This window comes from Sycon ciliatum, chromosome 4, assembly GCF_964019385.1.
Source record: "Sycon ciliatum chromosome 4, ocSycCili1.1, whole genome shotgun sequence".
NCBI lineage: Eukaryota > Metazoa > Porifera > Calcarea > Leucosolenida > Sycettidae > Sycon > Sycon ciliatum.
This window is the reverse complement of record NC_088646.1, coordinates 37,714,783-37,769,276: the sequence shown is the minus strand read 5'-3', so window position 1 is coordinate 37,769,276 and position 54,494 is coordinate 37,714,783. Positions and strand designations below refer to the sequence as shown.

Genomic DNA, 54,494 nt, shown 5'->3' with positions numbered 1-54,494 from the left:
GCAAACAATCGCTTTTCCAGCTTCTTCACTTTGGGATTGAACTAACGACTAGCTAGATCTCTGCCAGAAAAAAGTTTTCATATGAAATGCCTTCAGGGCCCATTTCATAGTGAAAATAGCAGTAAACACAATAGGGTCCTGCACATTCAACACCCAACCGGGTCTACGGGATTCTACAAGATTATACGGGATTTCGTGCATCTGTACAATGTGCATATAAGGCCTATACCGTAAAGTCCGGAGCAAACGCCCACTTCGCAGCAAACGCCCACCCCAGCGGGTCCATACTATTTTCGTCTTTTTTAGGTCAATATAGTTGTAAACAACAGGCATAAAGGTCGAATGCGTACGAGAACGACTGTAATGCCTACAAACTGCCTATGTCCTACCAGGAGGCTGTGCAAAAGCGATTGTCATTATCTTCCTGCAAAGAAATAACTTCTGTCGAGATTTCCTTTCATTCAATAAATGTGCTAGTTCGTTCTCCATGTGGTACGAGTTATGCCGCATAAATTTGTGCAGTGCCACGATGTTGCGCTGTCAGGAACAATAATTGTTCTGATGAAGCGTCAGTCAACGGCTTGACTGGTCCCAATATTGCAGTTGCAAGTCGAACAGGGTATGTAACAGAAGCTACACCTACAACGTCGCTGCTAACTTGTTGAAAACTCCGAAGTGCCCAAGAAAAACATTTGCCTTTGGGCGCTGTGTTATCTCGAAATGATGGCTTGAAACACCGTCAGAAGTGTATTTGGTTCCTTCAATACTCTGTTCTTCGGTACCTTGTTATTATTATTATTATTATTATTATTAAATTTTTGATAGGGCAATCCCCACAGGCCTAAGGCCTTTTGACAGGGTACCCTAAAAAATGAAGAACAGAATTACGGAAGGTATGCAAGGAAGAACTTGAGCGGACCTCCGCTGGGAGGGCATTCCAGCGGTCAGAGCCAAGGAAAGTGACAGAAAATAAACCATAGCGCCGTTTGGCTGTCGGAAGAGCAAGGGAAGAGGACATTTGAGAGCGGGTGCGAGAACTAGTGCAGGTAGAATTAGAGCGGAGACAGAAACAGTTAGCAACAAAGACACTAGCCAGATCATGAAGCGCACGGTACGTTAGAACGTACAGCTTGAATTGGTACCTGACAGACAAGGGAATGATATGGTAGCGGGCAAAAACAAGGGAGACATCAGATAGGCGGGGCATGCAAAATACAATACGCAGCGCTCTATTACTAAGTCGGACAACACGGTCATGGAGGGAGGCAGAAAGGCAGTGAGCAAAGGAATTAGACCCATACTCAAGTATGGACTGAATGGAACAGATGTAGAAAGCCCTCTTAGCATCGATCATTAAATGGTCTATAGTTATTCGGAAGAAAACCCGTTCGGATTTGCGAAATAAAACAACCATCATTATAAAATCACTACGAGCTAGCTAGCTCGTGGCTATAGCGCTAGTGCACAAAGAGATTTTGAAACCAGGAAAGTGGACATAGTTTACCGTAGCAAAGTGCTCTTCCCGCTACGGTGTGAGATGCACTTTCGTACAGTAGGGGTGACAGTGCATGGGGTCAGTGTGTACAGGCCAGCAGATCTTGCAAAAATGGGGTGGGCGTTTGCTCCGGACTTTACGGTACTAGTACAATACTAGTATATAAACCTTCTTATAGTTCACACATGTTGTTAGTTTGACAGCATGAAACAAGGTGGAGGACACTGTGTTCCGAAACAGTGACCTTACTACAACCATCATGATCCACGGTTGGTACCAACCGTGGATGGTTGTACTAAGTCCCGTCGGAAAAATTGCCCGTTCATGACCTCGCCCCTCCTTGCCTTGATTAGAAAGCGCAAATCGGTCTTCAAGAAACTAAAAGCTACTAACTTTCGAGACGAGAGCCTATCTGTACAATTCAAGCGGCTGCGCAACCAGTGCAATAACTTGTATCGACACCTACAGAATCTATACTTTTCAGACCAGTGCCAGCGGTATGAACGGGAGCCTCGGCAGTTCTGGAAAGCCTTGAATATGATCACAAAGCGTTCCTCTCCGAAGCAAACGGTTACCATCCCACCTGAGCGATTGAACGACTATTTTCACTCGATTGTCACAGATAAGGAAGCGAATTACAAGCTCCCAATGGGAAATCCGACGACCTTACTACGTTTTCAGCCGTTACAGTAGCAGAGGTGAAGCTTCGGATCGGTGACCTCCAAAGTAATAAAGCCCCTGGACCGGACGGCATTCTTCCGTGTCTACTTAAAATATCAAAAGACGTAATTGCTCTATCACTTGCTATCTTATTCAACACTTCCCTCTCGTCTGGTCAATTCCCATCCTTGTTCAAAATTGCAAACATTACACCAATTCTGAAGTCAACTCAAGGCCCCCGCGACTGCCCTTCTAACTACCGCCCAGTGTCTTTAACATCTATCCTAGCCAAGCTCCTGGAGGGGCTTGTGTTTTCTCGTATACATCTTTTTTTTAATGATCGTTGCCCATTCCATGTGGACCAGTTTGGCTTTCGGAAGCACCGTTCTACCGGACAGCTTCTCACCAAGGTTACAAACGACTGGCTTGTCTCGCGCGACGCTGGACTGCATACGGCAGTTGTCTGTATTGATTTGAAAAAAGCGTTCGATATGGTGAAGCATCAGCAGCTTCTTCTTGCTCTCGCAGCTGTCGGTATTTCGGGAGTGGCCCTGGCCTGGTTCCGATCATACCTTTGTGCCAGACAACAGCGGTTGGTTACCCACACTGGAACATCTCCGTTGGTGGCAATCACTAGTGGCGTGCCACAGGGCACCATTCTGGGTCCGGTGCTATTTAACATTGACAGCAGAGGCCTTTTCTTGCAAGCTCCCGATGTTCGCTGACGACATGACGTTGTATGCCAGCAGACGTACACAAGCTGAGGCCGTCGCTACCGCTGATTCGTTATCTGCAATTTCTGTGGATCTAGACGAGCTTGGGCTGCGCATTAATACAACAAAGACTGTAACTTTGATGATTTCTAAGTCTTCTCAACCCCTCTCAACTCCAATCGTTTTTAACCAACAGCCTCTGACTCAAGTGTCTAGCACGAGAATTCTGGGAGTCATTGTAGACAGTGATGTTTCTTGGTCTGGTCACATAGACTTTATCGTTAGGAAGACTTGCACGAAAATTGGCGCTCTTCGACGGTGTTTTCGGCAACTAAGTTTGAAGGCAACACGGCAGTTTATCCTCTCGGTTATCCTGCCTGACTTATTATACTGCTGCTCTTGCTTTGCAATGAAGCTATCCGCCAAGGACCGACAGCGACTCTCGTCCGTTTATCGTCGTTCTGTACGCGCTGCTTGTGGCTCGAAACTACAAGATGACGTCATGCCGCTGTTAGCTAGATTGTCGATTGATCCGTTTGAACATTACCTTATTCGTAGCATTGCTAAATTTATCCATGTTAATCATGTCGTTTTCCCTCTCCCAAATCTGACGGACCTTTTCCCTCAAGTTTCAACCGGCCCTAGGACAACAAGAAGCTCTTTTAATGCTGCTATTGCAATATCTAAATTCCGGACGACTGACGGTGTCAATTCCTTTTCAAATCGGGCTGCCCTGTTCTTTAATTCTTTGCCTGTGGAGTGGCGCACCCAGCACCGCACTACATTTGCTAAGCACCTTCAGACCATGCTAAAAGACGCAGCGTCTTTTCAGAAGTATTTTGATCTTCTTTTCAGCAAACTCCCTCATTGATCTGCACCGCCTGTATATTATAACTGTGTTTACTGCGTTCCTAGTTTCAATTCGTTTGTAAAAACATCTCTTTAATTCTTGCATTATCCCATTATGACCATGCTTAAAGACGCAGCGTCTTTTCAGAAGTATTTAGATCTTCTTTTCAGCAAACGGCCTCATTGATCTGCATCGCTTGTATTGTATACCTGTGTTTACTGCTTACTGCTTACTGCTGCTTTATTGTTCCAAGTATCAGTTTAGTTTAGTTTAAATATCTCTTATTATTATTATTATTATTATTATTTTTTTTTTTTTTCTCACCCCACACCCCTCTACCCTGTTATCGGCCCTCTTAAGAGTTGTGTTCATCACTGTTGAGGCTTCCGATGGAAAATAAAAGAATACTACTACTACTACTACTACTTGTAGTACAGTACTTGAAGGTCACTGTTTCCGAACACAGTGTCCTCCACCTTGTTTCATGCTGTCAAACTAACAACACTTTCGTTCTACCAGTCTTGACATACATGACATTGTACAACCTTGCTTGCGATGGCCTGTCCCGTGCACAAGAAACCGCCCAGATAGGAAACATGACCCCATACAGCCCTAGCCTAGCGCCTAGGCTATGCTAGCTACCACTACTACTACTACTACTGTAGTAGGTCTACCATCATGAGTATGTAGTATTTTATGTGAGCCTACTTGTAGGCTATGAGTATGACATACACGATAGGCTAGGGCATACATATGCATGCTATGACTTCTGCTGCAGCATCGCTGTCGACATGTCATGGAGTCTCCCCCTGACCCTGATCGCGCGCTATCATCGATGGGTGTCTAAAGGTCAAAAGGCCAAAGGTAGGTTGTGTTGCATACAAACCAGGGCTGGGGAGTAGTAAAAATACTAATAATGTATTTTACTACTCCCTGATACAAACATGTCTTATATCAAGAGTAGATTTGTTTATCTACTCTTGCTTATAATTATTGTTATTTTTACTACAGCCCTACTGGAAAACATGTGAAGAACAAAAAGACCTTGACAAGGAAAAGGACGAAACGTAGATCTACGGGATATGGACGACGTGCCGAGGTGCAGGGAACAACTCAACCGACTGGAGGTCTCGGCGTCAGCGTTGCAGCTACAAAAAAGTGTAGGCACAGTCACCATGGTCAAAGGCACGGAGTACCATTATTAAGTATTATCAAGAGTACATAACCCCCAATGTTATGTACTCTTGGTATTATTAGAATTTACTACTACTGTAGGTTGTGATGGCTACAGACGTAACAGAGGTCACGTTGACACAACACCTGGCTACACCGGCACGACAGTACACAGCGCGGCCGCGGCAGTACACGGTGTATAGTAAAATGTTCCCATGGCCATGGCCAGGAGCATGATCTGGAAGTCATGTTCAGGCCTGCAACTACCGGTACAAAGCAACTGTACACCAGCAAGAGTACAAACTCACTTTGTTAAACCAACGTCTAAACTTGCCACCCGAATACTCCCTCCCTCCAAACAAGAGTTTTGAAGGAACGCAGTGTTAGTACTTCAAAAAATATGCTCCAAATAAAAAAAAGGTCTCAAATGAACTCAAAACACACAGGTGACTACAGGGAGTGATCATGTGACAGGTAACTGCTAAACTACAATGTTACCAGAGCCAGAAAATCTCAGAACTGCACGGAAATAATTATAATAGCGAGTAGGGCAACACGGCAGACGAGCAACACGTTGACACTTATTTCCAGAAAATATGTTGCAGTTGCAATGACTGTGTGTTGAGTGTTTCATGCTGCTTCTGATGATGGACGACTTATTATGGTTGATGGGTAAGCTTGTATTGAGTGACAATTTCATGAGCAGTTCAATAACTTCACTGGTTATACACCACGTTCAAGGATAGTATGTATGGTAGTACATGTACGCATACTCTCTGACACCCCATCACAATGAATGCATAGGCGGAGACCTGCTGCGCGGTGCAGGCCAGTTGCAGTAGAGTTGTTGTGAATGGCGACCGACCTACTCGACACGCCACCAGCAATCCTCACCAGCGCCCCTCGACTCTTGCACTGAGCTTTTCAACTTTTGCATGCCGTGTGTGACTCAACTGTAGAGGATACAGGAAGAGGAAGAGGAGAAAGAATAGCAGCAAATACAGCAGCACCAACATCAACAGACCCATTGGAAGCATTAGAAGCAGCCAAAGCAGCAGACACACCAGCAGCAATACTAGAAGCAGCTGCAAAAGTCACAGGAGCAAAACCAAGGTAGGTACAGCTCTGTATACTAGGTCTTGCACAATACATATCGGTACTAGTTCCTCTCTCTCTCTCTCTCTCTCTCTCTCTCTCTCTCTCTCTCTCTCTCTCTCTCTCTCTCTCTCTCTCTCTCTCTCACTCTCTCTCTCTCTCACTCTCTCTCTCTCTCTCTCTCTCTCTCTCTCTCTCTCTCTCTCTCTCTCTCTCTCTCTCTCTCTCTCCCCTTTCTCTCTCGCCCCCCCCCCCCATGGGGCATGCTGTGTACACTGGTCCCGAGACCCTTGGTCGGAGGAATTCACCGCACCTGACCAGCACATCTCATGTAGCGCCTACACACCCATTGTTGCACCTTTGCTTGGTTTTTGTTGTTGCCTCCCTTTCATCCATAAGTATGATTGTGCACTGTGACATAGTCAAAAACGGTTTGCCTGATTACAATAATTATTATAGTCCACAACTTCAGTTTCATGCTACCTCAGGCAATCATCAGATGTTGAGGAGAACCCTGCTGGTTCAGGAGCTTCTGGTGAATTGCCATTAGTATGTATTCTGGTATCGCACAGTAATCGATGTAGGTTCTGTGTAGGTTCTAAGTCTAGGTGGTGTGACGCCGACAGACAGTTGGCTAGCAGCTTCCTGCCGTATTGAATACTACAGCAAATGTTGGCCAGTTTCCTTTGTGCATTGATCTGCCTCAGATGGTTACCACCCGGTGATTGTTTGGGCAATTATCTGCCGTTTTCTATGCAGTGGTATCCGTTAATCTGTGCAACGGAATTGTTTTACATTGTGTTGTTCATTCCAATCGTTTCCTTTTATCTATGTTTGGCTCCTGTAGTGCTGTGTGCTGTCCTACCATAAGAATCGCTCATTACTCCGTGGTGTTCTTGAATTCGTGCTAGAGTCAGTTTTACGTTTATTTCTTTGTCTATGCGGCTTGTGTGAAAAGATCGGCAGAACAGCACCTATCGCAAGGCATGTGTTGGATGAGTGTCTACATGGACATTATTTATATAGTTAGAAAGTGAATAGAAGGGGCGTTCTCCATCACTCCGAGGCCCTGTTGTGGATTGCTGAAAGCGGACTCGGCGGACCTTGTGATCCTCCATAACATCAGGTGGGTGTCCAACTGTTATTTTGACAACATGAAGTGTGTCACAACTCTGCCTCGATGGTACTGAGCACAACAATAGTATCAGATTATAGCTATAAGTAATCCATGGCTTTCCATCCGAGTACAAAAGTATCAGTTTATGGATACTGGTATTTCCCTGGGCAGCAACCATGGAGCAGCCCATGATCCACCCCCCCCCCCCCCCCAACGCACACACACAGACACGTCAATCCACAAAAGACCAAGCGTCCTGCAGATGGATACTAAAAGGACACTGCCTACATTATCGCAGTTTCTATTGCACCTGCCACTGCTGCGGCTGTTACTCCATCTATATCAGGGTGTGGATGCATGGGGCCAACAAGTAATCAACTTGCTCTCGTTCCCTGCGGAACCACAGTTAAACCCGCCAGGATGACCACTTCGATAAGACAAACACCTGTTCTAGAGGATCATTACATCCAGGACCAAGGGATGTTATTTCCAGTCAGATGACCCCGGATAAGGAGACCACCTGTGCACGCAGACCACGTTGTAAGGTCCCTTGAGCGATCGGCTTAGACAAGATTTACAGCAAATCTAAAGAATACCACTTCACACAGTGTGTACGCACAGGCTAAGGTGGACTAACCTTTTTCTTCTCCATAAACTGTGATACAAACTCATCCACTGATAAACTCCCTGCAGGACCAGCAAAGGCAGGGACAAAGGAGATGGCAGTGTCAGAGCAAGACAAGCGTCCACAGCAAGCTCCATCATGACCGCACAACAACGCGCAGTTTATACAGCGGTCAGGGGCGTCGGAAGGTAGTTCACTTTTCAGGGTGGTACGGTCACCCACCTCAAGGACAATTTACTTGTGGGGTTGGGATGTGTCCCCAGGAAACTTTCGAAATTTAGAGCCTAAATCAGTGCCTTTTATTAATTCACAGGGTACCAGGGGCAAAGAGTGGTACAGTCAAAACCGTAGTGACTATAGTGTGTCCGAGGCCCCTGGCTGTAGTACGTTGTCATCTTGGCTTACAGGGTATTACTATTAATTTTTGAAGTGTGACATGTCATCCAGCAGTAGTGTACCAAAGAGCTTGCGAACCATCTTACAATACATGTTTACATCTATGGGTGTGCCGATTCTAAGTGCATGGACTAGACACACACACACACACACACACACACACACACACACACACACACACACACACACACACACACACACACACACACACACACACACACGCACAAGCCTGTCATGACGAGTCTAGTCAGTAGTATCATCAACTTACCGGACAGGAAGGATTCTGCCACTTGCTGCATGTACACAACAGCACGTGTACGCGAGTGCATACACACACACACACACACACACACACACACACACACACACACACACACACACACACACACACACACACACACACACACACACACAGCTGTAAGTAGAACTTCACTTTCGAACAGTGCATGGAGGTCCTTCAAATTAAGAGGAATAATCCCACTCTGCTCAACGATCTTCAGCCGCTTACACAACACTCAAACAACCGGAGAACACTCTCTTTCAAGACTGAACTACAACAGATGCCAAATCTTACAGAGAACGCAGAAGTACAGCAGCAGAGCCAGATGGCAGATGTAGAGTATCCATGAAGACTATAGAATGATATACATCACCCATCCTGTACAAGCAGCATCTCACAACCTAACATCCTGTGTAGCCACATCAAATGCAGTCAACCAGCGTATGTATGGCACGACACACTGCACACGGCACATGTCACGACTTACCTCAGCCTCCTCATCTACAGCACTGGCATCAATACGCAGCTGAGTGAGGATCATCGGCGGTGAGTATTTCTGCCAGCAAAAGGATTCCAGAAAGCCACACAAAGCAGGCCCGTCACACCGACTTTGGAGGTGGGGTGGCCATGGAAGGGGGGCCGTCCCCCGGGAGAAAATTCAAAAATTGAAGCAAATTGCAAGCATTTCCGGGCATTTGGTGCCATTTCAGTGTAACTACAATGAAAGACTTTTTGATTCTGCAACAAGCCAAGAAGACGCTACGATTGGGGACAAGAATTCTTCATTTTCCTCCCCCTGGAAAAAATTCAAAAATTGAAGCATTGCAAGCATTTTCAGGCATTTGGTGCCATTTCAGTGTAACTAGTGCAATGAAAGTAGGCTTTCCCCAAATCGGCCCGTTTTTCGCCCATTCGGCTTTTCGCTAAGCTCAAAAATACATCAGATTCGGCTGCAAAATCAGCTGATTGTTTGAAAATCGGCTGCGAAATTGGAATATATTGGAAAATCGGCTAAAAGAATTGGTGGCATATTGGCTTCAAAATTGGTGAGATATTGGAAGATTTGGTGGATTTCGGCGATTCTCAAAGAAGCACTCCAAAATCGGTGAAAACCTTAGCGATTTTCGATAAGTCTCGTTTTCGGCGAATTCTTCGGCCGGCCGGTTTGGGGATTTTACTAGTAACGATCTTCCTAATGCGGTAATGGCTAATGTTTGTTTGAGAGGAGGTCAAAGGACACGAGTCACACAACCTCAACACACTAGTACTACAAGTACTGAAGTAGAGAGCTCGAGTGGTCATGCTTGCAGCAACATCATTCGTTCGTAAACGCACTTTGCAACAATATTTGGTAGATTTTAGGCGATTCTCAAAGGGACCCCCAAAATCGCCAAAAGGCTTAGCGATTTTCGATAAGTCTCGTTTTCGGCGAATTTTCGGCCGGCTGATTTGGGGAAAAACCCTAAATGAAAGACTTTTTGATTCTGCAATAAACCACGATCGGGGACAAGGATTCTTCATTATTTGCCACGTTTGGGCTGGGCTGAGCTGCAATCTTCGCGCTTAGTTGCAGTGTGCCAAGAAAGTCAGCCGCCCCAGCTGTGACGGCCTTGCAAAGACAACACGACAGGGTGGTAAGGCAGTGTTGACCAACACCATCCATCATGTTGTTCTAAAACAAACATAAGTAGACAAAGTTGAAGGGTAATACAAGTAGCTCGTAAGCTTTCTATTAAACATGCCAATGAAAGCCAATACTCCACTGATCAGTTACAGAACTCTGTCACCATGGCAATCCAACATCTGGAAACATTTTCTTCTCAACTCCAACTGCTAGCGTGCCATCTAGCATTGCTGCATGTGCGCAAGTGTGTGTGTGTGTGTGTGTGTTTGTGTGTGTGTGTGTGTTTGTGTGTGTGTTTGTGTGTGTGTGTGTGTGTTTGTGTCTGTGTGTGTGTGTGTGTGTGTGTATGTGTGTGTGCGAGCGCATCTAGCATTGCTGCATGTGTGCAAGCGTGCGTGTGTGTGTTTGTGTGCGTGTGTATGTGTGTGTGCGAGCGCACATGTGCAAGCCTTACCTCCGAGAGATCGGCCTGACGCTGAACTAACTGGTCGTACGTCTGACGCATCGTTGTGAGCTCATCATACTGCAGGAAAATGGGACAAAATGGACAAACAGAGAACACACACACGCGTGCATGCGCACACCCCCCCCCCACGCATGCGTGTGCCCCCCCCCCACACACACACACACGCGTGCACACGCGCGCGCACACACGCGCGCGCACACACACACACACACACAAACACAAACACACACACAGAAGTCAGGATCATCAGTTGCAACTCAGAGTTTCACGCCAAGCGATCGTCAGGCAACATAAGAGGGCTTTACCCCCGGGTATCGGGTAACGGTGGAAGTCGACTACTGTGCAAATAGACATGCATGTAGTTACACAAACATGTAAGTCAAGCAATGAACACCATCTGCATCCACTGGTGTTCCGGCGTATGACCCAACTATCAGTACATGTGCTGCTATTTAGGACGTAACAACACAACTACCACTTGCTGGCTACCTCGGTTCAAAGTGAAGGCAAGACAAGAGCAATGCTAATGGATCAAAAGTTACTTGTGACGACCGTATGGTAATAGAAACTAATAATTAATTGAAAGTAAACATCACAAACAGTGCATTACGGGTGAAAACGTCACGTTAACGAACAGCTGCATCAGTTTCGGCGTACACCCATCAACAACAGATAGTCCAGAGGCAAACGTCGTTACAAAGCACAGCCAAATAGCTACTAACAGCGTCACTGAGAACGTACCGTATCGGAGAGTTGTTGTCGCTTTTCTTCATATTCCGGCTTCCTCTCCATGTTCTTTCCTACACATAGCAATAAACAGACAAAGCTCAATTGATGTCCTGCCTACAATCAGCATACTGAAGAAGACAAGTTCATGGATTGTTGAAGTGTTAGTGGCTCAGTATCACCATGATCACGACCTGCTCCTCTCATGAGGTCCGATGATCTACCCCCACCATCATCATCACCACCACACACACACACGCACATGCACACACACACGCACATGCACACACACACACCTGTCCTGCTGACCCACTGCCGTAAAGGTTACGTGGTCCCATTGCGGGAGGAGGGAGAGGAGCAAACACGCCGGTGCCAGGTCAGGTCCCAGGACTGCTGAAATCTCCGAGAGCAGTGCTGACACAGTAGTGGAAACTTGGCACGTTCATCCGTTGTTGGGCGGTTCTGGCGAGGTCTACAAGGAGCGGGAGCGGGCTGGCTAGCGATTGAGGTAGGCTGACACCTGTGCACAGCAAGTCCACCCCTGCTACGATACCATTTCCCACCATCTGCGCATTGACATGCACCACGCTGCTGTTGGACTGGCTTGCGACGCTCCGCTGTGCACTTGTGGCGCTTAAGATCGCTTGGTCTAGAGCAGACCTTTCCACAGATGGGGCACTCAACGGGGGCTGCTGCGGCCAGTTCCTTATCCTGGTCTTGGTATCTACATTGCCATTCCATGCGAGATGTGTTAGCGGTCTGGTACCAGTTCACAATTCGGTTGTGGCGAAGATCGACCGACACGCAGTCCTTCCACCGTTTCCTTGGTCCATGGGCAGGTCTGACAGGTGGGAGCTGGCCAAACAGAAGGCACTTCGGCATGCGGGTGTCATCCATGCGCGCCAGGTAACCTAGCCACTCTAGCCGACGATGCCGAAGCTTACAGACACACAGACACACGCACACACATACACACACACAGAGCAAAACATGCCAGTGTATCGACTGCACGGTATGCAACACTAACAGGGCCATGGCTTATTACCAGTAGTACATGATGTACATGTACTGCACGATGACTACTGTAAACCAGCCATTATTCTAACGCGGCGCATATGTAACGATTTCCCAAAATTGACTAGTTTACGCGTACCAAAGGTAACGATTCTCACTCATTTTCAACGTTCAATAGGACAGTATATGTATCGATTTCTGTATAACGATTTCTATTTTAGCGACAGATTTCTCCTCGTTAACTCGTTAGAGTTAGCACTTCGTTATCTATATGGCTTTTACAGTACATTGTAAACGACTAGCATGTGTACAGTACATACGTGCTTGCTCCTCGACTTCCTTGGCCAGTGCTTCACGGCGATCCTGAATGGCCTTCACCTGTGTGCAGGCAAGAAGAAGGCCAATATACGGATACAGTATGCACATACATACATGAATGCACGCACGCAGACAAACTTACACACACAGACACTCCGGCAAGGCGTAGAACAAACATGCGTGTACGTATGGCACGTCTCACTACACTGCACCAGATCATGCGTACAGTACAATGTACCCTGTAAAGTCTTGTATAAAAGCCGCGGCTTCTATGACTTTCTTGGTGAAATTTTGCAGGCTCCTATATGAGACAGGCTTCTATACAAGACAGGTATTTCTATGTCTGTCAACACTAAAACCAGGCTTATGCGTGATTTGATGGGCCCAAAATTGCGGCTTCTATTCGAGGGCGGCTTCTATTCTAGTGCGGCTTTTATACAAGACTTTACGGTAGCTATTTCGGCCACAGACGCCCATTCAAACATTTTAGTTTAAAAAGTTAAAATACATGGTACCGGAATGCACCTTGAAATGCAAGTGTCAGGCAACTCATAGGAACTTACCTGGGGTAAAGTTGAGAAGAAGTTCAACAGCGCAGTATCATCGTCCAACAGACGCTGAATTTCATCAATTCTAAAAAGGGCAGAGAATCAAAAGCTTTGCCAATCAGACAGGGACAGGTGCAACAATTGCACGCGTATACTCGCATGGCGTATCACTATTGCAACTATTGTAGACCGTGCACATGACGTGGCCTTCACTGCCATGATGTCAGTCTCCCTCACTCACATATACGTATGCACAACAAATTCTCTCCCTCTTTGTTCTCAATCAACGACAACAACTTGTAGACAATGTAGCCCTTTCCATTGGAGTTGTATCTCTCAGGCACCGATGTGCCATGTCCGTGGAAATATCTGTCGCCACAGATACGGCCTCTGCCAAGCCAGGTACTAGTACCCTAAATTGGTGACCACTGGCGTTCACGGAGTGTTTCATCAAGTTCTTGCCGACTTTCCGGATTCGGGACCTTGCGTGATAAAGCACCTCAATAGCTTGTTCGGCTGTGTGCAGCTCGCTCGGTGTGCAGAGCATCTCCTCGCACTCGTACAACTCCCTTATTGAGCGCATGCACATCCATAGTATTCCATAGCCTCGGCCCCATTGTAATTTTGCAGCTTTTAAAGAGTGTGCGTGGACAGGAGTGTATCACGGCCATTCAGCCAGGTATGTCTTTACCACCATAGTATTCAAGCAAAATACAGCCGCGGTGAAGTCTTCAAATGCATTCTCCAGAAACAATCCACTTACGGTAATCGTTGGAGCTCGGGAAACGAAGTGTTGCCTGCCATCTCCAGCCGAGTGCAACAACACGACCTGTTGGGAGTCTTGTCCACGTCTACAGGGAAGAAGGAAAGGAAATGCACTGATTGAAGCTAACATGCACAAACACACCAAGTCACAGGCGATAATGCAGCAATATCGGGTCAGGAAAGCAGCAGGGTCTCCTCAACCAGAAGAACAGCCACGAATGTGTACCAGACTATGCCATGGACTTAGGATAGGTTGGAAATAGACAACAGGTCTGCTCTGCACTTCACATGTGAATGAAACCTCAGAAAGCCTCCCAGCTACTAGAGTCACGGACACTGGTGTGGGAATAATGGTCGTATTCCCATCTACTCTTATTCACAGGTACGGCACTGCCGCACAAGGAAGTTGTTACGTGGGTGTGTGCGGGTGTGTACGTTTGTGTGTAAATGTGTGTGTGTGGGGGGGGGGGGGGGGGGGACAGGAGTAACTGCAGTTGGATCCCGGGACGGATACCCAGATGCCGTCAATCCCTTTCTGCACCTTGTCCTCACCCACTTACTGAGGTGTGGTGAGCCCATAAGTGAGTCTCTCTCCCCTCTCCTGGGGAGACCCGCGTGACCAATTTTGGTAGTTAGCAAGTACATGTACAAGTGTGTGTCCGTGTGTGTGTGTGGGTGTGTGGTGATGTGGTAGGGTGTGAGGGGGGCACAAAAAAAAGAAAAAAACTTGAGCCAGGTAGGTTCCATTATTTTTCATAAAAGAAGGCCGAGGCCTTGTTCAACATGTTGTTCTTGAGCGACTGCAGAGACATCGGAAGGCATTTTAGTGTGGTACGGTCAGCCATCTGAAGTACAATCAATTATTTACTCGCGGGGGAGGGGTAGCTGAGCCGAACAATCTGGAAATTTGGAGCCCGGATTAGTGGATTTTATTGATTCGCGGGGTACCCGAGGTAACAAGTGGTACGGTCAACACCGTAGTGACCGTACCGTGTCCAACACCCCTGGACTGATACTTCCAATACAATCACGCAAGTATGTAGTTCAGATCTTCGAAAGCTGACTTGCATCATGTACACTGCAAAGGCAGGCTGTTCTGAGCCTGGCTGTGTACTATGTATGTAGGCTAGATGCTCAGCATGTGCACCTCTGATTCTACTGTTGCCTGATGTGTTAGGACTGGCAAGGTGTCACAGAGATTTGGACTGTTGTACAACTGTGTTCTTAGCCCTGTGTATCTTTGACTTTGGTCGGCCATTCAATCACATCATGGGCAAACATGCTATCTGCAGTACGTGACTGTGTACTACAGTACATGACATTGTACAATTATCTGGAAATGCACCGCCTGGCTTGCCCTCAAATCAGCCCTGACAATTCCAATGCTCATTGATCCCACGCGATGAACTGTGGGTAGCACAAATCGCCAGGCTTTTCAAAATCTGAGACTGGGACATAGCACTTACCTTATGTGGCTGCTGGACTTGGAGACGCGAATACAGAATGGAACACACTGGAATCAACCAAATTCTACCCTACGGGCCAGAGGATAGATCTACGGGGAGCAGCTGGAGTTCCAGAAGGAAAGCTATTAGGATCTGTTTTTCTGATCTCGATGTTTTCACGCCAAAAAAACGCTTGCCCGTGAATAGAAAAAATTACAGCCACACACACACACAGGTACAAAATAGGTAGGACACGAAGAGGAGAATGTTCTGAAAATGCTCTTGGCCTTGGTACAACCGAGCAAGAGTCGAAGTGAGCTGAGAGTGAGGCGGAACTTTGAGGGGAGAAGAACGAAGATGACAACAAAACGCGAAAAGCTTGTTTGAAAAAATACGTCACAAGCGTTTCAAGCTTGGAAACGATGACGTCTGATCAGCGAGTTGGTCGTCATCTTCATTTCACATTCTCGATCACATGATCCTTATGCACAGACGCAAAAACAATGCACGCATCACAGATATTGACACAGACTCCTCTGACATTAGTGACTACACCCAATTTCCAAAACTTGCTCCGATCGCTTCGATTTTGGTCTCATTCGATTCTCCCAGGCGTAGTACATAGGAAATCTGTAAGTATTATTCGAATCGGCCCAGCCATTCTTGAGTTATAGTGATTTGAAGTGCGCCAAGTAACTAGTTGGACTTTTGCTGGAAACAGAAATGAATGGGAGCGATGGGAGAATCGAGAACGACCGCACAGTCTGTGCATGCAGTACAGTGTACAGTGCACCCGCCTCGTCACTCGAACTGCGCGTACGAAATTGCATACTTAGGTATGCTGGCGCAGAACAAATTCGCTCGTAGAGGAAGACGAAAGCGTCTCACCGCCTTGTAATTTCACATGGCCAGTAGTTTTTCGACGCTGAAGACGATGGAATAATCCGCGACGCTGCGACCCGACCAGAACAACCCGAAATTCATACCCTGAAAAAGCGCTGAGCGCAGAGCTCCTAAATTTTGTCGTATGGAAACGGGACTTCGGGTCTCAAGGGCACGAACATCTCCTCTCTCAGATAAAGCAATTCACTCGATGCGATATTCTACAATTTGACCTGGCCACGCCAAAATGCACTGCCATGTCGGATTCTCCCATCGGAAGTATAGAAACTTGTTTCCAAAAAATCACCGTCTGGGTGCGAGGGAGTAAAGTCACTACTGACATCAGTCTCGATCCGACATGGAGCTCCCCACTCATCATCAAGAGGCCCTCGACCTCGTAGTCAGAAGTCTACCAGTTCATAACCCCTTGCCGCATTGCCTTGGAGTTGGAGGCTTGCCGCTTCGTGCTCGGACTTGAGACAGTTGAGTCTTGGTACCATGGACCGCATAGTATTATGGTGTAGATCTACTGCCGGGACGGTTCGGAACTTCCGCTGGCACCCCAGGCCCAGGTTTGTTTTGAACAACTACATTATTGTGGCATAAACAGTCCTGGTTTCGCAGACCTATCCGGCCTTCGTTGTCACAAGTACCCGGTCTACTTCGTCTGCACTCTGACTCACGGATCAGATCAAGGACTTAGTTGTAGGTGAAGCTCGATGATTGAAAATGAAACTGGGCGGCCCGGTGTGTGAGCTGAGCTCCGTGGAGAGAATAGCGAGCCACAAACGCCAGGAAAGGCAAGACTAGTGGCCACTCATTATGCAGCCCAAGCATATGCGGCGCATGTTGACTTTCTTGCCTCATCCTCATCAGCTATCGGTGCCATGAGCGGAATGCTGTTGCATCGTTAGTACTCTACCTAAATACCGGTAATCGTTTCTGAGAGTGAATTGCTGGTTCACCTCACAGTTGCCGGATACAGTTGCAAGATTGCACGGAACACTACAGGGGAGGAGAGTATGCTGGAAACTCTGGCGAGAGACTTCGTAGCAAGATACCGAGCTGGCTTTTATATGCGCGTGACGCCATGTTCTCGTGTGGCGGGACTGGCGCCGGCGGCTAGCCGTCTCCCGTGACCATGGTGACTCTGTGTGCAACTGCAGGGCAAGCTGATGGAGGCTAGTATGACGTATGAGACAGTTGAAGTGCACCCACCATTGAACCTTTGCTTCCGCGGACTGTGACATCCGGTCTTATGTTATGTCGTTGCAACTCCTGCTTTTAGCGACCTCCTAAGTAAAGGCGAAGTCTCTCGCCACACCGTGCGGCACAGCAGAGCTTGAACTGGAGACATTCCCTCGCAATTGCCAACAGTGTTGGTTGCTTGCCGCGCTTACAATTGTGCCATTGAAATCCACCATCAGATCGGGTGCAGCGTACAATGACATTGAAGCTCAAACTGCGGCCGCAGTAGTAGGTGCAGCCTACATATACACAGCCTCCCGTGACAGTAACAGGGTCGACGTACTAGTATCCGACGGATGTTGGGATGATCCTGCCGGAGAGAACGTATGCACCTTCACTTCAGGCCACTGCCACCAGCACACAGTGTGTGCTGGTGGCAGTGGCCTGAAGTGAAGGTGCATACGTTGCCACACACACACACACACACACACGTCGTTGTCGTCCACATGTCCGGTAGTTGTCACCACCCGTGGGTTCGCAACACCTCGCGGGGGCATCAGAGAAATGTTAGAGGAACAACGACTGAACGAGGAGAGTGTCGGCATCAGAAGGTATCCAACCAAGTCTCCTGTGGAGCCCTCTACCTCAGTACACTCACCTGGACGGCTGGGGTAACCTTAGGCCACCCCAAGCCGTCCAGGATGGCTACTGAACCACCCAACGTCCGACACCCCCTGAAATCCTCAAACTTTGGGTGGACTTGGAAATGATCCCACTTATGGGCTCACCACACCACAGTAAGTGGGTGAGGACAAGGTGCAGAAAAACGATTGACAGCATCAGGGTATCCGTCCCGGGATCCAACTGCATTTACCCCTGCCCCCAGTGAAGGTAATACTAACTGTCTTGCTAGTTAGTTGCTACTAGTACTACTAGTGTGGGTGGCTAGATCAGAGTGGGTCTGATTATAAGCTTCACTAGCACCGTAATTACACAAGAGTTAATCTTATCTAGCCAGAAGTAGTTCATGGTTAACAGGTATGTATACCTCAAAAGCATAATTATGAACCCTGAAACCAACAAAGGTGGTAGGTGTAATAGTTTTACCTTGACACTTCTTGCTTGTCTTATGGTAACACCTTGTGTTCCTACTATTATCACTCCTGCGGTTCTCGCCTTTCTTTTGCTTTATAACCTCTGGTTTGAACATCATTCGGGGAATTCTCCAATCAATCAAGTCTATACTGTTACACTGGTAGCTTGAGGATGGTTGAGATCATCGTTTGCCCTTTGACGTGCCTTGTGCTCCTGGCCGCTACTGCTCTGCTATACGCCGCTTTCCGTGAGATCCGCCGCGCTCGGGACAACGTGGCTGCTACAGTTGGACGACATCAATTACCTGCTACATCAAGCTCAAGTCCTCCGGATCTAGCCCCGTGTCGATCGCGTTCTCTCTCCCAGACAAGCCCGAGCGTCAAACGCGTTACCAGAGAACCGAATGTTTTCCATGGCAACCCTTCCGAGTTCAAAGAGTGGGTATTTACGGTCGAGTTAGCCTTGAAGTGCTCACCTCAAGGTTACCCGGAGAGCCAAGTTAACTTTGCGGCTAGCTACCTCGCTGGGAATGCGCGTCTTTGGCTAATTTCTTCCATGGAAGCAGGTGAGCAATTTTCGGGTTGGCATTCTTTGAAAAGCGCCCTAGCGCGAGTGTATGGCCCGCACTATGACGGGGAAAGAGTGCGGTTGGATATGTTCTCTATCCAACAGCGTGGGTCAATTGAATCGTACGTAACGGAGTTTTCTCGGCTAAGTTTACAGGTGCCGGAACTTGACGAACTCTCCAGAGCCTTGCTATTTGCCAACGGCCTGCACGGTAACATGCGGACCTTGGTAGTGAAGGAATACCCCACTACACTGTCAGCCGCCGTTCAGTCAGCGCTAGCAGTCGCCTCAGACAGCCGATTTCAGCGCAGACCACCACTGGCGACCGCGCCGGGATTCGCACCACCATCAGGTAGCAGAAAGCTAACAAAACTAAGCCCCGAGGAACGTGAGACATTACGAGCCCGGGGGTCTGCTTCGCATGTCGTCGACCAGGCCATATGGCCCAGAATTGCCCGCAGCATCGAGATCACCCAAACGGTGGACGTCAGTAAGGCCGATGCGATTACTGACGCATCAAGAAAAGGCATCACCTGCGTGTAGTGTGTGCTCCGTCTCTACCCGTAACCGATTCAGTAGCCTCGCTGTGGAGGATGTTGACGATGATGCTGAATGCTCCGAAGCCAATTTCAAGCGAGATGTTACACCAACTATTGAGGCCCAGGTTACCAGCGTCAATGTGGAAACGGAACATGAGCTCCTGCGTGTAGAAGGCAAAATCAACGGTCGTCGCGCGCTTATGTTAATAGATTCGGGCTCGACCCATGATTTCATTGCCGAACAGTTTGCCAGGAGAGTTAACCTGCCAACCGAAATTGGCTCGGAAAACCTGAATGTCACGCTGGCTGATGGAGCATCAAGCTCGTTTCCCATGGAGACGACCCATGAATTGAAGGTTATCGTAGGCGACTTCAGCGATAACCAAACCTTCACGGTGTTCCCCCTTCATCGCTATGACGCTATATTGGGGAAACCTTGGTTAACGCGTAACAATCCAGACATAAACTTCCGGACGAATGAAGTCAGGTTGAACTCGAATGGTTTGCCTTGTGCGTCGCCCAGTCAAAGCGAACCGACCGCTCCTGTGGAGGCGATGTTCATATCTGGTCGTCAGGCTAGGCATGCTCTTAGGAGTGGAGACGAAGGTGTTCTGGCGTGGGTCAGCGTAGAAGACGGCATTGGCAAGGAACCTCCCGACAAATCCACTCAGAACGAGCACCCAGATCTCAAGGCCATGTTCCGTGACTATGACGATCTTTTCCCGGATGATCTGCCAGCTAGACTCCCACCAGAGAGGTCTGTAGACCACGAAATCCGCCTGGAGGAAGGCTCATCACCCCCATCGCGACCTGCCTATCGCCTGCCCAGGCCAGAAATGGAGGAATTGAAGAAACAGCTCACAGAACTATTGAAAAAGGGTTTCGTAGAACCAAGTAAGTCCCCCTTTGGTGCACCGGTGTTTTTTGTCAAGAAAGCTGATGGTTCGTTACGCATGGTCTGCGATTGGAGGGAGCTAAACAAGATAACTGTTAAGAACAAGGCGTGCTTGCCCAATGATTTATTCGATACCGTACAGGGCGCTAGGTACTTCACGAAACTAGACCTCCGATCAGGGTATAATCAGATTCGCATTCAAGCTGAGGACGTGCCCAAAACCGCGATTAACACTCCCTTTGGGCATTACCAATTTAGGGTCATGGGATTTGGTCTCACCAATGCACCGGCAACATTTCAATCCATGATGAATACGATTCTTCAACCATATCTGAGGGAGTTCGTAGTCGTGTTCCTAGATGACATACTCATCTTCAGCAAAACGTGGTCGGAGCATATGCAGCATGTCCGGTCGGTATTGAGCGTGCTCCGGGACAACCAGTTATTTTGCAAACGGTCAAAATGTGAATTTGGCGTGGAGAGTGTGCGGTTCCTGGGACATTGCATCGATGGACTGCACATCGCCCCTGACCCAGACAAGATTGCCGCAGTAAAGGTCTGGCCCGCTCCGACTTCCGTCACAGAGGTGAGGCAATTTCTTGGATTTACGAATTATTTTAGGCGATTCATAGATCAATACTCATCGCTCTCTAAGAACTTAGAGGAGATAACGGGAAAACATGCACGATTCGAGTGGAACAGCTCTCGGCAACATGCCTTTGAATCGCTAAAGCATGCCTTGTTGAATGCGCCCCTATTGCGGCTGGCTGATGTGAACCGACCATTCAGAGTGGTAACAGATGCAAGCGATTTCGCCTTGGGATGTGTTCTTCTCCAAGAACTAGAGGAAGATGCCTGGCATCCAGTGGCTTATGCTAGCCGAAAATTGTCTGCTGCTGAACAGAATTATACAGCTACAGAAAGAGAAACATTGGCCGTAGTGTTTGCGCTAAAGACCTGGCGCATCTACCTCTTTCAACACTTTGAGGTCATTACAGACAACATGGCGGTAGTTTATCTGAAAACAAAACCAAGCATTACAAAGAGAGAGGCGCGATGGGTTGAATTCCTAGCTGACTATGACTACACAGTTCGTCACAGACCCGGCAGAGAGAACCCTGCAGATCCCCTTTCGCGTCGCCCAGATCTCCATGAGAGTAACCTCGTGGAGAATGCAGTACCACGTTTGAATGCTATTGAGTATGCTTTAGCAATGAATGATGACGTGTCCAATACAATATCAGATGCCTACCAGAGAGACAAAGAGCTAACTCCCATCATAGAAAGATTGAAGCATTCTCCCCGAGATAATTTGCATGATCGCTATTATTGGGACGAATCCACTGATCGCTTGTACCTCAAGGCATCCCCCAATAACCGGTTGTGCATACCACAGTGCGGTGTCCGGTTAAAGCTCATTCAAGAACACCATGAGTGTGCAACGGCTGGCCACCCGGGTCGTGATCGAACGTACTTCCGCCTAGCACGTTTTTTCTACTGGCCCCGAATGGGTCTCGATATCAAGAGATTTGTCAAAACCTGTGATCTCTGCCAGCGAACGAAGGGAGGTCAGCCACGAACAGGGCTTCTCCAGTCGCTTCCAATACCTAATAGTCCTTGGCAGGATATCTCAATGGATTTTATTGTTGGATTGCCCCTTACTTCTCGTGGCTTCGACGCAATTTACACCTTTGTGGACCGACTTACGAAATGCTTGTGGACCGACTTACGAAATGCGTACATCTTGTTCCAACAAACTCGAAGATTGATGCTAAGGGCAGCGCTCAACTGTACATTCAAAACGTGTTTCGTCTGCACGGGCTGAGCTCGACCATTGTTTCCGATCGCGATCCACGATTCACTGCAGCTTTTTTCAAAGAAGTATTCTCTCAGCTAGGAACTAAATTGGCATTCAGCACTGCTAACCACCCTCAAACGGATGGTTTGACAGAGAGAGTTAACCGGCAAGTGAGAGATGTTCTAAGAGCATTTGTGAACTTGAGACAGGACAATTGGGATTCGCTTCTACCACTCTGCGAGTTTGCAATAAATAGTTCACAACAGTCATCTGTAGCTAATACACCGTTCTATCTGAACTATGGGTTTGACCCTAAGTCCCCGCCCGAATTCATTCTTACGGGAGGGGAAAGGAGTGATTCGGTCGATTGGCTTCATGAGCAGGAAGCTGCACTAAGGATAGCTCGAGATGCAATGCTCGACGCCCAGGCAAGGCAAGCTCTATACGCAGACCAGACGAGAACGCCCAGTGATTTGAAGGTTGGTGATAGCGTTCTTGTCTACAGAGACTTTCTACTGACCCCGGAAGCTCGTGGCCAGCCCTCTCGGAAGTTGCAACCCAAGTGGTTTGGTCCGTATCGTATCCAGGCTAAGATTGGAGCGAATGCTTTTCGCTTGGAACTACCCCGTGAACTTCGCTGCCATCCCGTGTTTAATGTCACTGCTCTTAAACGCTACGAAGAAAACACGATTCCTGGAAGACACCAACCCCCGCCTCCGCCCTTCACAGATCTAGATGGACACACACGCTATGTTGTCGAAGCCGTTTTGAATCACCGACACCGCAGTGGTGAGCAACACTTCCTGGTGCATTGGAAGGGTTACCCCAGCAGCGAAGCTACGTGGGAGCCCGCTGGCAACCTATGTGATGAGTCTGGTCGGAATATTAAACCGCTGCAGACCTATCTAGCCTCACAACGACAGCAGCCTTGATCTAACTGGGCTGAGCCATATGCATCTCTGACTGAGATAGTTAATAATATGTTATAGACTGATATAGTTTTGCGTCATCTCCTTGTGAGAGTGATGAAGTTGAGTTTGATTACACTTCAATGTGGTTATGCATGTGCATGAGTGATTATTTAATATTCCCCTTTCCACAATTGCATCTCCTAACTGGATTGTGTTATCTAATAGAACCTTGGGCTTCCTATGGGGCCGGGAGAGTGTAATAGTTTTACCTTGACACTTCTTGCTTGTCTTATGGTAACACCTTGTGTTCCTACTATTATCACTCCTGCGGTTCTCGCCTTTCTTTTGCTTTATAACCTCTGGTTTGAACATCATTCGGGGAATTCTCCAATCAATCAAGTCTATACTGTTACAGTAGGTACAACATAATCACACCTTCAAGCAGCCGAGCCCGCGGCGTTGGCAACAGACTCAACACTATCTCATCGGCATAAGTGTACCCACCAACCGACCTAGCTGGCACACACATACACACGCGCGCGCGCGCGCGAGCAACACACACACACACAAACACGCACATGGTAACACACACGCACGCATACACACGCTCACACACGCACTGCACGCACACTGCGACCTGGCCGCGCAAAATATCCCGTAGTGTGTACCATGGTGTACAGGCCTCAACAGCTACAACAAGTACAATAGTAGATGTCCGGGCTATGCCATAGGCCCATGACATACGGTAACGCTGAGCTCTACTGTCTTGTCTTCAAGTTACTGTAGTGTAGTTGCAATTATTTGGCCAAGACTGAAGAGTTTCGAGGGGACCGGATTGGAAGCAACCAGTGCGACCATTTTGAGTATTTTTGACCTACCGAGGCAGCTAGCGCTAGCTGTCACATACAGTCAGTACAGCAAGTGTGATAGCTCGATCGGCGCCCTCTACTGTCACTGACTGACTGAAGAGCTTCTCTGGCTGCATGCTAAAATAAAAAAATCAGATGTCAGCGCAGTCACTGCATGCACTGAGCAAGTGTCAGACTTTACAAAATACATGTAGTAGATGTACAACATGTATTATTAGTTTAGGGCATTCGACACTGTTTTACCGATTCGATTCAATTCAGCTCAGAGCTCTACGGCAGCTGAGTAAAACGGCGTAGCGCTAGTTGTGCTGTGTTCGGTACGTCGAGGGGATACCGGGACAGCAACAATACCGGTAATTGCATGCGAGCATAGCGGCTTTGTAAAATGGCCGGAGCTGGAGGTGCGGGAGGAGTTCCAACGTGGGTGGTGCTATGCGCGCTGGTTGTGGTGCAGGTCGGGTTCGGTGCCTACGGGATCGTGGTGACCAAATTTGCACAGAAGAACAAGGCCAACCCGCTGGTATTCTCTTTGTTTAGGGATCTGTGCTGCTTTCCGGTGCTGATGCTGGCGGCGTTCGTTGCTGAGAAGAAAATCATGCTGCCAACCCTGCGTGAATTTCCCATCTTCATCCTGCTGGGGTTTCTGGGTATGTTCTGCAATCAGCTACTGTACATATTGGGCGTGTACTGGGCAGGGCCGGACATAGCGTCGGCATTCCAGCCGGCCATCCCGGTGTGGGCCGCGTTCTTCGCCATCCTGTTCCGCGTGGAGAAGCTGCCGTCTCTGCGCAAGCTCTACACCTGGGCCAAGCTGCTGGGCATCCTGTGTGCGGCTGCGGGTGCCATTGGCATGACCGTCTTCAAGCCGGTAGGCTCGTCGTCGTCATCGTCAGGCAACACCACTGAAAGTCCGGACACAGTCACGACTGCGTGTGCTCAGGATGCGACAAAGCACAACTCGCACGACACAGTCATCGGCTGTATTATGCTGCTCGGCAACACGGTGGCGATGTCGTTCTACGTCCTCGCCCAGAAGAAGCTGATATTCATGAAGACGGAGCAGCGCTTCTCCGACATGCCCGTGAACGTGACCGCCTGGTGCTACTTCTTCGGCGCCGTGTTTATGGCGCTTGCCTCGCCACTGGCCAAGACAGTCCAACAGCCGGTGTGCGGTGTCAAGTCGGACCCCTGGCATATCCCACTGGAGGTCACGTACCCCATCGAGTACGCCATCTTCATAGCCTCGGCGCTCTGCTACCTTCTCATCACGTGGAGCACTATGCAGATATCTGCCACGCTCGTCACAGCGTTCTGGCCTCTGCAGGTATGTTGACGCTGTCAACCACAACTACTCCAATCTTGTCACTGTTGTGTTTGCAGGTGCACAAAGTATGTGCAACATCATGCCAACGTGACGAAACGGGTGCTGCATGGTTCACAGATCTGTGAAGCACCTACATTGTATTATAAATTAGCTTTAAAAAATGTGTGCACATGACATCACAATGACATAGTGCTTTGGTACATTCAAATAGGACTGGTGCCAATGCTTGCTAGTTTGCAAAGAAGAAGAATACGGGTACTCAGATGCTCTGTGTTTGTTTCACATTGAGCACTCTGTGGACAGCCGACTGGATTCAAGTGGATTCACCTTTCTAAGAATAAGATATATGACAGAAACTAGTCTTTGGAAGTTCAAGAAAATGGCTGTTTGCCGGTTCCTTTGTCCTTTTGTTAAACCAGGGAGTAGTGGAATACCCCTTGGCTTAAACACTCCTCTTTCTGTGTGTGTGTGTGTGTGTGTGTGTGTATGTGCATCTGTGTGTGCATGTGCATCTGTGTGTGCATATGCATCTGTGTGTGTATGTGCATGTTTGAATGGTGTACGCCCGGCACGGATGCAGGTACCTGTTGCGATTGTAATGGCGTATTTTGTGTTGGAGGACCGACTGAACTGGCAGCAATACGTGTTCTGTGGACTCATCATCCTCGGTCTGCTGTTCGTCGTCCTCGCTAACCGTGTGCAAGAAAAAAGCGGCCAGACGAAGTACGTCCAACTCGTGCAGGGCAATGTGCAAGCACCGGTTGATGATTCCGCCGGTAAGTCAAGCTTGTCACACACACACACACACACACACACACACACACACACACACACACACACACACACACACACACACACACACACACACACACACACACACACACGCATACAGACACGCACGCGCGCGCGCACACACACACACACACCGCAATGGCACCTACACATTTGGTGACACCCCCCCCCCCCCCCCCCGGCACGGTCCAAAGAAAACCGGCCTCTCAAAACAGGTGGTCATTCTACGCAGGTCAAAGTGTTATTAGATAAACCATGTTGTGTTGAAAACATGTTGTTGGTTGACAGCATGTTGTTGTGACCTTTCCACAATATTGTGTTGCATTGTTTTAAAAACACAAAAAAAAAACTACTACAATCCATTCACAAAAAGATGGGCCCTGGCTCTGGCGAGCTCCCGCATTAGGCGATTTTCAAGATTTTATCGTACACAGTGCAGTGCTGCGAAATTTGAAATTTGAAAAAGGGTACCTGAACTGGGGTTCAAACCGTACAATGCACTGTTGCAGGCAGGGTCAAACGGCCTGGATTTTGATTGATTTTCCCAATTCAGTGCTCTTGGGGCGAAACCTGGCCGAAATCCTATTCTTGCTATGGCTTGCTTTTTGGACAAATAGACTTCAGAAACATAATTGGAAGAGGATTCCATAGGGGATTGCAGAAACAAATTCTAAAAAAACTCAACGTTTGACCCATTTATGGCCAAAAGCTAGAAGTCCATCTTTTTCTGAATGGACTGTAGTTGACAGCATGTTACAACCAAGGCTGACACCCATACGGTTCAGATGATCCCAACGGACCGGGGCTCTGCCAACCGCGGATGCTTGTAGTAAGGGGCACTGTTTCCGAACACGGTGTTCCTCCGCCGTGTACATGCTGTCAACCAACAACAGTTCAACATGTGTATTTGGAGGCATGGTGTTTGAGATGACTGGTATCTCAAAACAGGTGGTCTTTCTACACAGGTCAAAGTGTATGCATGTGGAAGCATTGCCTGCATGGGTTTGATATGACTGGTCTCTCAAAACAGGTCACTGAGTCTCTTATTGCAGTGCTTGCTTGGAAGTACAGGACTCCTTACAATGTATGTGCATGCTGCCGCAGTGTGGCTACATGCACATGTCCCATGATGCATCCTCGACTTGACGGTAGCAGCTGTAGTGATTGCGTGAGCATCTAGTCAAGCTTACCGTGTGCAGTCAATACAGTCGTACATGTATTGGCACTTGTGCATGGTGAATGTGTGCTGGACTGTCCAGTGGGTAAGAGTGCTAGTAATGATGACCTGGTCTGTAAAGACTGAACTACTTACTTGATTGGGGTTCAAGCGAAATCATTTACACCAAACAATCATTCTTTGTTCGAGGTGCAGGGACTGAGCAAAGCAAACCGTCCCACCTGATACATTACTGTCGGTTGCCGAAGAGCTGGGGGGGGGGGGGGGGGGGGGGGGGGAGGGGTAGCCTAGACCGTTCTTATTTTCATGTACATTCTCGGTCATCATTGTGTACTCTTGACTGTGTCCTATTGCCGACGTTGATAGATTCTTGAGGCACGCTCTTCACAGGGGCACTCCGGGAATTTTTTCGGTGGTGTGTTCTCTTCATGGGGGCCTTATATGGCCCCCAAGGAATGGGGAATCGCGAAAACTAGACCCAAAAAGTCGATATATGAAGCCAGGGAGGGCCAAGTTTGTCTCCTCTTTTGATGGTTTTGATGACGTCACGTGTGATTAGTATTCTAATTCTCTGCACTTGAAGATCTTAGTTGTTTGAATTTTCTGGTGATGAAGAACGATGTTTGGTCGACATTCCCAAGCTTCACAACTGCGGACATACTCTAAGGAACCTGAAGGACCCCCTGAGGTGCCCCTGGTAGAAGCGCAGCCTGATGAGGGCCAGGAGATTGGAGCGGACGACTTCACTGGTCCGAGTACGAGGAACCCGCAATTCTCTATACGCCGTGAGGCATATGGTCAGAACAGTTTTGTTTAGACAAGCTGACGCGAAGTCGGGGTGATGTGTAAACGCATGTCAAAGGGCTGTCAATGCTAACAGCTGCAGCGCTCTCTCGACAGCGAAGGTAATCGACTGCCCTCTGCATCACCCCACATTTCTGGCAGGAACACCAATCGTTATTTCCTTTTCGACCAGTGAAGTCGTCCGCTCCCATTTCCTGGCCCTCATCAGGCTGCGCTTCTACCAGGGGCACCTCAGGGGGTCCTTCAGTATGTCCGCAGTTGTGAAGCTTGGGAATGTCGACCAAACATCGTTCTTCATCGCCAGAAAATTCAAACAACTAAGATCTTCAAATGCAGAGAATTTGAATACTAAGCACACGTGACGTCATCAAAACCATCAAAAGAGGAGACAAACTTGGCCCTCCCTGGCTTCGTATATCGACTTTTTAGGTCTAGTTTTCGCGATTCCCCATTCCTTGGGGGCCATATAAGGCCCCCATGAAGAGAACACACCACCGAAAAAATTCCCGGAGTGCCCCTTTAAGTCGACAAATGCAGCATGGGACTAGTGCAGACCTCAGCAGAGAGAACTGCACATGGCATGGACCACCCTTCATCTCACTCTCACTCTTGCCAGTCTAACGGGGAGCCAGGCGGTGTTGTATAGATAAAAATTAAAAATATAATAAATATAAATGGGTATCATATGGTAACCTCTGCAGAAACTGTGTCTTACTGTTCTGTTTGTGCTTGTGCAACTTCTTTTTTGTGTTGTAGATCAATGATGGCTCACCGAAAGCTTGACACAGCATTCAACCCGCTACTCGTCCAATATCATCTTTGTTACAAGTAAATGACAGGACCGGGTTAGAAGGGAAGGTATGCGCGTGTCTCTCTCACCAACCTCATGCAGGACTGCTGACAGCAATGAGCCTGTCATTATATGTGTATTGTCCTTGGCAGTGACCAATTGATCTACTTCCTTTAAAACAGTGTTGGGAGTAATCACCTACCTTTTTAAGACCTCTAATATCTTTATTCGATGATTCAAGTACTTTGAGAGATTCACGTTTGAAGAGAGGGCTGGGGTCTTGTGCTGGCACAAGCTTCCTCTTTGTTTATGGACATTTTTATTCTATTTTTGTATGGCTATTATGGAATTGAGCAAGAAATGCAGCACTGGGGAGAACAAATTTAATACATGTAATGTGTTGATATGTCGCAAACTTTCACCCTTAGTGAACGGCCGACATTCTCAAGCACTTAAATATGCGGCTTGAAAGGGTTAATAGCAGCACTTTTTTTCTTTTTCTTTTAAATTCTATGTACGTCCATACGATGCATATGCGTATGGTGTGCAGCACTATATTGTTAGGATCACACAGACTTCGTATTAGCGATAATAATTACAACAAGAAGAGATTATGATAAGAAGGGAACGAAAACGTTCAATGCAGATAATTGTGTCTTCTTGGCTGGTTGTGCGAGATAACTTTGATACATTAGAGGGTACCCTGGAAAAAAGGCCTTAGGCCTGTGGGGATTGCCCTATTCAAAATTTAAATAATAATAAAAAATAATAATAACATGCGTATACTACACACTAGTTCCAGAAGAATAGGGTGAAGATGTGCAGTGTAACTCCGAGTTTCCGACACGCATGAGGCGGTGATCAGACAACAGCTATTATCCACATCCCAATAGCTACGTAACTGCGATGGTAAAGCTGGTTTCTGGATCTGGTTTCGTATGCATCCATGCACGCTTGAAGCAGACTGTCTGCTTCACAGTAATTTGACACATCCTCGCGAATGACTTGACCTGTGGGCGCTAGAGGTTAACTTACTATTGCTGTGGCTGGCTCAACGCCCTTGTCTCAGGGGATTCTGTCCCTGCATTAGCTATGCTTGTCACATGCTATGAGATTGTGTCTAATAATAATAATAATAATTGGGGGGGCACTGCTGACAAAGAAAAAATCGCCTGAGCATACACTGCAACATGAGGTCTTGCACTGAATCACCAGTTCACCACATACAAAGACTATCGAAGAGTGCGGTATTTTGAAGTACAGTACATGTAGCTGTCCCCTTCGGCAGAAATCGCCATAACCCACGGAAATTACGTGAAATCTGCGTTTTTTTTGCCAATACCGTAATTATTAAAATTACTGTGCAGAAAGCAGCAGAACAGCTTGCGATGGATTTGAGCATGTTGCTCTTGCCAGTGTAGGTGAGTGCAGTTCTCTCCAAGAGCTGAAGACCCTTCAGTTTGCGGTGGAGAAGGATAGTGTGAAGAGCATTCCTACATAGAACAAGGTTGTTCTCTATGAGGACGGTGAAAGGCTCGCAGAAAGTGACACAGAATAACCCATTTCCCCACGGAATTTAAAATTTTTGTTCACAATTTCCGAAAGGGACAGATGCAGTGATCTTTAATACATGAAATCATTTCTGTCCCATCATGCTGGCCACCATCACTATTAAGACCTACATATCCATCAGGTAGTCGGCATGGGCGACTGAAAAGCTAATTATCATGTGTGTTTCGACCCCGGGCTGCCCATTACAGTCGCTTTTGGAGCAGGGTCGATTTACACGCTTGCAAAGGACATACTGGCAATCGCTGGCCTGCGGTCTGCAAGTCATGACCACGATCACCGTCCGAGTTAGTCGCATAGACCCCAGACAGTGTTGACCTTCTAAATCCAGGGGTGAAGCGCACATCGTTTCGGTACTACATGTATGACTATTGTTATCTCGCCTTGCTCCCTGGTGTACAAACATAGGACTTTTCTGCTGCAGTGTCTACTTGCATCATTGGGGACGAATTTTTTTCACGTCTACATGACTTTATTTTGCCCGTAAAAGAGGCTGTTACCCCGAAAAAAATCATTGGGGACGTGGCTTGCAAATCGTTGTGGACACCGCCCACTGTCATCACAGCGTGTCTGCACACGTATCCGCGAGACGCGCCTCACTCGAATAACAATATACTATAGTTGCCGGTTTGGAGCTCCACTCATAAGTCTTGAGTGAGAGGCAAACAGGATGATAAAGTATCTAACAGACTATAACATGGCGAATCAACAGGGCTTCCAGAAGAGGAAATAGTAAGAGGAAAGGAGTGGTCTGTCCACTGGAGAAATCCTAGCGATAAATTTAATAATTAGTTTGATTTATTAATAAGAGGTACGTCAAAGTAGTAATAATAGAACTGTATAACACACTCAACAGTCGGAACTAGGCGGGCGATGAATTTTCCAAATTCTAATACGGTGTCCGGTCCGTGCTGGGAGGGGAATTTACGTGCTACAGAATAAATTAAAAGTTGATGGGAGCCATAGCTAGGAGTGGAGCACGAGCACCCGCAGCGGCAGGGCTCACACTCACCGGAGCTCAAATAAGTCGAAATAAGATGGCTTCGCCTAGCTCTGTACTTCTCCATATAGCAGATGTCAAGGTTTCTCATGAATAGACGACTACAGTTTTATGATGGGGTCGAAAAGCCAGAGATAAAAGAGTTTTGCGTATGAGAGACAAAACAAAATGATAGGAGACAGACAGCAACGTAGTGACTTACCTAAATCTCATTGTGCTCAGCAATAGTATGTGCAATTGGTCTATAAGAAAAGAAAATATCAATGCAAAGCACCTGGCTCTGTTGTTCGGGTCTCAGCAGCATGTCACGTGTTGACGGGAGATCGCTGCCGCTTTCTGATCACCCACTGGGCGCTGGGGTTGATACGACGTATGGCCATGATGTCGAAGTCTGCCCGAAGCTTGCGCTCATCTGTAGCAGACACGGAAAGAACAGTGGTGAAAATGAGAGAGCTGAATGGCACCATCATAACAGTTTACTGCACTGGTACAGTGGTGGTAAATGAGATCGGGCCCTTGCCTGCTCGCTTCATGTGGTTCAGTGCAAGCGCAGACGTGCCCTGTGCTCTGTGCATGCTGTCCACTATGCAGGCCGTGCTCATGCTAAACAACATGAACACCAGGGTCTAAACTTCCTGTGCCAGAACTTCACATGAACACTAGGATATGAGCTAATATCTCAGTACATACGACTATCCCATACAGGACACAGTTCAAGAGTTAACTTTCCCTTCAGCTAACAACCCACCAGAACACAGTTCAAGAGCTACCCCCCCCCCCCTCACTCACTAATACCCCACCAGGGCACAGTTCAAGAGCCGTGTTTCCCCGTCAGTGGTCTGCTGACAGCCCACAACCTCGGCGTGTGAATACTTACGGACATTGCCGCCAGACTCGTAAAGGTCTGCATCGGCTAGCTGATCGCAGAGTCCCGTGACTGTCTCGGCGAGTGAAACACTGCCCGTACGTGACCGATACTGTCTTGGGTCGCACTGCAACGAGACGGATGAGCGCGGTGAGTGCTGTCTTGATCCTAATGGCGAAGTCTACCAGAAAGCGATCAGAGACACAGCAGAGTGTACATGAGACACGGTGAACACTAGCAAGCAGCGGGATTGTTTGGGTCGTTAAGCTGGAGAGCTGGAAAGCTCATGTCAGATAATGCTTTTGTAGACACGTCATGGCAAGAGTACATAAACCTCTTGGTCATAGTGAGCACTAAAAAAGGCGTAAAGTTAGCCGGATTCGTGACCACATCACCGGACATGTTGAGGAACGAATCAAGCAAAGACGTTCACATTGGCAGGCCACCATTTCGTGTACTACCCATAAAGAAATCAGAGACGGATCATTGTATACTGTTATCTCAAAAGTCTTTTTAAAGAGTGTTACAAAAGGCCTTACTTCCCCGCACAAAAGCACGCTTATGTGTAGAAAAAGTCACTGTTTTTGGTAGAAAGGAGAGGTCATTTTTGCTTGCATGTAAGCACATGTGTATAATATGCATCATGTACACCGGGCTGTAAAATAAACATGGCCCTTTATGGATGCAGAGGCCAGCCTTCACACACCATTATGTGTGCTGGTGCAGTTTCCATGGACAATTCCTTCATGCTAGACTTGGGTGAAAAGAGACTCTGGCATCAGTTGTGCCTAGCAATGTCAATGTGTCAACTGGCAAATTAGGTAACAAGCTGTACAGTGCTAGCTGAAATTGCGTGATCGGTTTGTTCATAATTATATTACCAATTTACCACACGTGCTTCTGTGCGTGGAAGTACGGTATGATTGAATAGTCCATCTTGGCATGCTCCTGAATTTAGTATTATCCATTCAGGACTACCTACACTTTGACAGCTTATGTCCTTTCCAGGCCTGCAAATATTTGGAGTACTGCGCCAAAGCAACATTATTAGTATTCTATTCATTACATACCGGGAAGAGATGCTGTTGCAACCGATCCAATGGCTCTTCCGAACCTGTGGCATGTCACACATTAGCAGAGAATAACAGTTGACAAGTTGTGGAACACAGCACGGGAAGCTACATACCGTTGAAGCTGAAATGAGAAGACGAAATCAACCAGGCAAAGCAACTGAACTGCTCTTGGAAAGCAGGGAAAGACACTTGATAGATTGATGTGTGTACTTTCACGGTAACAGTGATCACGTACCTGAATTGTTGTCACATTCTGTGTCACTCCCCGCACCTGTCTGTCTCTTCTTGAAGAGGTCCAGCACTCCACTGGCCGTCATGCCGTCATGGATCTCCATAGCCATACTGACCTTCAGGTACTCTGGCGATAAGACCTTGATTACACAACTTGTCTGAGCACAAGCAGATTATAACATGAAAGCACACACACCATTTGACGCCCATCACCAGAGGCGATGATAGCAATGCTACAGCAGAAGCCGTAGCAACTTGTGCTGGGATTGCACACACAGCTACACACAGCTACACGTGCACACACAGCTACACACAGCTACACGTGCACACACAGCTACACGTACACACACAGCTACACGTACACACACAGCTACACGTACACACACAGCTACACACACACACACACACACACACACACACACACACACACACACAGCTACACACACTATCAGAGTAAAACGATATAGTTGTATATTGGTACAGGCAACAAGGAAGTGTACCAGACCAAAACCCAGTCCACGTGTGTACAGCATACGTCAGAAGTCATGATTCGCTGATGCCATTTTCATTTGGACCAGACGTGACCAGTGACCGCACACTGCTGTCAGTGCTCATGTGTGCAAGCACCGTGTGGTCTCGTCTGGTCCAAAGAAGAATGCATTACTAATATACAGCAGAAGGCTAAGTGTTTTCACTGATCCAGCAACACACAAAAAAAGCAAGTCATTGAGATCTGGACAAGAAAGTTATAGATAGGTATCTGCAGGCCTTACTGCGGATTCGTTAGAAGGTCCATCAATGCCATCAAACGAAGATCGATATTCAGTTAGGGAGTTGCCTGAATAACTTTTCTCTCGCTTCGCCTCCTTCTTCAAGAGCCGCTGTACCTGAGAAGTACACATCACATGGAAGTTGCATCAGGGACAAGAAAAGGGACAAGGATGGCGGTAGACCAAGCTAGTTTTTTTTTTTTTTTAAGTAGAAGACTAACTTCTGCTTTGTGTACATGTCTTAGGTTCAAGACTGGCCTACATCATACTACCTTACACAAACTTTAGGGTTGGTTCACATAAGCAAAATCGGCGCCGCAAGACATCGGCGGTGAGCCAGCTCCCGATCCGTTGCGCATACGGTTCGAGTACCAAATCTACTACAAAGTAGTACAGAATGTGCCCAAATGCTACGACAGGTTTGCCAATTGAAGCTTGAATTCTATGTTTCTTCAGTAGTTCAAGGTCTTTCGGTGATGGCCACTCGGTGCTACCTTTTACTGGAGATCATGAAAATACTTCTACACATTTTATTGCAGTCTAGTAAGCGATGGTGTCGAAATTATGCTTGCAAACGTTGGGGAAGTCACAAGAACTTGCCAATGTATCCATCTTATTTTTTATTTGTTTCAATTGTATTTGTCTCATAAGTTGCACAATGGTCAAGCAGATCATCCGAGAAGGACGGGCTGGTATGCTGACTTATTTGCCAGCTTGAAGCGACTACAAGAATGGCGAACGGACCTCCTCTCTAGCTTCAATTTAGGAAAATTTAGGACAAGTTTGGTTTGATATTTTGACAAAGTCTGGCTCCCGGCAGCCGGCGATCACGGGCGCGAACGGTTCACAAACCACTTTTGGTCAAAATTGTACGGGATCGGCGCCGGGGCAGATCGCAAGAGTTGGGCACTGTCCAACTTTGCCGGCGGTCCCTTGCGATATTTTACCGTATGATTTTGTTACGACTGCACGGGTTCACACAATCGCAATGCGCCGGGAGAGGTTGCAAGAAGCCTACCGCCGGTGACTCCCGGCGCGTACCGGCGATATGTGAACCAACCCTTACAAAGCCTCCTCCGATGCTCAGTGAGGAGAAGTGGAGCATGAAAGTAAACTGACAAGCCAAACTTCACAGCAAACCTCACAGCAAACCAAGACGGACACAGTGAAGAAAATGGCAGCGTCTGCCTCACCTCTTTGGTTGATTTGGGCTTTCTCCCCTTGATGCCTTCTACGTCTGTTAGCTGCCGCAGCTGCCTCACCATGTAACTGGGAACCTGCGCCCATTGCACAGAGTGTAACAGAATAGATTAGAAGAAGTACTGGCCACAAGTAAGGTGGAACACAATTGTATTGCAACTCCGAATTTTACGTTTGCACGTTCATCAGGCAAAGATATAATAGATAGAGTATCCACTCAGAAATAGACCCGCTAGGCACAGTAATTGGCCTCAGTAACTCACATAAGACACTGCCTGGCAGTGCGGTAAAAGTGAATTGGAGGTACATGTACACACCAGTAAAGGTCGTACTGAAGCTGAATAGCAACTCACCGCAAACAGAATCGGCGCAAACGTGATCAGGAAGCGGACCGCATGCGAAGAGCCGGCGGCAAATCTGACTTCTGCCTCGGCGTTTCCAGTCATCTGCTCCAGCTTGCAGAACAAATTGGGGGCGACGATCATGGCAACGTTGTTGACACCCATCTTGTTCCTCTCCTCGTGATCTATTACCTTATTGAATAGCTCGAGGAGCCGCTAAAGCAACATACAGACACCACAGAAGGCCAGTTTTGCGGACAGCCATATGAAAGCTATAGACTTACTCATGGAACCCCACCAGGAAAAGCTAATACTTCAATACAGTAGCAGCAATCTAGCTACATTTTGTAGCTGTCCAGACATTTAATAGATACAATAGTCATCAATAGCAAAGATACAACACACACCTTTAAAACCTCGCGGTGAACATCGGGTATAAGAATCAGTAACAAGTTGAATGCCTTGAGCTGAAGTTTTCTGGATTTCAGATCTGCAGAAAAGACACAATAGAAACGAAGATAAACAGTAAAATGCAAAACAAACGCCAATGGACCGCACGCACCGTGTTTTCAAACCCCATAACACACACAGACACTGAATTGGGGAACACTATGTCACAGCTTCCTTGGAACAAAATACTTTCGGCGCCTAGTGTCCATTTTCACCTCGAACTGTACGCTTTCATAGCATCCTTTGGAGTATGCACGATGACGCCACTACTTGTAGCTCAAAGTTCAAATGTAGCACGCACACAATTGTGAACATTCCACACATGCAACACAGTCTCACCAGGCCAAAACCGTTCAATTCAGTGTCGCCCTCACTGTGGGCCGACCTCTCTCACGCATACACAGTGCACCCGGGCTCACTGCTCCTGATCAGCTACAGACAGCAACCAAACAACAATGTGTTTCTGAGCCTGTTGTACATGACATGCATACATCGTATGCCTATAACTTATGCACGGTGACGCCAATAAAGATGATACATGCTTCAGGGCTGGACATCGCAGAAATGCCTCGTTTCTGTTCCAAGCAAGCCGAGTACTATACTTCCCCGACAGTACTGTTGGGTACCGAAGAACGAACAGGCTAGAATTCCCCCAAGCACAACATACTAATGTATACACGGTGACTCAACTGTGCATAGACCATAGTACATGAAAATAAGAACGGTCTAGGCTAGGAGGCTGCCCCCCCCCCCCCCCCCAGTTCTTCGGAACCGACAGTACTGGACTCCAATACATACATAGGCAATGTGGCGAATGCGCAGGATGCACAACAACCCAGTTTGTGAGTTGAACGATGCTCTGCGAGCTCACAACGCTCTCGGGTATTATCGTATTGTATTGTGTCTTACATGGCAAAATTAGCACACGGATAATGGCCTGAGCAAAATGTTGTCACCATGGGTGTGTGCAGTGACCAGGTATACATAATGTGTGTATGCATTGAGTAGGTATATATGTGTATGCATTGAGTAGGTAGTATCAAGAGTACATAACCCCCCAGAGTGTGCAACGCCGATCCAGCACTGCATAGGGTCTTGGTCGAGTGGAATCGGATCTTCTGATGTCATGCGTACACTCCACACCAGTGCAAGGCCGGTCTCAAGGCAGGGCACCATTGTTTTTGATCCAAGAGTACCCGCGACTCCCCGGGTTCCCCTCAGATGTGTACGGTATTATGACGCAAAGATCTGATTCCGCTCGACCAAGACCCTATGCAGAGCTGGATCAGGCGTTGCACACTCTGGGGGGTTATGTACTCTTGGTTGTATGTGTATGCATTGAGTAGGTACTCACTCTCGGCAACTGTGAATAGACTAAGGTACTCAAACGTTAGAAGAGGAATGGGCAGCTCCCTGAAAATGGAAACAAGTGGAAAGGTACAGTCATGTAGTGATATCAGCACAAATCCGGTATCTCAAGGACGAAAGTACAAATGCGAGCGGGCAGGGTAAACCATAAAAGGTGCGTTTTACCTTTTTCCAGATTTTTGAGAAACGCAAGTTATCAAATATCCACTTCATGTGTAGAAGCACCTTGCCTTTTTACCCTGCCTGGTCACAAGGATATGTTCATCACTCATGCAAGAGCCAGACTGACCGTGGCACAGTCGCAGGAATGCCATCACTCTCATGGTGCCAGATTCAGCTTATAAAGCGGTGGGGCCGGTGGATTAGACCCACCAAAAAGTGCAAATCAAAATCAATAAAAACAGAATACTGTCACGGTTGGAATAGTAACACTCAACTAAGTAGTCTACACAGCACATGTCTGGTTACCATGGTTACCAGGGGCTTAGCAAGACGTAGCCTGCTTTCAAGATCACATTTGAAGACTCTGATGCCACGGCTTGTGTGGGACCACTGACTCAGCTAACTCACCGCAAAAACTGCTTGAGGAAAGTGGCAGCGTCATTCACTCCCCGACCTTCCCAGGAAAACGAGCGGATCGGGCCCGATTCCATCTCCTCTCGTAATCTCTGCGCACAGAATCACATGGTTGAGGTAGCACTTGCAGAAGTCAGGAAGTGACAGTCAACTCATGTCCACCATACATAGATCTCCAGACTATGAAGCAAGAGAGCTAGCTGCATTATACTTCAGTTGTAATACGCATAGAAGGACAGTGTAAATGGCTGTTAGTGGCAGAGCAGCCTTGGCGGATCATGGATCAATTGTCACACTCTGCGATAGTACAATGGAACACAACTAGTTGGCTTTTCGTTATTTCTACCTCTAACCAGACTACAACATGAGCATACTAAGTACCTTGAGCTTTGCAGAGTTCCCTGGTACGCGGAAGATTCCCTCCTTCTCCAAGCCATTCTCCTCCATAAATTCACAGATCTAAAAAAGAAAGAAAAAAGAAGAATAAGACATTCCAGTGGAAGGAAGAATAGTTCAGCAAAGAGGATAAGACACTGTAAACGACAAGCAATACAAGAGGAAGTGAGAAGCTCCGGGAAGGGTCCGGTCGGGTACGCACCTGCGTTACGAAGAACGGGATCCTTGCGCTCGGATCCACGAGTTGATCTCGTTCCAGTAGCGTCGTGAGCGGTACACCTAGTATGGCATGTTCTGTAGAGAAAAAAGGGAACATCATCACGATCATCATTACCACAACCAGCCACCCACGGGACTACTTTAACTTACCCAGACTGGACTGGAAATGAAGAATATTTTCATTTGCACTGTGTGCTCGGAGCAGAGGGCAGGAGCATTTATCAACATGAATCGACCGGAAATGAAACTAAGTCCTGACTGAAAGACAAAACCTGTAAAAGACAAAAACGATGGTGTTAAACTTGGGCTCTCTTGAATGGAATTTTATTTTTTAATCAGACACTAGTACTCTTTCTTATACTGTACACTATTTCAGATACTACTGCTAAATACCGCGGATCCCCTCCACTCCCACCGTTTCATCCACAGGCATGCCTGCACTCGCACAGATTGTGTACAGAAGTGCACGCTTCGGTTCAACACCGTATTTTGACGTATGCTCTGAAGTCGCTTCACAGGTAGAAAGGCCACGGCTGGTGGATCAACGGTGCTAACATGACTTAAGATGAAACCTTCCACAATAAAAAATATAATTATCAAACCACATCAGGTAAAAGAAAGGGGTGAGCCAGCTTAGACTTCTGGTCACAAGCATGATAAAATCCAGTTTAGAGTATGCAGTGACAAGACTAATTCAAATACATGAACTTGGTCCTTTCAATCAAAAGATCTCCAAAGCAATGGATACAGGATGCAACGAAAATTAAAGGCAAGATTCAAAGCCAGTGACATTCCCACTCACCATTTGATGAGACGTTCTTTTTCACTTTCCGATGCCGCAGTGGCCGGACGGAAATGTTGAACTTGTCCAGTACAGCAGTCAGCTCAATCAGTGCAATGCGCCGCAGGTTCGTACAATCATCCGCGCTGAAGTCCTCAATCATGGATATGCCTGCCGGGTCCGCTCGCAGAGTCACAAACTATGCACATGCAAGAAAAGGAGAACGAAAAGAAGTTGAGACGAAACCGATTCACTACTATTATAATTGAAAAGTTTCCGTAAAACTCAGAAAATAGCAAGCTTCAGGATCCACACAATCAACACATCCTCAAAGATCTTCCACTAATACAGTCATTTCATTTTCTTTTCTTGAGTTTCACTGCATTTTTGTCTCCGAGAAAACAAACCTCTCTACCTGTCAAGACATATATGCAGGGGTGTCCTGCCCAGCTGCCGCACTATGGTTTACGCAGCCTCCGCAGCTGTGCCCTGCCCAGCTGCTGTGCATACACATTCACACCGCTCTAAGGGGCCTATTATATGTGCAACTCCAGCCCGGGCTGGAGCGAGAGGGCCAGCCCGCCAAGGGTGTTTACATGTGCACGGCCGGGCTGGTCGCCAGCCTGCAGTGAGTTTATATGCGCTGAGCACACACCAGCCCGTTGTGAGTATGCAACAAACACACTACGACTGTAGTGTGCTGTCCCGGGCTGAAACGCAGGGCTGCAAGCCATACTCATGTTTTAAACCTAAAAACTTTTTTCCCACACAATGTATTCTTCTGCTGATTTCTTTTTGCGCTATGCCACATGCTTGGTGTGTTGTATCACCTCGTTTCTTTTCCTGTTTTTCACATTTTAGCTGTCCATATCAAAGTATTTTGCAAGTAGTTCCCCTTCCATTGTAAAATACAATCATGCATGTCGACAAAAATAAACAGTGCTCACGGCACGTCCTTCTTGTTGCTGTACAAAAAGCTTCATAGATTTTCAAGACAATATCGGGAATCCTCTTTATAACTTCCCCCAAAAGGTAAAGTACCTATTTTGTAGTACCGCATTAACGTACATATAAGCACATGCGCTTATAAGTGAATTTTTGCTACGAATCCAATTTTCAAAAATGAAATATTTTCACCTAAACGCGCATGCGCGATCAGAGTTCGTTTGCCAGAATCTGTGTGTTTGACTAGGTCTTGTAGTGTCAGTTTCATGGTTCCTGTATGCTGTTTACAGACTTTTATCCGTGATTGTGTCAAAGTGATAATTTTGGTAGTGCTTCGCTTATAAGAGCATGCGCTTATATTATAAGTGAGAGTGTGCTTATATCCGAATACAGGCGCATGCGCCTTTATTATGTGCATTACTACGGTATGAACGCAGTGTCGACACCATAATAATACAACTCTGGCCCGGGCTGGTCTGTTTATATGTGCTTTTTCTGGCCCGCCTAGCCGGGATCCCGGGTGCCTCGAGGCGGGATCCCGCCTCGCCGGGCCAGCCCGCTTGCCATGTAAACGCACCACAGGTTTTGTGTGGATTTGTGTACAACCCCGAGATCCCGTTGCAGGCGGGCTGGCCCGCCTGTCGACCAGCCCGGGCTGGAGCTGCACATATAATCACCCCTTACGATGTCACTCTCTCGGAGCCGGGCAACGCAATTGACAAAGACTTTCCCTTTCCCCAAACTGGTTGCTTACTGTAGAGGTCTGACAAATCCCGGCATATCATATTTTTTGACAGTCTTTAAATACACTGATGAGGAACCAAAACGAGCACCAACCGAACAATACGACCCCAGTGCACCATATGCCATCATCAATTCATCACACGTGGTCATGAGAGGTGAGCACGACAATAGTTGCGGAATTCTCACGAGTAGCTTACGTCTCGTGCTGATTCCGTCTCGTATCCGTAGATGAGGAAGTCGCCGTCTTCGTCCATTAAGTTATCACCCGACGGCGTAAGGACAAGCTCGGCCCCACCTCCTTCCGGACTACCAGGTCTAACCAACAAACCAACACACACATGCACGCATGCACGGACACACACAAAGGACGTGTAGATCAAATATAATGCTGCTTATTCACACCCAACACCAAGAGCACATAACTCCCACCAAGAGTGCGTAACTCCTGATGGGTTGCTGCCACAACTCTGTTTTTTTAGGAGTAAAAGAATCAGGTCACGTACCAGGATGTAACCAGCTCAATGTACGCAGAGGAGATGTGAGATTGAACACATGCAAAGCAAGTTCTATACGCAGTCAAGTCGGTTATATTGTGAAAAATGACATAATTCCGAAAAACAAGTCCTACCTGGTGTGAAGTTGCACAGTCTTGGCAGTGACAAACTCTTGCTAAAACCCAAATACCGTATTTAGTCCCCCCCCCCCCCCCCAACGCACACCGCCACCCCTCTTGGAGGTGAATGTCGCATTCCAGTTTGTATTTGTATTGAAATGTATGTCGGGGGTATGAGCCGCAGGGCAGATTCCAGTTCACTTTTAGTGAAATAATATAAGTGTGGCATTTATCTTGGAGAGTATGTTACAGCCTGTAACAAGTTTGAAAACTTGAAAAGCATTCACTCATTCTTTGGGTTTTCAATTTCATCTCACTTACTCTCCAGGCGTCAGCCGAGAATTACTCCGAGAATTGCCGCTGTCCTGCAGGCCCGTCGTTTTCGCCTTCCACTTCTGGATCGCTGTATTGGCACGCGTCACTCGACGCACTACAGCCGCTGTCTGTTGGTTAGTGAAATTGAGCTTGCTTGTTTCTTTCTTGACGTTGTCAATATCGACAATTTGATTATCTGCAGACATGAGCAGGAAAGCATCATCATGCTATCGTACGTGTAGTGGGGCAACACTAGTAAATAGCCGAAGCACATAGCAGGGACAAGACTTTATGTGGTACAGTACAGTCATCTAGAGGTTACATTACAATGAGGCCAGCCACATGTGTAAGCTAATGCGGGCGACGTCACAAATCGTACAGGTGCACTACTTAAGCACACGCACCCTCCTTATACAGGCCGTTTGCCATCTACGTCGGTGCCATGTATGGGTCATGGGGTCTACATGTGAGCGTGGATATCTTCCATTTATATCCAAGACGATTTATGGAGAAAAAAAACAATGTACGTTGCCAATTTGCAACTGAACAATAATAGTGAAGGGAGTCATCTGCAAGTACGGTAACTACAAAAGTGAGAGCTTTTCCTAAGGCTCAGTGTCTATTGCTTTGTGTACTCTAATTTCAGAAATTTTCAGTGCTCAATATTTTCGGTATGAGGGCAAAAGGCCAGGTTAGGTGAACAGAAATTTTAGGTACAGAGAAGCAGTTCCCTATTGTTCGGTGTATTGAAATTTTAAGTATGAAACAGATGCACCGAAAGTACCGAAAATAAAAGCACGCCGAAAATTTGTAAAATTACAGTATCTTGCTGGAGAGATCTACAGCACAGGCCATTGTACAGATCATGCTGGCACAAGCAGTACCTTGCAGTTGGGAGGCAACTTCACCAAGGCCAGCTTGCATGAGCCATGCTTTCTCCTCATCGCAGCTATCTACACCACCTGGAGAAAAGAGCAGCAGAGATACGACCATCAACATCACACTCAATGATAGCAAGAACAAGAAGCCCGGCAACACCAGCACCACCAGCACTAGCACGAACAGGATGGCCATCACCAGCACCACCACCACCACCACCACCAACAGCAGCAGCAGCAGCACCACCACCACCACCAGCAACAGCAGCAGCAGCACCACCACCAGCAACAGCAGCAGCACCACCACCATCACCATCACCACCAGCAACAACAAAACCAGCAGCATTATCGTATTGGAATGCAACAATAAAGACTCTGAAACAACGACAACAAATTACTGGCTAACGGGCGAAGATCTGACTTGCCATTTATCAACGTGAAATTAGATTGCTGCCCCCTAGCCAGTAGACTCGTATAGTGGGGATAACAAGACACGTGTCAGCTAATATAGTCTGCAACGTGCACACATGTCAATAGAATTTACAGCAAAACTGCTAAATAACGTACGTGAAGTACCATCACGAAACATTCTAAAACAGTCTGGACTCTATTACCAAGGTGGCCTATTCCTGACGCCAAATCACTGGAAAAGAACATCTGCAGTGCTTCTAAATTCGAGGCAACATAAAGGTGTGTAAAACAGGCGGCTACACTACACTGCAAAAGCACTGTACGTACCTGGTGGTGGCTCATTGTGTGCTTCATCTGTCTCCTCTGATGCTGATGCCTCAGCCGTAGACTCTCGAACAACTTCAAACTCCTTCCAGTATACATCGAGGTCGAGTGACTTGAGCTTCGATTGGTCAGCTTCAAGATTATTGGTGCGGAGATACGAGGGCCGAGAATTGGCAGCAACAAGAGGCTGTGGACAGGCAAATAAAAAAACTAACTTCCGTTAACATTACATGCACTTAACAGAAAAGGGTACCTTTCTTGTATGTCTAAACCAGGGAGTAGAAGCATCTGGGGAGATGACATAGGCAGGTGTATCGAGAAACGTGGGTCTTGCTCTCTGGCTGCCCATTCTAATGGTGTTTGGAGCAAGGCCAATTTATGCATGCGCTTTGTGCCATCACTAGTCCAGGCCAGGACCCACAGGTTCGGCCTCAATCGCATTTGTATAGATTGCATAGACCACCGAACACGAAGGCAATCCGGGCTCGAAGCATATAGCCATTTGGATGCAGTGATGTTTGCTTTCTTCTTACAGTACTTTCATTTATTATTATTATTATTTTATTGTTCGACACTGACATCACTGAGAGTTTGTACCACAAGGAGATACACTCGGACGTCTCTTATCCGGGCACCTTGGGACCGGGCACTGCCCGTATCTCAGATTTGCCCGTATCTCAGGATAACTCATCTACCATGTATCATTTTTTGAAGAAGTTTATTTGGCACGTATTGCACATGTTGAGGATACAAAGGGAACCCATTGATAAAAATGTGTGGATTACATAGGTTGGCAGTGAAACATAAGCACTTCCACATACGGAAAAAGTTCAAAAAACCCAAATTCGACGCATTTGTGCTATAGGAACTCAAGCTGAAGGTGCCCGGTAGAGAGACGTGCCCGTGTCTGAGGTGTCCGGATAAGAGGCGTTTGAGTGTACCGCTTTCTGTATATAGTTAAAAACTGTTATGTCCAGGCCTGGTCGAATAGTGAACGTCGGCTTATACGCTGATACACAGGTCCCGGTTTTTTTTATGACAAATTCAAACCAGAGGCCATTGCGAAAACAATATCCTAGATTCTGAGAGGAGACTAATCACTCAAAAACTGGCAGCTAGCTTGTTTGCACTCACCAAACTCACTGCCCGTAGTCTAGATATTTTGGTGAGAGAGACGCAACCGCTGTGCGCAGTCCAGGTACGCCAGAATGTTTCTAATGCTGTGTGACAGGCTGAGAGGATGAGGTCATGCCTCTAGTCGCACGATGTCGTGCCTGACCAATGATATGATTGTCGCAAGTGGACTTGCAACAGTGCAATGCTATGGGTGTTCTGAAAAATTTGAGTTGAAAAGGGCATACCCCGATGCCTCCTCAGCGCATGCAAGATAACACAGCATCAGGTCTCTATGATATCCTGTCGGTGTCCGGTGCATTCGTATGTGCTTGCAGCCGCAACTTATCCGAAAACCTAAGGTTCTTCCACGCAGGGTAAAATGTCTCAAAGGGGAAATCCAATCAATGAGCAGCCATTTGAGTCATCCAGGAAACCTCAGTCCAAAACTGCTTTGGACGTATTAAACAACACCCAACGACACTGACTTTTCCATGTGCAATAGTTGGCCTTAGCCAAAAATAGAACATGCATGATCAAATATGTACTTTCTGCGGTTGGATCACGATCCGAAAACCACCGATTGAAACTACATTGTGCTAGAGCATAATCACTGCTATGGATCTTCGTGTGATCTACATATACGTGTTGTGCACAATGCAATACCACCAACACCTGAACATTGGAATACCGGTACTCTCATAGTGAGTCTCTCAGCAGTCTGCGCTAGTATTCCTTCAGTAATCAGTATACAATCATCCGAGTCCCATCAAAACACGGGTGTGCCAAAGCAAACATGGCATGCTTAGAGGAGCGGGACAACTTTCATTCAACGCACGTACAGACAGACCTGAGCCTGAGGCAGAGACAGTACTGATATGAAAAGCTCCACTGGTTGATCCACAAACAGTATCTTACCGATGTCGAAGAAATTGTGTGTGAACGCACAAAATGCTCCGTGAAACTTGTTGATACGGGTGTGTCTTTCTTCGCCTGATCCCCTTTCAGCGCCATGCCGTCCCAAAGTCTACTACCACTCCAACAACCAATGAAAGAGCCACGGCCTCTCACAAGCCAGAGGCTCCAAAAGTGAAGGAGATAGGACGCAAAGAGAGTTTGAAAACTGGTCACTCTACGCGGGCCTCCATGAGGTGAGTGTTCAAGATTGATGGGAGAAACCAAACAGCACGAACCGAGCAGTTGGCAGTCCAGACCAGCCACAGGCCTCTACACACGCCAAGACTGCTCTCGCGGCCGGAGTCCTCCACTTCCACACAAAGCAGACGAAGGTTGGGCACGTTTCAGCTTTGGAGAACTTCTCCAACAAAATCAGGTCGCGGTCAAACTGATGATCACTCTGGCCTGGCAGCACGGACACCAGCCAAACCCGGAGGGACGCGGTCTACCATCTCTACGACCAGGCATGCATGGCCATGGCATATGCAGGGAAGCAGGCGGATAGAAACTGCTGTAGTGTGGATGTGGGTGTGGCTGCAGATCTGATGCTGAGAGTTGTAAATCTACGACTCCTTTCCATTTGCACGTGCACAGTCTTGCAAGGGCCTAGGGATACGGTACAAAGCACCCGTACCCCATGGCCCATGCGGCCCCGCGCCCGGGCGCCTCCCGACCATGTTACCTGGTATGTACCAATCGGCGACCATAGTACCAAGAGTACATAACCATGGGTTATGTACTCTTGATAGTACCCATGCCCGCGCCCGTCCGCTATTGGTGTACTGTACGGGGCAGAGTACATACTAGGCGAGGCATACCTAAAATCAGGCTAAACATGCCATTTGCAACATTTGCTGCCTGGGAGTTGGGAGCGTATGTTGCCTTTTAGAGGAGAGTCCTACGCCTGATATGATCGGCGGTGACTACAGTTGTAGCTCCAAAGTAAACAGCTTCTTTGAAGTAAGTAAGTAGTTAGTTTGAAGGAGAACCATGATTACTAACCTTGCTTCGCTGTAGCCTGGGAAGGTCGTCCAAGCAATCCGAAAACTGGTACTCAGACATTGCATCCGTGAGCACCTCCTTTGTATGTTGGTCACCGTCACGCTACGATCTGTTACAAATGTTGACTACTTCGCATTGAAGTATACGTACCGGTACATCATAGCTACCTCAGGCTCAGTACCTGTGTCTGTGATCATGGTAGATCTACATGTAGCTACACGACTTGCTGCTGCAAATAGCAGTCTTCGGCTGCTTTGGGCCTCGTCTTTTACTTCTTTCGTGTCATAAAGGTGACTTCCTTTTCAATGTGACTTTCTCGCTGCAGAAAGACACCACCAAAGCTGACACCGTCACTCACACAGTGACAGGTGTGGGACTGCGATAGCAAAAGCAACATCGGTCAGCAAACAACGCAATGTACAGTATGGTGGTGATTTGTCATCACTCTTTCAGCGTTGCTTTGTGGTCCTAGGGGGCCAGGAACCGAGTACTCTCTCGATCGAGTGCAGTCATTATGTACGTCGTATGACGAGACCTTGTAGTGTACGACAAATCCACAGATATACTGGTACTGTAGTACGAGTAGGCAATAGTAAACACTATTGTATACGGATCAGATCCACACCTGGGATCTGACTTGTGTAAGTAGTTGTGACCAGTGAACTGCGATGGAATATCGAGCCGCTCCATCACCTGTGCTCACAGTCGAGTTGTGCCTATTTACCAAGGACTAGTACGCATTGTACCACTCCCTGTTATTTATACAGCAGTGTTGTGTTTTACACTCGCAGAACGATTGCAGTTTGATGATGACAAATTTTGCTTACTGTTCCGAGTACCAGTTACATTGGGTAAGACTCTATGAATCGAGGACTTCTAAGTTGTGGTCGAGCAGAAGTGTACTTCAGGTGAATAAGCAAACTGACAGTGAGCTCTTTACATGAACGTCCTTCCTGTTACTCGTCTCCGCCAACGCAGCAGGACGGAAACTGCTCAGCCCAGGAAGGGAAGTTTTTAGCAGCTATTCCGACTTCACTAATAGTCACTGTTCACTTGACCGTGAAGTAAGTTCAGTCTTGCGATCCGGGTTCGGCCATGGCAATCGGCCAGCCTCTGAGCTCCGCTGTAAGAAAGTCGAGACAGCTAACCATCCGGAGACGGAGTGCTATTCTTGTGGAGCCCGTTGCTCAGTGCTGCCACACCTTGACGTACGGGCCAGTATTTGGCAATGACAGGCCGCAGCCAGTGTAGATGATGATCACCCGGACCCGTACGGCCGTAGGCCGAAGTTGTGGTTGTACTGTACTAGCGGTGGTTGTGGCATACTGAGCAACGCACCTTGATTGCTTGAATCGTCATTACCATGATCACACCTGGCTTCCAGCTTCTGTGGGACACTCAGACGCGATGGCCTGGCTACATGACTGTAGTCTAGAGCCTACAGTCATCATGAGATGCTCTGCCTGCTCTACAACCACTAGCAGGTGAGTACACCAATGTGTTTCATACCTGCCAAGTATCCAGATTTTTTCGGGATTATCCCGCAATTTTGGATGAACTCCCGCGATCCCGAAATTCCTGTCGATTATCCCGAAATTCACTGTACAAGAAACAAGCTTGATATTGTACTTGGAGCACTTCAAATGACTTGTCACAGGCCAGTAGTTGTCCTTACTGATTCCGGACCGCCATAGCCTGCAGTACTAGTGGATCTACTAGTGCTCCTCCCATGAGCAGTCTCTGAAAAACCTCCGTTTTTGTTAGTGAGTCTTGAACATGTGTAAGTGTGATCCGATGATCACCATCAATCATCAGTTTTTTCTATTATCGAAATGTTGGTGCCATATCAAACGTTGAAAAAGGATTTTTTTGGTAAAAATATGACCAAGAGTACATAACTACACAGTGTAGTTATGTACTCTTGATATGACATATCCCGAAAAACCAAGGCAAATCCCGCGATTTTCCATGGCGATCCAGAAAAGCACTCTAAGTACTTGGCAGGTATGGTGTTTCTTTGTTGCATCATGCAGGGGCGTCGGAAGGTATTCTAGTGTGGTACGGTCAGCCATCTGAAGTACAATTTACTCGTGGGGGAGTGGTGGCTGAGCCGAAGATTTTGGAATTTTAGATCCCAAATCAGTGTATTTTGTTGATTCACGGGGTATCTGGGGCAAAAAGTGGTACGGTCAATACCGTAGTGACCGTACCGTGTGCGACACCCCTACAATAGTAGGCCCTGCAATGTGCCTGCCCCAGTGATACTGAACTGATAGCAAGACAGGTTCACTGGGCATAAACTCGCGAGCAGGGAGTAGTATAACAGAACTCCCTGCTGGCGAGTAGGGCGCTCACTCGGCTGGCCGAGTACGTACAATTGTAGTCTGGTACATCATGATTCATGGCGTGTGTGTAGTATTACTTCCCTATTTGGGAAAACCAAGAACTGGCGCCGGGGAAACTCAGTCTGACCGGGCTTTACGCAGTTTGATTCAGTTTTGGTACAGCCAACAGTCGATTGAATGTACCCTTTCACGTGTGCAATCTCGTCACACCAATACGAGCAAGCCTGCAGTGGAGTTAGTAATGAAGAATACATGCATGCAAACCAAGGCAAAAAGATCTCACAAGGAATGTCGGCATTCAGTGCGTACATGTATTTGTATGTGGGCTCTTGCTGGTGATGCCGATACTTCCGTGTGATGTTATAGTCCTGTGTAATGAAACTATTGAGACCAACCTGGCACACTGCGGCAATGAGATATGTTCTGCAGCCGTGACACATGGCTGTAAGGATGGCGCCAGGTACTGTACACTAGCCCGGTCCTCATTTGAGGTTGCATTCACACGCGGCAATCCGGCATAGGCCCACTTTCTCACAGGGTACGAAACCCTATACTGTAAGACCAGTAATGTTAACGAACATTTAATTCTAACGAGTTAACGAATTTGAAAGAATCATTAAAACACTGATTTGAAGTTGTTATGTGCAAAACGATATGTACATGTACAGTCATTTGCTGCTTTTGAGACAGAATTCGTTAGAATTTCACCTCGCTAACCCACAAAAATCGGGAGATCGTTAACTTAAATTGACGTTAAATTAACATATTATCTGGTCTTACAGTATGACATTATAGTCAAGCTAGTGTCAGTCTAGATTCAGGCAATGGTAGCGCCGCCGATAGGCCGCAGAGATGTTGGCCATGAGTCTGGTTCAGCAGTCACCACTCACACTAGCAGTGTTTTGGCCACTGTGCGGCGGTGGCACAAGAAGTACCAGTCGGAGTAGTAATTGCAGTTGCCGTGTTTGGGATGGGGGCATCACATGCCTGTGACTGATGGGTGCTGTGACAGGAGTAAGGCCGGAGAAAGCTACATGGTGCTCAGGTCACCATGGTTACGAGAGGGTCCATGCGATGGAAAATAGAGACCGGTAGCATTAAGTTCATTCTGCCGTCTACTGCAGTGCTGCTCAATGAAATCCGATCACACTAGTCAAGTGTGTGCCAGGCACTGTGCACCCCCCTGCCTCTGGGCTTGTGAACACTGGGCCGTGTGTGTGTGTGTGTATGTGTGTGTGTGTGTGTGTGTGTGTATGTGTGTGTGTGTGTGTGTGTGTGTGTGTGTGTGTGTGTGTGTGTGTGACTGTATGTACAGTGTACACTGGTGTATGGCGCTAGCTTGACTCACACAATCAGATTTCATCACCGGAACAGTACTAACGGTGTATTATCATCATGTTGTAGGGGAACATATGCGAAACTGCCTACAAATTTGGCCCAAATCGGTGACGATTAGGATGTCCAAAGGACTTGGCGCAAAGGCCCGTCTGAGAGTACATGTACCGGTACCAATATCCTGCTGTATGCAATCGCCTGCAGACTGTGTATGCATTTGATGACCATTCCAATGATCTGGTCCGAGTAGATGATCTGAATCACTTGCGGAATAGTCACTTGCTTAGTGTGGCATTGACAGAATGTGGCACCCAGTTAAGTCCAGTTTCTTGCCGGTCATCACAGTGTGGTAACGGGTGGCTGGCATGGTCACATGGGCCAAGAAGTATGGCCCGGTGGTAGACTGGTGTTCGGCCAAGACTAGTTTGCATTGGTCAATACTGTTCACACATAATTTATACAGTACACTGAAAGGGATCCGAGATGAATGGAATCAAAGTCACGATCATGAATCACACGATAGGTAATAAAGGGGAGAACTGTAGTTGCACGATAGAAGAGAAGTGGTGGTTAAAGACACACCTGGCATGGCGAAATCATGGTCGGTAAATACATACCTGTACTTGCAGTAGTTAGGTACACGTAGTGGTGTATATGGGTTTTCCTACTGTGAAACTCACCTACACTGGTAGAGAGTACGTACTAGTACATAGCAGTTACTCTGCTAAGGCGCACACTTGCTAAGTTAGTACCTTGGATACTATGTACCGGTACACATTCCCATAGTATTCCCATGGCAGTGTCTGTAGCCATACTGTAAAGCAACAAACTTTCGCGGCTTGCAAATTAAGCCTTTTTTCTAAATCGGGCTGGATCACGATGAGAAACGTTTGCGATTCTATCTCTTCAGTCGGATTTTGTACTGTCTACAATCAATGTACGGAGAGGTTTATTATTATTATTATTATTATTTATTAAATTTTTCATAGGGTTTGCGGCGATTTATATTCGCGATTTTGTGATGGTCGTGAAAATAGTGAAATTTAAGCGAAAGTTTGTCACTTTAAAGTACTCAGAACATGTACCTCAACCGGAATGACTATTGTCCTTCAATTGAGAGCAAGCCTGCCAGTTAAAGAGTCAAGATACACGTACATGTACTCCATTCAGTGCTCTGTGCTGAACGCCTGCCATGGCATAACATGTAATAATAATAATACCAAGGGATTATATACTATTGTTATACTGATAGTGTGATATCCTCAGCCTCAACAAAGCGGCCTTGGTCCAACTCCACCAAGTCAAGAACTGATTGTGAAGAAAGCCTTGCATCTTGGGGATACCCCGTACCCCAGCCTCCGGATACTATAATTATACTGTGGATAGCTGGGGAACAGACCAGGTCAGTGGTCACTGGGCCCGGGAGTAGGTACGATCGTAGAGTCTACAAAAAAAATTGTAAAATAATATAAAGCACGACCATGCATGGTATACACCGGTAGATCTACCAGCGACCGTACCGGCCTGCGCTGCACCGCATGCGCACGCACCGCGTACCGCCCTTGCGCCCTGTCCGCAAGCGTGCTTCGGAAGAAAAGCTACCAAAAATGTGCAGACCTGGTTCAAGTGCACGTGCTATCGCGGATGCATATGATCGATAGCTACAGTAGCCATATGGACATGCAGCTAACTGCATGCATGCATGCCGCACCCACGACACTTGCGTACACTGCATGCACTCGCTAGACTACGTAACCGTCGTTGTCGTAGCTACGGGAGTCCTCCAGTCCAGATCAGGCCGCAGGAAGAGGTGTAGATTCTACCTGCTGGACCTGGTGTATGCAGTAGGCGGATCGCGGACCAGTAGAGTCTATCAGTCTGCATGCTGGAGGGAATGCAAGCCCATCTGAGTTGTACCAACTAATTTTTTGTCACTTTCCTGCATCAGAATCACGCAAGGCGCGGTCCTCTTTTGATCTTCGTTGTTTTCAGCAGCGAAAGTTGTAACTTTCCTCTTCAGACAACAGGAAGTCCAGAATGGCGGAGGCTTCGCCTCCAACTTCAGCTCCGCCATCGGAGGCCAAGTCATCACCTCCACCTCCTCCATTGGATACTGTAAACAGACAAGTGAAGGACTGCCTTCCCCCGGCTCCTAAAGTTCTAACCGAGGATGAAGTGTTCGAGGCGAATGGCCACCCCCGCCTCGCCCTGCTCAAACAGCATTTCTTCGAGGAGGGCCGAGTCGATGAGAAAGTTGTTATGAGGCTTTTGGAAGAGGGATCTGCTCTTCTCCGGACGGAGAAAAACCTACTGATTGTTCCTTCTCCCGTAACTGTGTGTGGAGACATTCACGGACAATACTACGACTTGTTGAAACTGTTCGAGGTCGGCGGACCGATCGAGAAAACGAATTACTTGTTCATGGGTGACTATGTGGATAGAGGTTACTTCTCCGTGGAATGCGTGCTTTACCTGTGGGCAATGAAGATCGTCTACCCGAACAAGCTGTTCTTGCTGCGCGGAAACCACGAGTGCAGACATCTGACAAGCTATTTCACTTTTAAAACTGAGTGTCAGGTGAAATACAGTTTGGCAGTGTACGACGCTATGATGACCTCGTTCGACTGCCTGCCTCTCGCCGCCCTGATGAACGAGCAGTTCCTGTGCGTGCATGCGGGCCTGTCGCCAGAGATCCTCACTCTGGCTGATATTGATGAGATTGATCGTTTCCAGGAGCCACCATCCAGTGGCCCAATGTGTGACCTGCTCTGGTCCGACCCCATCGAGAGCTACGGCAGAGAACGTACCGATGAGCGCTTTGTGCACAACAACACCAGGGGTTGCTCCTACTTCTACACATACCAGGCCGTGGACAGTTTCCTGCAGGCGAACAACCTGCTGTCGTTAATGCGCGGACACGAGGCACAGGATAATGGCTACCGAACGTACAAGCGCAACCCAAAGACCGGCTTTCCGTCAGTGATCACTTTATTCTCGGCGCCAAACTACTGCGATGTCTACAATAACAAGGCGGCGGTTCTGAAGTACGAGAATGACGTCATGAATATTCGCCAGTTCAACTGCACACAGCATCCATACTGGCTACCGAACTTCCTCAATGTCTTTACGTGGTCTGCTCCGTTTGTCGCAGAGAAGGTCACAAACGTCCTCGTCAACGTACTCAAGATTTGCACAGATGATGAGCTAGGAGAAGTAGATGCTAAGTCGGCACGGCACGAGATGATGAAGAACAAGATCCGCTCCGTTGGCAAGCTGGCGCGTGCCTTCTCCGACCAGAGAGAATCACAAGAAGTTGCCATCAAGCTCGGTTCTCTCACTCGCCGTGGTTCTATCGATGACGTGCAGGCTGCAATGAGCAAGCAGGGTGGGCTGTCTGCCGAGCTCAACTTTGAACAAGCCAAGGAACTGGACAGCTGCAATGAGCGGCTTCCTCAGGCCGAGTAAGGACAGTCTTTACCTCGCCGTGATGGTAATGTATTGTTTCATGCACTCCTTGGCAACTCTTACTTGTGCGTCAACCACAGAATATGTCCTGCACTGGTGTGTTTCTGGTATTAGTATTAGGCATCTTATACTATAGATGCATTTTTCAAATGACGTACATGTAGATTCAAAACATTTCCAAAATCAGCTTCCAAAAATCAATGTAACGAGTTGTTGGAGATAGTATTGGACATGGTGAGCATTTTACCTTTCAGGTTATTTTTCAAC

General features: G+C 47.4%; 4 protein-coding genes across 5 annotated transcripts in view; 2 read left to right on the top strand and 2 right to left on the bottom strand.

The window, feature by feature from the left end:
- Positions 1–5,174: 5,174 nt before the first annotated feature.
- Positions 5,175–15,687, bottom strand: LOC135816002 (vacuolar protein sorting-associated protein 37A-like). Its single transcript, XM_065329360.1, has 10 exons — positions 15,332–15,687; positions 13,864–13,951; positions 13,116–13,185; positions 12,555–12,612; positions 11,236–11,294; positions 10,483–10,551; positions 8,892–8,960; positions 8,393–8,417; positions 7,741–7,790; positions 5,175–5,844 (listed from the first exon to the last, which is right to left on the bottom strand). Exons 2-10 carry the CDS (start codon positions 13,902–13,904, stop codon positions 5,782–5,784), a joined length of 504 nt encoding a protein of 167 aa, XP_065185432.1. The 5' UTR covers positions 13,905–13,951; positions 15,332–15,687; the 3' UTR covers positions 5,175–5,781.
- An 8,649-nt stretch (positions 15,688–24,336) lies between these two features.
- Positions 24,337–29,591, top strand: LOC135816001 (uncharacterized). The gene is made up of 3 exons (XM_065329359.1): positions 24,337–25,378; positions 25,959–26,154; positions 28,908–29,591. The coding sequence occupies exons 1-3, from the start codon at positions 24,440–24,442 to the stop codon at positions 28,913–28,915; spliced, it is 1,143 nt and encodes a 380-aa protein (XP_065185431.1). The 5' UTR covers positions 24,337–24,439; the 3' UTR covers positions 28,916–29,591.
- A 1,518-nt stretch (positions 29,592–31,109) lies between these two features.
- On the bottom strand, positions 31,110–47,567 carry LOC135815999 (rho GTPase-activating protein 18-like). Of its 2 annotated transcripts, none has more exons than XM_065329357.1 (18): positions 47,083–47,567; positions 44,014–44,197; positions 43,282–43,359; positions 42,404–42,593; positions 41,667–41,784; positions 39,802–39,979; positions 38,983–39,074; positions 38,766–38,843; positions 38,379–38,476; positions 37,795–37,853; positions 36,398–36,480; positions 36,003–36,206; positions 35,643–35,726; positions 34,453–34,566; positions 33,684–33,837; positions 33,446–33,489; positions 32,388–32,556; positions 31,110–31,922 (listed from the first exon to the last, which is right to left on the bottom strand). In XM_065329357.1, the coding sequence occupies exons 1-18, from the start codon at positions 47,140–47,142 to the stop codon at positions 31,816–31,818; spliced, it is 2,094 nt and encodes a 697-aa protein (XP_065185429.1). In that variant the 5' UTR covers positions 47,143–47,567; the 3' UTR covers positions 31,110–31,815. The 2 variants fall into 2 exon arrangements, with proteins under 2 accessions (XP_065185429.1, XP_065185428.1); XM_065329356.1 differs by lacking the exon at positions 47,083–47,567 and adding an exon at positions 46,042–46,500.
- A 5,115-nt stretch (positions 47,568–52,682) lies between these two features.
- The window catches only part of LOC135816000 (protein phosphatase 3 catalytic subunit alpha-like), a 1,988-nt gene continuing 176 nt past the window's right edge, over positions 52,683–54,494 (top strand). The window contains exon 1 of the mRNA XM_065329358.1: positions 52,683–54,494. This exon is cut by the window's right edge and continues 176 nt beyond it. Within this exon, the coding sequence (XP_065185430.1) occupies positions 52,800–54,227 (1,428 nt within the window). The 5' untranslated portion in view covers positions 52,683–52,799 and the 3' untranslated portion in view covers positions 54,228–54,494.

Excerpts from the sequence above, each read along its gene's own strand:
- LOC135815999 (XM_065329356.1), bottom strand. The coding sequence starts at position 46,137 with ATGGCGCTGAAAGGGGATCAGGCGAAGAAAGACACACCCGTATCAACA. Across the intron at positions 42,594-43,281 it reads AGTTGCCTCCCAACTGCAAG|ATAATCAAATTGTCGATATT; the intron begins GTACTGCTTGTG and ends TCATGTCTGCAG. Across the intron at positions 34,567-35,642 it reads AGCCCAAATCAACCAAAGAG|GTACAGCGGCTCTTGAAGAA; the intron begins GTGAGGCAGACG and ends TGTACTTCTCAG.
- LOC135816002 (XM_065329360.1), bottom strand. The coding sequence starts at position 13,904 with ATGGCAGGCAACACTTCGTTTCCCGAGCTCCAACGATTACC. Across the intron at positions 11,295-12,554 it reads GGAAGTCGAGGAGCAAGCAC|GAAAGAACATGGAGAGGAAG; the intron begins GTATGTACTGTA and ends TGCTATGTGTAG. Across the intron at positions 7,791-8,392 it reads GGCAGAATCCTTCCTGTCCG|GGAGTTTATCAGTGGATGAG; the intron begins GTAAGTTGATGA and ends CTGGTCCTGCAG.
- LOC135816001 (XM_065329359.1), top strand. The coding sequence starts at position 24,440 with ATGGCCGGAGCTGGAGGTGCGGGAGGAGTTCCAACGTGGGTGGTGCTA. Across the intron at positions 25,379-25,958 it reads CAGCGTTCTGGCCTCTGCAG|GTACCTGTTGCGATTGTAAT; the intron begins GTATGTTGACGC and ends GCACGGATGCAG.